At 45.1% G+C, this 71,180-nt stretch overlaps 5 protein-coding genes and 1 pseudogene across 6 annotated transcripts; 3 read left to right on the top strand and 3 right to left on the bottom strand.

Moving 5' to 3' along the window:
• The first annotated feature begins 7,560 nt into the window (after window positions 1-7,560).
• Window positions 7,561-8,196, top strand: LOC125513737 (histone H2B.2-like). The gene has a single exon (XM_048678925.1). The coding sequence runs from the start codon at window positions 7,638-7,640 to the stop codon at window positions 8,070-8,072; it is 435 nt and encodes a 144-aa protein (XP_048534882.1). The 5' UTR covers window positions 7,561-7,637; the 3' UTR covers window positions 8,073-8,196.
• Window positions 8,197-16,337: 8,141 nt separating this feature from the next.
• LOC125516661 lies at window positions 16,338-19,104 on the bottom strand. Its single transcript, XM_048682017.1, has one exon. It carries the CDS (start codon window positions 19,023-19,025, stop codon window positions 17,691-17,693), a length of 1,335 nt encoding a protein of 444 aa, XP_048537974.1. The 5' UTR covers window positions 19,026-19,104; the 3' UTR covers window positions 16,338-17,690.
• A 1,300-nt stretch (window positions 19,105-20,404) lies between these two features.
• On the bottom strand, window positions 20,405-22,639 carry LOC125516265 (annotated as a pseudogene).
• A 3,641-nt stretch (window positions 22,640-26,280) lies between these two features.
• On the top strand, window positions 26,281-27,100 carry LOC125516266 (histone H2A.1-like). The gene is made up of 2 exons (XM_048681745.1): window positions 26,281-26,550; window positions 26,645-27,100. Exons 1-2 carry the CDS (start codon window positions 26,374-26,376, stop codon window positions 26,906-26,908), a joined length of 441 nt encoding a protein of 146 aa, XP_048537702.1. The 5' UTR covers window positions 26,281-26,373; the 3' UTR covers window positions 26,909-27,100.
• Window positions 27,101-42,669: 15,569 nt separating this feature from the next.
• Window positions 42,670-54,336, top strand: LOC125513569 (ATP-dependent helicase BRM). Of its 2 annotated transcripts, XM_048678700.1 has the most exons (15): window positions 42,670-43,011; window positions 43,657-45,021; window positions 45,164-46,483; window positions 47,118-47,233; window positions 47,487-47,574; window positions 47,686-47,772; window positions 47,924-48,016; window positions 48,103-48,186; window positions 48,947-49,150; window positions 49,341-49,583; window positions 49,699-51,237; window positions 51,336-51,534; window positions 51,619-51,830; window positions 52,423-52,671; window positions 53,336-54,336. In XM_048678700.1, the coding sequence occupies exons 1-15, from the start codon at window positions 42,895-42,897 to the stop codon at window positions 53,990-53,992; spliced, it is 6,573 nt and encodes a 2,190-aa protein (XP_048534657.1). In that variant the 5' UTR covers window positions 42,670-42,894; the 3' UTR covers window positions 53,993-54,336. The 2 variants fall into 2 exon arrangements, with proteins under 2 accessions (XP_048534657.1, XP_048534656.1); XM_048678699.1 differs by having other exon boundaries at window positions 51,336-51,830.
• Window positions 54,337-56,822: 2,486 nt separating this feature from the next.
• On the bottom strand, window positions 56,823-60,287 carry LOC125516388 (2'-deoxymugineic-acid 2'-dioxygenase-like). The gene is made up of 2 exons (XM_048681856.1): window positions 60,102-60,287; window positions 56,823-57,707 (listed from the first exon to the last, which is right to left on the bottom strand). The coding sequence occupies exons 1-2, from the start codon at window positions 60,285-60,287 to the stop codon at window positions 56,823-56,825; spliced, it is 1,071 nt and encodes a 356-aa protein (XP_048537813.1).
• Between the last annotated feature and the right edge of the window lie 10,893 nt (window positions 60,288-71,180).

The following is a 71,180-nucleotide window of genomic DNA, read 5'->3' as shown; positions in this document are numbered from 1 at the left end:
ACCATCATGCACCTGTTACTTTCGCCTAATGATGAAGACATGGTTTTGTTGAATCCTTTGACACTAGGCAACCTCCCGACCCCTCGGCGATCCTCTCGAACATGAGAGGAAGAAGAGGATCGCCGAGGGGTCGAGGGTTCCAGGGTCGTCGAGGGTTCGAGGGGTCGAGGATCGCCGAGGGGTCGAGAGAGGTTTCCTAGTGTCAAAGTATTGAAGAAATCCATGGCTTCATCATTAGCCGGAAGTAACCAGGGCATGACGAAGTCCTCCAAAGTTATTTTGGAATGGTGTCCCGGATAGGATAATTTGCCTTTTTGTATGAATTTCAGCAAAGGCCTTCCAAATAACGATATTTGGAAGGTTCTTGCTGAACTTTGTACCAATAAGCGAATTATCCTATCTAGGACTCCGTTCCAAAATAACTTTGGAGAGCTTCGTACCATCATGCACCTGTTACTTTCGCCTAATGATGAAGACATGGTTTTGTTGAATCCTTTGACACTAGGAAACCTCCCGACCCCTCGGCGATCCTCTCGAACATGAGAGGAAGAAGAGGATAAAAAAAGAAGAGGAAGAAGAAAAAAAAAGAGGAGAAGAAAGAATAGAGGAGATTCTCCTCTATTCTTTCTTCTCTTTTTTTCTTCTTCTTCCTCTTTTTTTTATCGGGAACGAGGGTCGTCGAGGGACATAGATGTAGTGTCGTCGTTGTCGATATACCCCCTCCCGATAGCTTCAACACGTGGGGGGGGTCGATATTACCCCCTCCTTGAAGCGTTCTCGAGGCCACCCCAAACCCTTGAAGCGTTGTCGAGGCCACCCCAAACCCTAGAGAAGCAGCGTCGAGGCCACTAATTAATATATATGATTCCTTACTATGATTAGGTAGCTAGTTCTACGTTTTCCACTAATATATCCATCTGTCATGTTTGAATAATAATTGCCATGTTGTAAATATTTGTAGAAACTATGGACACCGCCTGAGACGAAGCAAAAGAAGCGTTGTTGAGGGACATAATCGCAGAAGGAAGTGATGTCGTCTCGTTGTTTCTCAACGACACCGATGGTCTGGAAGGAGAGGGTGAAGAAGCTGGCTACGGTGACCTAATGCCGGTGCAAGAAGAAGAACATGAGGACGGCTCCGGTGACCCAATGCCGGTGCAAGGAGACCGTGATGACAGCTCCGGTGACCGAACCGAGTCCGGCCAGGTATATATATTAGTTAAGCCTGTGCTGACTAGCTAATTGATGCATTCATTGTTTTGGTATGTACACATATTAATTAAGTCTTTGTTCTTTTTTCTAGCCCTCCGGATCGAGCACAACTTCGGTAAAGAGACGAGGCCCGAAGAAAAAGTTGAGCTCGGATGAAAGGTTTGAGATCATAGCAATCGCGCCCGACGGCCAACCGATTGAACCCATCCGAACAAAGAACGCATTTGTTGCTCAGTGCGGGGTTCTGGTTAGGGACAAGATCCCGATCAACATCCAGCAATGGTTTAAGCCGGCTACAGAAGACCCTGAGGTGTCTTATGTCAATGATATGCAGAAAAATGATCTTTGGACTGAGCTGAAGTCAAATTTCACCCTACCGCCAGAGGATAATCCAGAGAACCCAGTTAAAGAGCAATTAATCAAGTCTTTTGCTCTTAAGAGGATGACAGAACTATTCAGGAGGTGGAAGAAAGATCTGAATAAGTTTGTCGAAAATAATGAGACACCAGAATTCAAGGGCAGATATGAGAAGATCAGAGATCACCTGGCCCGCATTTGTGGCCCACAAGACATCGGAAAAGAGTAAGAAGATGTCGGCGACAAACAAGCAAAATGCTGCGAAGAAGAAGCATCACCATCGCACGGGGTCAGGTGGCTACCTCGTAGCCCGGCCTAAGTGGGCCAAGACTGAGAATGATCTGATTGATAAAGGGATCGAACCAGAGACAATTAACTGGCCAGACCGTTGCCGGACTTGGTTCTTCGGGGCTGGCGGAACCTTGGACCCTGTAACAGGGAAGTGCATTTGGACGAACGATCAACTGGACATACCAGTCAGGAAGCTTCAGCAGTGTATCGAAGCAGCGCAGCAAGGGACGTTCTTTCCAGACAGAGAGAACGACGAGCTCACAATGGCCCTCGGGAATCCTGAGCACCCTGGACGGACACGAGGCACGCCAGGCTCCATTCCGTGGAAGGTTGGGTTTCCGGACGCTGGCGGTTACAAATCCCATGAGAGGAGGAAAAAAGTGCAGCAGACCCAAATGCAGGCGCTGCACGCAAGGGTACAAGCGATAGAGGAACGAGAAGCAAATCGCAACAAACGTACTGCCGAAGCTTCCCCCGAGCGCCATCTCAGCGGAGAAGCAGCGTGGCTTCCACCGAGCTGCTTCAGCCGGAGCATGCCTTGACGGCTCCTGCCAGCTATCCCGTGGATGGTATCACGGAGTCTCAAAATTGCCACCTTATGACGCAATGGATGAATTTGAAGGTTAAGGCGGCTGTTGGCTCTGTTTATCCTACTGAACCCGGCGCAACTTTTCACTGTCGGCCGATTCCAGAAGGATATGCTAGGGTGATGGTGGATGAAATAACGGAGGGATTTGAGGACCTCCAGCTTGACCACCCTACCGGTGAATGGGAGACTAGGATGGGGTCTGCTCTGAAGACTCCATGCCTATGGCAGAAGGAGCTCATCAACCTTCCGAACTGGACGCCTCCGCCTCCTCCGGCAAGTCAGGGCACTCCGCCTCCTCCACCGCCTCCTCCTCCGGCGAGCCAGGGCACTCCGCCTCCTCCACCGCCTCCTCCTCTGGTGAGTGACGATCAGGGCACTCGACCGGCTCCTTCTCCAGCGCGTGGTGGCACTCCGCCTCCTTCTCCGCCTGCGCCGACGCGCCCGAGCAGCCAGCCTCCTCCTTCTCCGCCTCGTCAGCAAGGGCGGAAGAGACCTGCCGCCGCTCCGGCTACTCCGGCGCGTCGTAGTCCTTCTCCTCCGCCTCATAAGCAAGTAAAGAAGACAACCGCTCCGTCTGCTCGGCCGGCGTCTAGCAGTACAGCCAGAGGCGGGAGGACATACAGATTCGGTCCTTCTCTGAAGACTCCAGAGAAGTTACTGTTGGGTTTCGTAGTAATTTCAAAAAAATTCCTACGCACACGCAAGATAATGGTGATGCATAGCAACGAGAGGGGAGAGTGTTGTCTACGTACCCTTCGTAGATCGCAACGGAAGCGTTGACGCAACGTAGAGGAAGTAGTCGTACGTCTTCCCGATCCGACCGATCCAAGCACCGTTACTCCGGCACCTCCGAGTTCTTAGCACACGTACAGCTCGATGACGCTCCCCGGGCTCCGATCTAGCAAAGCTTCGGGGATGAGTTCTGTCAGCACGACAGCGTGGTGACGATGATGATGTTCTACCGACGCAGGGCTTCGCCTAAGCACTACAACGATATGACCGAGGTGGAATATGGTGGCAGGGGGCACCGCACACGGCTAAGGAACGATCACGTGGATCAACTTGTGTGTCTAGGGGCGCCTCCTGCCCCCGTATATAAAGTAGCAAGGGGAGGAGGCCGGCCGGCCAGGTGTGGCGCGCCAAGGAGGAGTCCTCCTCCTAGTAGGAGTAGGACTCCTACTAGGAGGGGGAAAGAGGTGGAGTGGGAGAAGGAAAAAGGGGAGGCGCCGCCCCCCTCCCCTAGTCCAATTCAGACCAGGGAGGAGGTGGCGCGCGGCCCACCTCTGGCAGCCTCTCTCTCTCTCCACTAAGGCCCATATGGCCCATTACTTCTCCCGGTAGGGTTCCGGTAACCCTCCGGCTCTCCAGTTTTCTCCGAAATCACCCGGAACACTTCCGGTGTCCGAATATAGCCGTCCAATATATCAATCTTTATGTCTCGACCATTTCGAGACTCCTCGTCATGTCCGTGATCACATCCGGGACTCCGAACTAACTTCGGTACATCAAAATGCATAAACTCATAATAACTGTCATCGTAACGTTAAGCGTGCGGACCCTACGGTTCGAGAACAATGTAGACATGACTGAGACACATCTCCGGTCAATAACCAATAGCGGGACCTGGATGCCCATATTGGCTCCTACATATTCTACGAAGATCTTTATCGGTCAGACCGCATAACAACATACGTTGTTCCCTTTGTCATTTGTATGTTACTTGCCCGAGATTCGATCGTCGGTATCCAATACCTAGTTCAATCTCGTTACCGGCAAGTCTCTTTACTCGTTCCGTAATACATCATCTCGCAACTAACTCATTAGTTGCAATGCTTGCAAGGCTTATGTGATGTGCATTACCGAGAGGGCCCAGAGATACCTCTCCGACAATCGGAGTGACAAATCCTAATCTCGAAATACGCCAACCCAACATCTACCTTTGGAGACACCTGTAGAGCTCCTTTATAATCACCCATTTACGTTGTGATGTTTGGTAGCACACAAAGTGTTCCTCCGGCAAACGGGAGTTGCATAATCTCATAGTCATAGGAACATGTATAAGTCATGAAGAAAGCAATAGCAACATACTAAACGATCGGGTGCTAAGCTAATGGGATGGGTCATGTCAATCAGATCATTCACCTAATGATCTGATCCCGTTAATCAAATAACAACTCTTTTGTTCATGGTTAGGAAACATAACCATCTTTGATTAACGAGCTAGTCAAGTAGAGGCATACTAGTGACACTCTGTTTGTCTATGTATTCACACATGTATTATGTTTCCGGTTAATACAATCTAGCATGAATAATAAACATTTATCATGATATAAGGAAATAAATAATAACTTTATTATTGCCTCTAGGGCATATTTCCTTCAGTTACCATATGAGAGGACCCCGGAGGAGAACGCACGAACCGAAGTGGATGACTGGTTTCAAGGGTTGAAAGCAAAGAGACATCCACTTCCGGAGGAGAAGGTAGATCCGGTGAAAGCGAAGCGCACTCTGGCTGCCCTGACAAAACCACCCAAGTCGCCGCCGAAAGGAAACTATGAGTGCATTATTGGAAAGGAATTTGCCGAAGCGGAGCGGTCGGGAAGTACTGTCAGTGATCAAAGGCTGAAAGAACGACGAGCTGGGAAACAAAATGCCCAGCTCGGCGAACAAGCGAAGCAATCGTGCCCCCCGCTCAAGGTGCCTAGCCACAACGTCGCTAATGATCCGAGGATGGTGCCCGGTTATAGCAATCTTGCATATTACCTGCCCGACGATGTACATTATGAACCCATGGAGGTGCAGATACAAAGATACGAGTACGGGAAGCCTCTCGTCAAAGATGAAAGATCTCTATCAATGATGATGCGAAGATTGCATGATTGGTACTTGAAAATCTGCAGAGACTCTGGGGGGAGGAGTACTTTATATGTGAAAGTTAAAAAGGAGCATGACCTCGTTGGAATTGAACTGTTGCCTGTTCCATTTGAGGAGTTCTATCAGTTTTTCAATCAATTGGCCCTCGATAAAACAACGGTCGCCTGCTACTGTCTGTAAGTAGTACTACTTCTATCATTAAGTCTCTCTATATAGCTCAGCTCTTTCATTGCATGTATTTATAATCATCCTCACTATATTATGCAGATTGAAGATCGCCGAATTGAAGAAAAGACAAGTCGGTGATATTGGGTTCATTAACACATATCTCATAGATGCAACTCAGGTTAAATTTCATGCCGCAGCTACCGAGGCCAACTTGCTACGATCGTTGGTAATAAATGAAAACAAAGATATAATACTCTTTCCTTACAACTTCAAGTGAGTGTTACTGTCTTGTGCGTATTCGGTTTCCCTTATATATTAGTCAAGGTTATAGTAATGTAATTGATGAGTTATGCATGCATGTGCAGTTTCCACTATATTCTCCTAGAGATTAAGCTTGAGCAGGGACTAGTAACCGTCTTAGACTCAAGACGAAAAGATCCCCAGGACTATGCATACATGACTCAAATACTCGAGAATTAAGTTAAATTGATCATTATCCACCATATCAGCAACTTTGTTCATTTCCTGATATATCAAGTAATTGTTTTCTTTGTCCGGCAGGGTTTGGAGAAAATTCACCAGAAAAGCTCCGGGACTGTCGAAGGAGCTGCAATTTAGACACCCGAAAGTAAGTACTATAGTAGCATGTTCCGCGCATCTACTAGTCATTCAAGCGCTAGTTTCATCAATACCATTTGGCATTCTTGCTTATCAGTTTGATTGACCTCTATTTCTTGTAAAGTGGTTGTGGCAGGAACAAGGGAATGATTTCTGTGGATACTACGTTTGCGAGTCCATCCGCCACACGACCTGTGAGCGGGGCTACACTGACGAACAATATGAAGTATGTAAATAACAACATTCACAATTTTATTTTATTACCATCATTTGTGTTGAGTTTCATTCATTCATATATATATGTATTGACCCCCTTCTTTAAATTAGATGTTTCGGAAGCGGGATGAACTCCTAGCACCAGCTCGCATGCGAGCAATTCAAGAGGAATTGGCGGCATTCTTTCTTGATCACGTGATCTCTGAAGACGGAGAATACTATGTGGACCCTGAGTCCGTATGATTATATTTGCAAGAGATAATTATTGTATATATGTAGCCGGTAGTGTCGGATAGATATACGAGAACTTGTTGTTCGACCAATCTCTCGGAGAAGGAGAGGTGGTCGATATCACTTCTCACTTTTCCTCCTGACAAGCTATGGTGGAAAACCTAGATCTGGTTTACCGAATTGGGCGACGACAGTGTTGTTAGCTTTGCTTGGTGTGGCGCGCATGCCCTCTTGATGGCATCGTTTCGAAGGTGCTGATCGGTGGGACCTGTGGCTTGTGGAGTTGGCCGGTGACGGCTAGTGTGTTTTTGCCCGTGTGACGTGCTTACTGAATTGGGTGGTGGGTAGTAGGAGCATCCTTCACATGTGGCGTGCGTCGGGTGAGGCACATCAGCCAACCTCATGGGATGGAAACTGCATATGTTCGATTGAACATACATATCAGTCCTTTTTGATGTCGTCGTGGTTCGCGGAGAATCTTGTGACAAGCCCAGACTAATGCAACGGCTTTCAGCGTGCAGTCTGGTAGCGGCGAAGGCGCTGGAGCCGGTTTTCCTCAATATAAACCGAGCGGCCCTTTCTTCATTCTTCTTTCTCTAGCACATGCTTATGCGGTGCATTGCTTTATTTGGGTGTTCATGTTATACCCGTTTCTAATCAATGTTTCTTTTTTTGGGGTTCTAATCAATGGTTTTATTTTTTTTCACTCTCTTTTCATGCTCTGCAACGTGCTGTATGTACACGGGGGGTGTGTAGCGTACGCTCGACGACGAGTGCGCGGGAGTCCACAGGCCATCGATCCGCGCCGCTCCAGCCCGCGCACGTTCTCGCCACGTCATCGATCCGCGACCAAGCGCATCGGGTCCGTCCGTGCCAAGCATCACCGAACGGCTGGAACCAGTCCACGGCATGGATCCGAGGCACCATCCTCTCCGCCAACCGCAGCCCACCTCCCTCCTCCTCCTCCTCGCTCCCTACATAACCTCGCCGCCCCCTTCGTCTCTACACATCTCAGCATCAGCAGCCCGCCTCACATCCCACCCAAGCCCCACCTCCCCACGCGCTCCAACCAGCAGCACCCATGGCACCCAAGGCGGCGGAGAAGAAGCCGGTGGCCACGGCCGAGAAGACGACGGCGGGGAAGAAGCCCAAGGCGGAGAAGCGGGCGCCGGCGACCAAGGAGGCCGGCGGCGAGGGGAAGACGAGGGGCAGGAAGAAGGGCAGCAAGGCCAAGAAGGGCGTGGAGACGTACAAGATCTACATCTTCAAGGTGCTCAAGCAGGTGCACCCGGACATCGGCATCTCCTCCAAGGCCATGTCCATCATGAACTCCTTCATCAACGACATCTTCGAGAAGCTCGCCGGCGAGTCCGCCAAGCTCGCCCGCTACAACAAGAAGCCCACCATCACGTCCCGGGAGATCCAGACCTCCGTCCGCCTCGTCCTCCCCGGCGAGCTCGCCAAGCACGCCGTCTCTGAGGGCACCAAGGCCGTCACCAAGTTCACCTCATCCTAGACTAGTAGGCTTGATGCTCGTTTCATGCATTCTGTATGTAGTTGGCAGTATGATGTTACAACCTCTGTAAGAATTGTGCTGCTTGCTTGCCGCGTTGAAAGAAATAGTGACGATGTTGCCTGAATGATTGTTCGTGTGTGCTCGCGTGTCGCTTCAGTTCAGACTCTTCTTGATACCATTTGTTTATGTCAGCAAATTTCTTTTTATCTAATTTTAATTTGCTGCCATTTTATCTACTGTGGTAGTTTCTAAGTCTACAGACAGAAACCTCTAATGATCCTCTGGACTTGTCATCCATATGGCAAGAGGCCAAGAACAGCTTGCCAACTAGTGTTCAGAAATTCAGAATGCTATTAGATTCAGATTAGCTTCTTGAGATAAATTAGAGGCTACTTTTCGCAAAAAAACGATAAATAAGAGGCAGTCCACCCATGTTTTTAAGAGTCAAGGAACACGCCAGATGCAACCATCATCTTTTTAGGATGGCACACAGAAAGTTTGCTGTTGATGCTATTGAGTATTGAGACGTGTGAGTTTTCCCTCTATTATGTTTATACTACACTAGGTAATTTTTCTACCACACTAGGTAATTAGTGATGACGAAGCGACCAATTTTGTTAAGGCACAGAGTTTTTCTATTGATTCATTTCTCTATGTTTATGTACATTTGTATGGATATATGCATTCTAAGTAGCGTGAATTGGCCAGAAGCATTCACCAATCGCCATCTTTGGGTACGGGAGCTGTTCCTCACTTGTGTTAGATGATGTTATTATCATGTAAGAGTTGTGTCGCGTGAGTCTGAAGAAATAGTATTGTTGCTGCTTAAATTTATTATCAAGGTGTGCTTGCATGTCACATCAGATTCTTTACATAAACTTCAGTAAATATAGATAAGAATATTTTATATAACTACCTAGCTGTCGAGCATATCCATTTTGAGAAGCTTTGTGCCATTTTCTTTTGTTCCAGATTAACATGTCGATTGATCTCAGAATGCAGTCCCCGCAAAAAAAAATGATCTCAGAATGCAGTCTTCCCCTGATACAGTAACATGCTCGACCAGGCAGAACTGACCCCATAAACCATATATGCCAACCATGCAGAAGGAATATAATATATGTGTAAATAGAGTAAGGAATGCTCTCTATCTGCATGCAGTGACCTTCCATGCATAAATATTCCTGATTTGCTATACCAAATTTTCTTCCTGTGAGGAGTCTTGAAAGATTGGCATTTGTGGTTGTGACGGTTAAATAGTATGGAGATACTCCTCAGAAATAGTATGGTGAATAAGTTCTGTGCACATGTCCAGCAGAGAATTTACATCAGACTAATTATGTCCGTTTTTCTTTTATTTCAGAGATAGTTAGCTGGAATTTCTGAGTAAACACAAAAGTCTAATCCCAGTGAAAAAAATCAAGCTATCTTAACCTCCAATTTCGATCAAGTAAAACCCGTTTACGGAAGTTTATGAATCTGAAGAGCAGAGTGACTTTTTCCTAGTGGCAATATGCTTAGATATATCCATCTTATTTGAACAAAATATCCAATGCATTTGTCCCCACATAAATATAAAGCACTGATCAACACAAGCATGTACATCTTGCCAAAGTTTTTCATTTTCTTCCTTGTGTCCCTTAAGTTCTTCTTTGTTTTGACCATGAAATTCAGGAAAAGCAAGTTAACTCACCTCAGTTCAAGTCACTGAGCAGAACAAGCAACAGCAGCCCAGATCTGCTGACGCTCTGCAGAAGCAACAGAACAGAGGCGCACTACATTCAATGTCTGACAAGCGAGTTGGAGTCACCACACTGATGTACACTTCATCACCGAGGTACAACCTTTACTAATTCATGAATTAATATTTTGCTTTTACTGAATATATACTATTTCTCATTTTTCTCTTCTTTTTCAGATCGATATGATTGTGATCATGTTTCAACAGGAAAAATGTTTGTATATAATGCCATGGTAACGGTAGCATGATTAGTTATCCCTGCTGCTCATTAAACACAATCAGAACAGATATATACATCAGTAAACACCAAGGACTACAAGTTCCCAGGGCACTGACTCGTGGACATGCTGTGACACTGGTTTGGTTGCAAGACAAGTACTAGTCGAGCAACTCTTAAATCTTAATCCTTGCTAAACAAAACAATTTGCAACTTTTTATGTTAGGACGACAACAGGTTGAAGGTCTCAGTGTCGGCTCAAGGCAGCAAGGTGTGATGAATTTTGTTGCAAAATATATTATGTCTTTTGTCCCGGTTGGTTGCTACCAACCGGGACCAAAAAGCATCAACGCGTCAACATTTTAGGGGCTGGGTTTTTTGGGGGGGTTGGGGGGTTTTGTAGGGTTAATTTAGGGGTTTCATATATTGTGTTAACTAGCTAATAGAGAGAAGTGTCCTCTCTTACCTCCGTGCTTGGTCGACGCTACGTACTATACGTATAGAGAGGACTCGACGAGATCGGCGCGGGCGATCGACGACGGTGAAGACGGGGACGGGACAGACCGCTAAACCTAGACAAATCTTGAGAAAAATGAAGCTTGGAAGTCGAGTTTGGAGAGGAAAAAACTTAAGTAGTGTGGCTCAGGCATTTCATCGAACACCTCATGTGCATAGGAGGTGAGCTAGAGCACCACAAAGTCCTCCCCTCGCTGTCCAGAAAAAAACAGAGCAGTGGAGTGCTCTGCTCGCGGGCGAGGGGTATATATAGCCACCTCATTGGTCCCGGCTCGTGGCTGGAACCGAGACTAATGGGTCCAGACGAACCGGGACCAATGCCCCACGAGGCCCGGCCACCCTCCTGGGACAAATCGGGACGTATGCCCCCATGGGTCCCGGTTCGTGACTGAACCGGGACTAATGGGCTGGCCAGGCCTGGATCAAAATCCTGTTTTCTACTAGTGTTGACCAGTGGTGGAGGCAGGGGTGTTGGCATGGGCCTTGCCCCCTCTATACTCTCAGAAATACAACTACATGTGCTCTTGATCCTCTATTTGTCAAACAAAAGTAGCAATATTTAGATGATTTGGTCCCGTCTAACATCATATAACACAGTTTGGCCTTCTCTATAGTGAGTTTCTGGCTTCGCCACCGGTGCTGACCCTTGGACTCTCGAGGCTGTGGTCCTGCATAGAAGCTTTCGCATTGGCAGAAGCAGTGACGGAGCTAGAGCTAGACCGGTTCTGCTGGGGGCCAGTGTTTGGAGTCAAGATGGGAATGTGTGGGCCTGGGCCTGGACCAATGGTCTCAAGGCCAATTTCAGGGGTCACGGGTCGACCCATTCCGACAAAATCATGTGGCTCGCTGGCCCATTGGGTGCCCCAGGGCTGACCCGAAATTCAGCTAGAATTCCACAGCTTTTTAGCTATGTATACACTACTTTTGCAGGCTACTTCTACAACATTTAGAGCATGTCCAGAACAGTTAAGATACACACCTTGATGCAACCGTCCTAGATACATAAGGCAGGACCAGAGCATCATGAAGATGTCCGATTTAGTAGCAGAAATGCACCATTGCAAACTCGGATCAACTTCTATACGTAAAAATAAAATCCAGATCAACTTATTTTACAGTACGGTTCTTCCATGCAACAAAGGTAGCACTCCAAATTGAAAGACACGTCGGGCGGTCCGCCGGCGATCTCGCCGAAGGTCACATGTACCATGCCCTGCAGCCAGGGGAGTGGAAAAGTAAAAAAAAAAAAAACAGGCTCAAAATGAACTCGAATTTGACTGACATGATCGGCTCAAATCCCTACGTGCCTGCAGGATCGAGGAGAGCACGCCGGCCTCGACGTCAGTCGGGAGCATCCTGCCGCGGGTGCTCACAAGCGCTGCGGTCGTTGCAGTGCCACCTGCCAAGCCCCGCATCGCAGCAGAAGCGATGGCGCGCACTCCCTCGAGCACATGATTCGCTTCCTCGCCGCCTTGCATCTTCCTTTCAACGTGCTACTTCTTACTTCGCAAGTCTTGGACTCGAGAGTTTGCCGTGTGCTGTACTGAAACCGTGCACAGAGCATTTATACTGACAGTGCACGCGGAGTTTGGCCTCACGCATGGAGATCAAACTGTGCATCACTCATGGACCCGACCCGTTCCCATCTTGAGTTTGGAGGGGCCAAAAGCTAAAAAAAGCTTTGGTGTGTTGGGGGGGAGGGGGGGGGAGGACAGCCCCCAGCAGAACACATAGCTCCGCCATTGGGCAGAATGGTGGTTGATGATATCAAGAATGGAACCCAAGGAATTATATAGCAGTGAAATTGAATGGTGATACAATGTCACACCCTGATTTTCATGTCACAACACTTAAGCTAATAAATCATGATAAAGTGTGGTTTGATAAAAACTTTTGTATTATTTGGCTTTTATTTGGAGTTGGTTTTCTCTCTGTGTTTTTCAAGTGCCCTTTAAAGTCAACACAACTCCCCTTTCTATACTTCAACTCCTTGTCCCAAACTTCTGCCCAATGATCATGCCATGTGTATAGAACAGTATAGTATTTTATTACAAAAATAATTTGGCCAAATAGTATTTTTAAAAAATTAGTTTTCCAAAAACCCCTGAATTGAGGTTTGCACTACAACACTACAGGAAACAGGAGATTTGCCGTCAGCATTTTGTGTTTTCTCTTTGCTGTCTGTGTTGTGTTTTTATTTACAGACGGCAAAGTGAGCTCTTTGCCGTCTGTAAATAAAAACAAAGACGGCAAAGATAAAACACAGCACACGGATCGATGACGTGGCATCATCATCCACCAGACATGTGCAGCCCACTCCCACCACTCTCTCTCCCTACAGCCCACCACGCCGCACCCAACCCCACACCATCCTCCGAGAAATCACGCTCGAGCACACACATGCACAGGAAAAAATCTCTCTCGTTACTAAAAAAAGGAAAAAAAATCTCTCTCTCTCTCTCTCCCGATTGCTCCCAGATCCAATCCCCTTCTTGGTTGCGACTCCGATCTGGCCGGCCGCCCGGCCAACATTCCCGGCCACCCAGCCGCCTGCACCACCCCTTCCCTCCCCGACTCCCCATGCTCCTGTACTTCCTCAACACAAACGGAGCAGCCTCCCTCGCCATGCTCTTGCTCTGCGCCATGGAGTGCCGCCAACACGCGGGCACCGTCATCAACGCCACATGCCTCCACTGGCCCAAGATGGAGTGCATCAACAGCGCCCCACCCCATCCGCTGCTCTCCCGGGCCACGCACGTCGCCGGGGCGCCCGCCTCCTCCTCCAGCCGTATCTCCCGTTCGTCCTGGAGGAGGTCACCTAGCGGGAATGCGGGATGTGTTCGTCAGCGCTGCTCCTCCTCTCTCCCTTCCCGTGCTCTCCTCTGCCCAATGGCCTCAAGCTCGCCGTTGCTGCTCGTCCTCTCTCCCATGGCCGCCTGCCTCGCGCCGCCGTCCGCTCCTGCTCTTGGCCCCAACCACCCGAGACGCGGCCACGCACGAACCACCAGGAGGCCACCCTGCCATGGGCGCCCCCGCTCGACCTCTTCGTGCTGCCGCCACAGGAGTTCTTCGCTGCCACGTCGCCGCTCACCGCCACGACGCCCCGAACTCCGGCCACGAGAGTCGCTCCGGTCACCGAACGAACAGGAAGAATAGCAAACTCAAAAAACAGAAAGAACAACAGTAGGACTAGCAGTAGGGCCGCACGTCATTTTCTTAATAAACAAATATTCATTGCCGTCTGTTATTTATCAGCCTGACGGCAAAGAGATAGTTTGACTGATGGCAAAGATGCTATTCTTTGCCGTCTCTTATTCTTTTGGCTGACAGCAAAATATGCTATTGGCTGACGGCAAAGTCTTTGCCGTCAGTGCAATGAATTTCTGACGGCAAAAGCAGCCTTTGCCGCCATCCTCTTTGCCGTCTATGTTTGCCGTCAGCCGGCTGACGGCAAACTCTTTGCCGTCTGTACTCGCCAGTCGGCAAACTACCTGATTCCTGTAGTGCAAGTACTTGATTTGGGGTATGAAAAATATTTCAAAGAGTATATTTGAATCCTAGTAGATATAGGACTCCCATAAACCTGTGCGCTAGCTCGAGCACATGATTCGCTTCCTCGCCGCCTTGCATCTTTCTCTCAATCGTGCTACTCCTTACTTCGCAAGTCTTGGACTCAAGAGTTTGCCGTGTGCTGCACTGAAACCGTGCACGGAGTATTTATACTGACAGTGCACGCGGAGTTTGGCCTCGCGCATGGAGATCAAACCATGCATCACTCATGGACAGATCAAACTCTGCATCACTTATGGACCCGACCCGTTCCCATCTTGAGTTTGGAGGGGCCAAAAGCTAAAAAAGTTTTTATGTAAGTCATCCTAATTTTTTCCCTTCACAATCTGGTTCAAAGCTGGGGGGGGGGGGGGGGGGGGGGGGGGGACAGCCCCCCAGCACAACACATAGCTCCGCCAGGGAAAATATCCAGTGCTACGGTTCGCTGCTACAAGATCTCCTCGTGCGTTGGATCTCCATGGGAGGGGCAGGATCAATTCACTAATCCTTTTACATACACCCCCTTTGTACATTCGTATCTTGCCAGGTCGAACATAGATTTTGTACTACTCAATCGAACATAGATTTTGTACTGAACTGAGCGTCTTGCTAGGTCGCTGCCAACATCAAGTGTAAATCAAAAGGGGCAGATTAAGCAAACTTGCACCAGATTATTAGGAGGGCATTGCAACTACATGTACAGAATTTGTTTCTGCAACAGATTTATTCACTGTAATGCAAAGAAGAGATCAGCCATGCTAATCCTTTTCCAGAATGAGCTGCTCGTTAAGTATAAGCAGAAGAAAATGTCTGAGATCAGCAGAACCTAGGGTCCCTGAATAGATGTGCACCAGTCCCTGAATTGCAGCATAACCTAGGGTCTTTTTTGTATATTTTTCAGAAGGAGGTCAGCATGCTCCATCTTGTCCCTAGAGTCCAGATCCAACGCACCGGACTGTTCTGGAGCAGGGGAGCATATGCTAGGCCGTATCACCAGATATGCACCCAGCTCCGCCATTGGGCAGAATGGTGGTTGATGATATCAAGAATGGAACCCGAGGAATTATATAGTGACATGGTCAGCGAGATTGAATGGTGATACAAGTCCTTTACAACCTGCACCTTCATTCATGAGCTGCATAATTTTAACTATAAAGCCCACAATCTAGCAAAATTATCAAAATTTGCCACGATTATTTTCGCTGATCGTGTTTTTATCATTGCACCACATATTCTATTTACATAGAGATTCAAGTTAACCTCAATGGATTAGTTAACTGACTGCCTGACACAGTTTCCGACTTTGTCTTCATTTTTCAAAGTACTCCCTCCAGATGCTCGGGGAGGACCCGTCTTAGTACACACCATATAAGGCCAACAGCTGTTCATGTGCAGCTCTCCAAAGGTTTTTCTCCATATCGCAAATGCGAGACAGAATGGATATTTAAGTGTGCAACAATATCCCCAAATAAAACCCTAGTTCTCACAACAGAAACTCAAAAGTCGATGCACAAAAAATGTCATCAGACGAGTACTCTCAAACTGAGCAACAAAAACAAAATTAGCATTGCATAGAAACAATTTTGCGGGGCATGATGGTTGTTGCAGCCTGCGAGCATATATTCGCAAATAAAGCTAAGCCGCTGATGAGAAGCTACTGGGCAAGTACTGTTTGTGAAACCGATGAAGGAACCTCACACACCCGTCTACTATATTGTTAGCACAAGGAATTTTGTTCTAAGAAAACCAAACACTACAGAGAAGCCATCATGGCTAGATCAACGTCATATAAAGAAAATATAAAGGAATACCTAATGCAAAATTAGTTCAATATCCTAGCTTAGCTTACAGAAGGCGCAACATATGAAGCATGTTTCCCAAGAATCCCATGAAGGCACAAAAGAGAAGAAAGTGATCACTGATCTATTTTAAGAAAAGAAAGTGATAAGAAAGTGATTTTGCAACAGAATTATTTAAGCTCAGCCCCGACGCTCTGAAAACATAAGAACTCATGTCATACATATGCTGGTGTGGTAAAGGAAATATTGATAAAATAGCTCTGGCTCTGGCTCTGGCTCTGAAGAGTCTAAGCTGAAGCATATGAAAAAATGGCTGAGATTGCCCCTTACTATGGCCCTAAGTCACAATTAAGTTTTACAAGCCAAAGCATGAGAAAACAGCAGAACAAAAATCTAGCTTGCAAATTTAAAATATGCTTTGACAAAAGGCATATGACTTATTTCATGATATCGAACAACTTTCTCTTGAGTTAAGGCAGATAACTTTTAAGCTATGCCACTAAAGAATAGGGACACCAAACAGAATATAGTCAGCTTCTCATATCCATCCATATATGAATGTTTGCAACAGAACCCTGAACATGACTCTGCAGCAGATACAGATGTCCCTGGATAGTATCTGGCTGCCACAAATTCAAAGAGAAGGCTGATTATTCATATCCTCGCCTATATAGATATATGAAGTGCAATATTCTTCAGCGGCAGGCTTCCTACTGCGATGTGCATTCTACTTTTCCACTGATTTTTCCTTTTTTTTGTAGGGGCAAACCTAACCCTGTTTCACTGAACCATGCAACTAAAAACACCAAACCGGAGTTTACAATCAAAGACAGAAGATTGCATTATGGCACTTGAGCAGAAACCAATACAATTAGTCAGGCATTGGTGCGCCAGTGTTTCATTCAAGAAACCATTTATAGAAGCCAACAAGATTATGCAAGACAAAGTATGTGGAGGCACATGGATAGTTTCCATCTTCTGTAAGTAAATGAGATGTCGACAAACAATCTAGGTGCTTCACAGTACTAAACTGCTAATGGATGACTGACTGAATGTAGGTCTGAAATAAAAAGTTGAGTACCCCAAATATTGAGCGATAAAGGAATTAGCATTGCATAGAAACAATTTGTGGGACACGACGGTTGCTGCAGCTCACAGGCATATATAACTGCAAACAAAGCTAAACTGCTGCTAAGAAGCTAGTGGGCAACTAATGTATGCGAAACCGACAAAGGGAACAGAGGAGTCATCATGGCTGTATCAATATCATATTAAGAAAGTGTAATGGAATACCTAGAGAATAATTACGCCCAGCTTAGCTTACATAAGGCACCACATATGTTCCATGTTTGCCTTGAACCCCATGAACGGCTTTGCCACATCATCCGGAAACAATAAAAGGAATGTTTCTCTGGAACTTCAGTAATCACCAATGTATTTTAGGATAATAAGGAAGTGATTTTTCAACAGAATTAGTTAAGCCCAGACAGAGTGTTCTGAAACCATAAGAACTCATGCCATACGGACGCGGGTGTGGTAAAGGAAATTATTGATAAAATAGAGATTGCACCTTGTACTATTTATGGCCCTAAGTCCTGATGAAAATTGAAAAGACGGAGCATGAGAAACAAAAATCCAGTTTGCAAATTGCAAATTTAGAATATGGTTTGACAAAAAGCATGTTGCTTATTTCATGATATCGAACAATTAGGTAAGGGGACTAACCAGTTTACAGCATAGAATGTAAACTTTGCTGTGCCATACACAGTTACACATTTTAACAGCAGGATCCTGGTTCAATCAAACATGAACCTAGTGGGTACTTCTCCTCGGCAAGCAGCCGCATAGTCTTCAGCAAGGTGCGGCGCAGCTTCAATGTGAGGGCGCACAAACTTCTTCACGAAAACATTCTCCGTCAAACCGACCGCGCAGATGTAGCTGTGATCACGATCTAGCAACCCATTTGCCTTGACAAACTTTAGAAGGTAGTGCCGGGGCCTGAGCCGGCCCTCCAGGCTGTAAGTGAGCACTATCGGGCGATGAGCAATGAGCGTTGGTTCCAACCCCACCTCAGACACCAGGAACTCGGACTTGCTCCGCAGCGTGTCCTTTGACCTCCTCAGCAGCATCGGAGCCTTAGACACAGCAATGCCCACCTCAGCAGCAGACCACCTGAGCGTGGTCTTCAAGTAGTCCACTTTGGCGGCAATCTTCTCCTCGCTTTGGAATGCGACAGCATACAGCGCTTGTCTGAACATCCCAGAGCCACGGGGAACGCCTATACCTTCGGCGCATGCCACCATCGCCCGGAGGCGCCCCGGGTTGGTGGTCAGGATCCCCCGCCTGTACATGACCAGCTCGACAATATCACAAGCAGCTAGCCCGCACTCGTGCAGGAACGCGACATTGGGCTTGATCATCTTATCGAGGTCCCGCGAGAGAAGATAGGAGGAGCGCTCGTACGCCCGGAGGAAGTTGTGGAAGGAGCCGAAGAGGGGATGGTAGTACTGCAGCTTGGAGACGATGTGTCTGGAGCGGAAGCACTCGGGGCCGAGGGAGACGAGGCGGGCGATCTCAGGACGCGAGAGGCCTATGCCGGCGAGCCCGACGGCCTTAGGGGCCAGTGTTCGGTCCACTTTGGCGCAGAGTAGCCGCGGGTCTTTGGCGACGGCGGCGGCGGCGTCGGCGCCGGAGAGGCCGAGGCCGGAGAGGAAGGCGAGCACGGCGTCGGGGTTGGCGGGCGACTTGAGGTGCGCGAGCTTCGGGGAGGCCTTGATGGCTTGGGCCTGGGTGAGGCCGCAGGTGGCGACGAGGTACTCCTCGACGGCGAAGCCACTGGGATTTGGGGGAATGGGGGCCGACGCGGTGGCGGAGAGGAGACGGCGGAGTGGGAAGATTGCAGAGGTGGATGGAGAAGAGAGGAGACGGGAAACGACGCAGCCTTGGAGCCGGAGCATGGCGCAGAAGCGGCGGTGGGGACGGCGGCGGCGGAGATATCTCCGATGGATTGCAATGGCAGCTCTGCCTCTGCGTGTCGTGGTCGTGGTTAAGTCAGAATGGGCCCAGCTTCTTTTTCTCTGTGTGCGTGGGGCTCTTTTTTTCTTTTGCGGGTAGGGGTTCATTTTTCTCATCCATTCTTCTTCCCTTGTTCTAAAATAAATCCATTTTCTCTCCTTTCCATGGTTTTATTTTTATTCACTTTACCTATGTCGCCTCCACATTTTTTTTTTGAGGGTTGTCGCCTCCCCATTTTTATTTAATTATTTTCTGTCATATACTCCCTCCGTCCCAAAATAAGTGTCTCAACTTTGTACTAACTCTAGTACAAATTTGTACTAAGCTCAAGACATTTATTTTGGGACGAAGGAAGTATTTTATTGCATTTTTTATATTTTCATTTTAGAATTTTTACTACAAACAATGTACTCCCTCCGTAAAGAAATATAAAAGTGTTTAGATCACTATTTTAGAAATCTAAACGCTCTTATATTTCTTTACGGAGGAAGTATCTCTTTTTCTTTGACACTGCTCATAAAAATGGAGTAAAACTTAGCATCTAACACAAAATGGAGTATTGCTACATTTTACCAGGCAGTACAGTAAGCATAGACTACTACCTCACATTGCCTCAACCCTTGCATCTCATCTGCAAGTTCAGCAAGTGCCTTAGCGAAGCACTAAAATCAAACATGTGCCAACAACAATTTCAAGGTAGGCAGGCCATGAAAACCGAGAGGTATTTTTCTTGGTGGTTGCTATGATTTCCATCCTCCTTCCTCCTTTGGTTTGATCGCCTGGGCTCTGCTTTTGCTAAGACCTGCACTTGCTCATTATATTTTTCTTACAGAACTACTTTATACTATCATGCACTTTTTATTTCATGCAACAACATATTGTGGTTGGATTTTGTAGTCAGTCTTTGGCAAAACATTAAGTAAATACAAGGAACTGAATATACGATTTCAGCTGCGGTAGAATAAAACTAAAGCAGAAGTAAATACAAGGAAGATGCTAAAGCAGACTAACTATAAGGAACATGCTGATAACACCAAATCACAAGTATCCTGTTTTATGAACAGTATAAAAAAGTGCATTTATATATCAGATAGTACTAGATATGGATACTCCTTTTTGGCATTGAAAGTAGTGGCTGCACCCACTTTCGGTGCACCCACGATGCACCTACGCAAGAAAACATATCAAAACATTTAGAAAAAATATGAAACTTTGTGAAAATGATCATCAATAAATGTTATGAGGGCTTGCAAAGTTTGGTGGTCAAATAATATTCGAGAAGCGCTCTACAAAAAAGACAAAATTGCAAAATCTGCTCAAACAGTGCACGTACATTTTGACTAACTTTCAGAGATTTTGTCTTTTTTGTAGAGAGCTCCTCGAATGTTATTTGACCATCAAATTTTGCAAGCCCCATTACATTTGTTGATGATCATTTCCACGAAGTTTCAGATTTTTTCGAAATATTTTGATATGTTTTCTTGCGTGGGTGCACCGAGAGTGGGTGTAGAAGAACCACTCTCGCATAGCATGACGTGGATGCTTGTTAAATCACTGAAGCTGGCATCTAAAACTATATAAACATAAATTGTTGTCAAACAACAAAATGTTGACTATACCAGATGGAAGGTACTGGTTTCAAAACGGATCACCTCATAGTAACGAGACAGAGGGTCATGATCTGGAGCACTCTCTATACCAAAATAAAACCCAAAAAGCATGTGCAGCCAAAAGGATGAGAAGTCCTGGGCATCTCAACATACAAAGGAGCACTAACAAAGAATCTGTAACAAGATGGCAAGCAGAAAACAGAAACACATAAAACAGAGGCAAAACATAACCATGACAATATAAAATTTCCACATGATATTGTTTCCAGTAGTTTGAAACTCTGGCAATTCTGCAGCTATGAACAGCTAACTTCAAGGTGTGAATTTAACTAATGACATGAAGCAATGAGAGAAAGAGAAGCCAGTGCAGTATTTCACTAACTAAATCAACCAATGACCAGAAGAAGCATATCTAAGTCGCATTAAAATACATGGATTTCTTACTAACAAAAGAATAAAGTCAGCAGGTAAAAAGAGGAGTAATTCTCAGAAATGAAATAAAAGGAGCAAGCAGAGTTCGAGGCTACATGCTCTTCTTGGTGGAAAGACAGCTTGGTTGGCCAATGTTCAGGAATCAAATTATCAGTTTCATAGGGAGTTAGCATTTAGCAATGACTAACTGGCATGTAACAGGCATACTACAGAAAACCAACTGATCTTAGGCAAAGAACGCCTAACAGCTTACATGCAGGGTGAAAACTATGTTGTGCCATACGCAGTAACCAATTTCCTTGGCCCATTTTTGGTTCATCTAAACAAGAAATTAGTTGGTATCTCCCCTTTGCAAGCGGTTGCATAGTCCTCAGCGAGGTGTGGTGCGGCTTTCTTGTAAGGGCATATGTACTTCTCCATGAAATACTTCTCAGGCCTATTGACTGCAGTATGGAAGCTCAGCTCGCGATCTACCAATCCATTTTCCTTGAGGAACTTGAGAACACAGTACCGGGGCCTGACCCGGCCCTCCAGGCTAAGACTGAGAATTATCGGCCGATGAGCGATGTACACCGGTTCCAACCCCATCTCAGATAACAGGAACTTGGACCTGCTCTTCAGAGATTCCTTTGAATTTTTCAGCACGCTAGGATGCTTGCGCACAGCAATTCTCACTTCGCCATCAGACCAGCTAAATGTATTCTTCAAGTACTCCAATCTGGCGGCGATCTTCTCCTCGCTGAGTAACGCGACAGCCTGCAGCGCTTGCCTGAGCATCCCAGAGCCGCGGGGCACGCCTAATCTTTCAGCAGATGCGACCATCACCCCGACGTGCTATGGGTTAGTGGTGAGCAACCTCGGCACACGTATACACAGCTTGGCAATATCACAATCACCTAGCCCGCACTCCCTCAGAAACGCAACATTGGGCCTGACAACCTTGTCGGGGTTCGAAAACAACAGGCGGGATGAGTGCTTGAGCAGCCGGAGGAAGTTGTGGAAGGAGCCCAAGAGGGGCAGGTAGTAGTGCAGCTTGGAGACTACGGATCTGCAGCGGAAGCCGCTGTGGGCGAGCGAGACGAGGCGGGCGATCTCAGGACTCGAGAGACCGAGGCCGGTGAGCCTGGTGACGACGGGGGCTAGGGTTTTGTCCACGCTGGCGCAGAGGAACTGCGGGTCTTTGGCGACAACGGCGGCGACATCGGCGCCGGAGAGGCCGAGGCCGGCGAGGAAGCCGAGGACGGCGTCGGGGTTGGCGGGGGACTTGAGGTGGGAGAGCTTCAAAGAAGCCTTGAGGGCTTGGGGACGGGTGAGGCCGCAGGTGTCAACCAGGTACTCCTCCACGGCGAAGCTACTACGTTTCAGAGAAATGGGGGGGCGACGAGGCGGCGGAGAGCAGTCGGCGAAGTGGGAATATGGCAGAGGTGGATGGAGAAGAGAGAGACGGGAAACGAAGCACTCGCGGAGGCGGAGCGCGGCGCAGGAGCGGCGGCCACGGCGGACGGCGGCGGCGGCGGCGGCAGAGATGTTTTTTTTTTCGATGGACTGCAAATACTACTGCGTGTCGTCGGGGTGAATGGGTTTTTTTTGAGTGGATTGGACCAGAGTTTGATGGGCCTGCGTGTGAATGGGTTCGTATCCACATTATTTTATTTCTCATCCGTTTTTCTGGTTCTCTTTATATTTTAATTTTCCCACTTTTTGGCCCACATCATTTATTTATTTATTTTATGTGAAATATGTTTTCTTTCATTCTTTGTTTTTTTTCCGCAAATAATTTCATTTTTGGATTTTTCACTATATACAATGTACTATCTTTTTCTTTACCGCTTGCTTACATAAATGGATATATTTTTTTCTATTATGTAATACTCCCTCCGTTCAAAAAAATTTATCTCTCAAATAAATGTATCTAGCATCAGGGAGAAGATTTTTCGGACGAAGGGGTAATAGATAATGGACGCATATATCTAGCGGTCGATCGCCAGGGAGGGAGGCACTGAATTTGTCGGTCAGCCGAGCTGCTCCCATCGATTGTTCGCCCAGGGAGAACCCCCATTGGCCCATAGGACCCAGTTTACTGTTTTATTTAATGTCGTGGACGAAAAAATATGTATCTTTCTTGTAAAAACAAAGAAAAAATGCCATGGTATTAGAAAAAATGCCATGTACCTAAGGGAAGACATCTTTTCATAATAAAAATGACCATTTCTTAATATAAAAATATCATCTCTTTAAAATAAAAAATGCCATCTCTTAATATAAAGTTTTCATCTCTTTAAAATAAAAAATGACATCTCTTAATAATTTTAAGCGCCATCTCTTAATAAATAAAAAATGTCATCTCTTAATCCAAAACGCCATCTCTTTAATATAAAAGAATGACATCTCTTAAAAACGTCATCTATTTCCTCGGTAACAGGCCAGGTGAACCAGTTCTATGCACAAATACGGCAGAAAATTTACATCACACTAGTTAGGTTCATTTTTCTTTTATTTGAGAGATAGGTAGATGGACTTTCTGAGTAAAACATAAGTCTAATCCCAATGAAAAAAAATCAAGCTATCTTAACCTCCAATTTCGATCAAGTAAAACCTGTTTATGGAAAGTTATGAATCTGAACAATAGAGTGTTTTTTTTCCTAGCAATATGCTTAGAGATATCCATCCTATTTGAACCAAATATCCTATTATTTCGTCTCCATGTAAATATAAAGCGCTGATCAACACAAGCATGTACATCTTGCCAAAGTTTTTCATTTTCTTCCTTGTGTCCCTTAAGTTCTTCTTTGTTTTGACCATGAAATTCAGGAAAAGCAAGTTAACTTACCTCAGTTCAAGTCAATGAGCAACAGCATCCCAGATCTCCTGACACACTCTGCAGAAGCAATAGAACAGAGGCACACTGCATCCGACGTGTGACAAAGCGAGTTGGAGTCACTTTTTCTACATGAATTAAATTACATATTAGAAATAATTTCAACTTAGGTTTTTCATATTTGATTTGCTAATTTTAGGTTTTAAATGCAATTTTGGCATTTTCATTTGAAAATTAGGAATCAGACAATATGGTTGAAAAAATGCAAAAGTTTGCATGGGCTCATATTATGGGATTAGGAGATAGGTGAAAAATTCTCACGAGATTTGACAATTTTTTATTATACTTTTCTTTACCATGGATGCATCTTCTACGATGTTGATTATATATTCAAGACACATGTATGTATTGTTGAGTTTATTGTTTTCGTCATGGTGCATATGGGATGAATGGGACCAATACATACCTTAATGCTATGATTGAGTTTACTTTAATGAACATGTTAGTTTTTGCAGATGCTTGCTAGTAATTCTAATCATAAGCACATATGATTCCAGGTACGAACTGTATGTTAACAGAGGCCTCTCCCACATATCAAACTGCAATGAGGACGATCAATCTAGTAATTTAGCCAATTGCCTAGGGACAATTTCCCATATCCTATCACCACTTTTTCACCCTCGCTATCTTTGTTTTATTGTACTTTTACTTAAACAACACCAGCTTTTATTTTCTAGTTATCTATTACCTTGCAAAGCTATCCTTTTATACCTAGAACATAGTTATAGTTCATTTCCTAGGTGAAGCGAAGGTTTAGTGTACGTGGGGTTGTAACAGTGGCATGTAGGACCTGACAGAATATTAATCCTACCTTCAGCTCCTTGTCAGTTCCACACTCCATACTTATCACATCCACCTTTGGAAATTGCTAAGGCAATTCCTTTTACTTGGGGAATATCAAGCTCTTTTCTGGCGCTGTTGCTGGGAGCAATATCATATGGTGGATATCTCGTGTGCGCTTGTTGGCTTTATCACTAAATAGATTTTTTTTCATTTCTTAGTTGTTTTCCGTCTATAGTTATGGATTGGTGACACAAGTTAGTATAAAAAAAATTGTACATGTTACTCTCAAGGTTGTGGAACCCTCCAAAATCCTCACCGCTGAAAATCACATGGGTTATCTTCAACCCATGAATCCTTGTGTTGGAGCCTCATCATACTTGATAAGGGGAACACATTGGATCAATGCAAATACTTTCTATAGTACCGCTTGTCCTAAAATGGGAAACACTTGTGGGATCTTATAAATATCTTGAATTACTTTGCTAGAAATTTGTGTAGTCAATGCAATACAACTTGCTACTTTAGGAAGAATAAATACTAAACACCCCCCATTCCAATGTTAGTACAATGATAATGACAATGACACATTAGCTTCTCATGCCAATGGTTATCACAATATACTACTCCCACCGTCCCCAAATAAGTGTCTCAATGTTGGTAGAACTTTGTACTAAAGTTAGTACAAAGTCGAGACACTTATTTTAGGACGGAGGGAGTATTTGATAGTACTAAATCTTCTTACGACTGCTGCAAAACCCTAGTGATCCATCGTTGTTGTGAGAAGGCGAGTGTTCTGTGCAAAGGCTCGCATTTAAGAGGAATATTGTAGAACATAAACAATGATAAAATATACTCAAGGATATTTATTATATTAGTTTTTAACCACCGATTTTCTTAATACAGTTATTCATCATGTGTTCTTCAAAAGTCACACATTCTTTTTGATATAATTCATACCATATCTTTAACTCCACTCGTGAAGTCATGTTTTCTCCACCTTTTATTCTACTAGATCAACTTAGGTTCCTATGTCTTCGACTTTTCTTTTTCATCCTACTGCCATGTAGAGGCTAGATGGATATTGACGATCTATACATATTTTTTTTCCTTCTTGGAATCTTCACGTATACACAACTGCACAATTATGTGTCTAAAATCCAAAGTGTGTAGGTGACAGTGGAACGAGGATTTTGATCCGACAAGCCATCAACATAGGTGGTAAGATTGGATTGGAGAGACATAGGTAGTGGGTAGAAGATAAACATAGTTGGTGTGAACCACAAAAATATGCATGCCCGTGTTGCAATGCACAAACAATTAGCTATTCCAAATAAAAAATGGTATTGGTATCCACTTAATCCCAATTATATCGCAATTTTATATACGACCAAGCAATAGAATCAGAACTGAAGCCCATCTAATAGCAAAAGAAAAAGAATTCATGCCCATTTCAGTGCATAGGCTGATTTTGGTTTTGAACACAATTACAATTCCAGGTATTGCAAATATCTGCTCTCTGATTGGCCCATCTGGAGCTCCCACGGATCATCCCCCCTGCCCGCCACGCTCCCCTCAGATCCAACGGTGGGCGCAGCACGTCACGCGGATCGCTCCCCCCTCCCGCGACGCTCCCGCCTCCAATAAAAGCCGCGCCCTCGCCGCCGTCCAGAAGCACAAACTCAGAGCATCCCGATCCAGCGCAACCGCCGCAAACACCACACTTCGAGAGTCCTCGTCGCCGGAGAAGTAGCAGCAAGCAAGATGGCCGGAAGGAAGGGCGGCGACAGGAAGAAGGCGGTGACCCGCTCCGTGAAGGCCGGGCTCCAGTTCCCGGTCGGCCGCATCGGGCGCTACCTCAAGAAGGGCCGCTACGCCCAGCGCGTCGGCTCCGGCGCCCCCGTCTACCTCGCCGCCGTCCTCGAGTACCTCGCCGCAGAGGTACGCACAGATCTTTCCTGTCCCCGAGCATCAGTTCTGCTCTGTTCTTCTTGAGTTCGACGGATAACTGACAGATTTCGTTTTTGAATCTCAGGTTCTGGAGCTCGCCGGCAACGCGGCCAAGGACAACAAGAAGACCCGCATCATCCCGCGCCACCTTCTCCTCGCCGTCCGCAACGACCAGGAGCTCGGCAGGCTGCTCGCCGGCGTGACCATCGCCCACGGCGGCGTGATCCCCAACATCAACTCCGTGCTGCTCCCCAAGAAGTCCCCCGCCGCCGCCGAGAAGGAGGCCAAGTCGCCCAAGAAGAAGACGGCCGCCAAGTCCCCCAAGAAGAAGGTCGCCGCCAAGGAGTAGCCGCCCCCATAGCCTAGCCTGCGCCGAGGAACCGTGTCGTGTTGCCTAATTAGTTGGATCTTGTATGTAGTGCCTGGTCTCGAGTTGCAGGTTGTAGCGTAGTGGCCCTTTCATCAGATCTCGATGAAGAAGGCCGGCATTGTATTGTGATTTCTGTGGGAATGGCTAGATATGCAATCCTTTCAATCTTAATTCTCCTGTGAATCTAATCTTGTGAGTCTTTGTCACCTGCCTTTGCATCCGAAACATTTGGTTTGCATCTGAAAATGAGACTTGTCCGTGTGTTCTTGGCCAATCTGAAGCATGTTGCTCAACTGCAGTCAGTCATCTTAATTTCTGAATATTATCCCTCAGTTCTCAGTCAATTCTGGCCTATTAACAGAACGACCAGGTTGAGACTTGAGACCAATTGTATTTCCGTCAAGCAGTAGGATCCTGATGAATCAACAGTGCAAAAAATTGACCGGGGCGCTAAATTGGAGTTTTACCATTTCTTTTACCATTTGTATCCCTCTTTTACCATTTCTTTTCCACATTTGACGCCAATTGTAACTCTGTTTTCATGATCAAAATACTTAATTACCACATTTAAACTAAGTTTCGGATGCGCGGGAACTGCCAAAAAAAAAGAGCAAACAAGGGGAACAATAGCTGTGGATTTTTCTACCTTTTGAACATTCCGTTAATTTCGTTCCAGTAGTGTCCGAAGTACAGAGCTATGGTATTTTGGAAATGACCCCATATGCCCGTATTTTTCATACTCATGTAGACAGTATTCCTGATGCCGAGATGTGGATATTGATTAGTTTTTTTTTTGAGCAAATGGACATTCAATAAAATTATTTATTCTCTGGGCACTGGGCTTCCGGTCTCTGTGTATTGGGCCTCTAGCTGCACTCCCACATGCCCGATGTAGCCCAGCCCCACTATCACCCTTTTTTTTTTCCTGCGTTTCTAGTTTCTCACCGAACGACCTCTAAATAAAAGGTTTGACATCGGTGTTGTGGCGGTTTTCATTTTCCTTTCCAAAATTGCCCCGTTGAAATTTTAATTCGTTTGAAGAAGCGGACATGATAATAGTTTAGAGATTTCCCGCTCCAAAAAATACTGCCTAGACACCTGCAAAAAAAGAAAATAAAATACTGCCTAGAGAATAGTTTAGAGGTTTCATTTCTAGCTAGAGTTTTTCTTCATCAAATTAACCCTTTGGAAAATATGATGTACTCCCTCTGTTAAGTAAAGTAGTGATCTAAACGCTCATATATTTCTTTACAAAAGGAGTACTTGTTTTTGGTGCGTGAGAAGGACACGGATATATTGTAAAGTAAGTTTCACCATAAGTACAAAGCACCCCCATGCGTAATAAAATATACACCAAGGACCTTGGACCACTACCGCCATCAGAACAAGTCACCGACGTGCCGATCTAGCCGCCCCCCTACCGGAGCCGATCCGGCCATGTCGATGACAGTCGCTAAGTCTTTGTGCACGTTCCCACAAGGACTAGTGCCCTAGAGCCGTGATCGTCGACATTGAACCCTTGATTCGATTCAAAGCACCTGACACCAAATCTCACTGCCACGTACGCATAACGAGAAACCTACCCTTGTTACCTAGAGGAGAGGACAAAAATATACATCTAAGCATCATTGACTCCAAAATGATGGATGAACTCGAGGATGATCAGAGCCTGGAAGACCAGCTCGAGGATGAAGCGCACCCCTGCGAGGAAAAATCCATACCTAAACTACTAGTCGGAGCCAAGGTACTGTGATCCTCCTCCCCACCATCGGCCGCCCCGAGTAGCATGTGGAGGGGAGGTGGATCCAATGTCTCGACAATGACGCTTGGAGGGAAGAGTGCCCTAGCCACCGCGATTGCGTGAGGATGAAAGAAAGATGTGTCCTTCGATTATGTTGGATATATCATATTTTTTTAAAGGACATCGAACCAATCTATATCTATACCTACAGTTAAAGGGAATAGGTATTCTTGGTTTGGTTTAGTCCTTTTTGTTTGGTTTACACACGCTAAGCAATCTGGGCCAGGTACTTTGTATGTTGATGGGCCTTTTATGGGCTTTCATACAGATCGCGAAAAATAATTGGGTTAAAATAATCAACATTGTGGGAATTGAACACAAGACCTCCTGTCTCTTCGATGTAACAACCAGCAACTTATGCGCCTTTCACATTTACTAATGTCAACTCGCTATAAATATAGGAGTGGCAGTCATCATGTTTAGGGCGAGCTAATTAAGCGAATGAGCTAATGAAGGAAGGATTGTGGACTTAAATAGAATATTTAAACGGATGTGGCTAATTAAAGAAATGATTATGCGTAAACCGATGGAATAACTAAAAGAAAGATTATGATCTTAATAAATTCTACATGAAGGATTTGAGGTAAAATGGTAGGATAATTAAAAGGAAGGATCTGTAGGCTTCAACGTGTTGGGGCTACTAAATTAGAAAATGAAGGATTTGATTCCCGACTAAAACGACTGAGGACGTCCTGGTAATTAAGCAAGGATTATAATTAAATGCCATTAAAAAGATTATACTTAAATGAAATCAGTGGAAGATTATGCCCGGCAAAGAAAATATGAACATGGCTAAATTGCAATGTATTTTTTTATGTTCATTTGGTAGAAGGATGCTGCGTTACAGCATGTTCTTCATAGTAAATCCGATGTTGTGAGACATTGCACAAAACATCAATTTTTTCTGTTGCAACGCACATTGCTACGTCTTGAGCTTGCGTTGGTTTTCCCCGAAGAGGAAGGGATGATGCAGCAGAGTAGCGTAAGTATTTCCCTCAGTTTTTAAGAACCAAGGTATCAATCCAGTAGGAGCCCACGCTCAAGTCCCTCGTACCTGCACAAAGCGATAGCTACTCGCAACCAACGCGATTAGGGGTTGTCAAGCCCTTCACCGTCACTTACGAGAGTGAGATTTGATAGATATAATATTTTTGGTATTTTTGGTATAAAGATGCAAAGTAAAAAGTAAAGGAAAAGTAAAAAAGCAAAGCAAGATTAAAGTGATGGAGATTGATATGATGAGAATAGACCCGGGGGCCATAGGTTTCACTAGTGGCTTCTCTCAAGAGCATAAATATTCTACGGTGGGTGAACAAATTACTGTTGAGCAATTGACAAAATTGAGTATAGTTATGAGAATATCTAGGCATGATCATGTATATAGGCATCACGTCCGTGACAAGTAGATCGAAACGATTCTGCATCTACTACTATTACTCCACTCATCGACCGCTATCCAGCATGCATCTAGAGTATTAAGTTAAAAACAGAGTAACACCTTAAGCAAGATGACATGATGTAGAGAGATAAATTCATGCAATATGAAATAAACCCCATCTTGTTATCCTTGATGGCAACGATACAATACGTGCCTTGCTGCCCCTTCTGTCACTGGGTAAGGACACCGCAAGATCGAACCCAAAGCTAAGCACTTCTCCCATGGCAAGAACTACCAATCTAGTTGGCCAAACCAAACGGATAATTTGAAGAGACTTGCAAATATAACCAATCATACATAAAAGAAAATTCAGAGAAGATTCAAATATTATTCATAGATAGACTTGATCATAAACCCACAATTCATCGGTCTCAACAAACACACCGCAAAAAGAAGATTACATCGAATAGATCTCCACAAGAGAGGGGGAGAACTTTGTATTGAGATTCAAAGAGAGAGAGAAAAAGCCATCTAGCTACTAAGTATGGACCCGAAGGTCTGAGGTAAACTACTCACACTTCATCGGAGAGGCTATGATGATGTAGAAGCCCTCCGTGATGATGGCCCTCTTTCGGCGGAGCTCTGGAATAGGCCCCAAGATGGGATCTCGTGGATACAGAAAGTTGCGGCGATGGAATTAGGTTTTTGGCTACTGTTTTGATCGTTTGGGGGTACGTGTGTATATATAGGAGGAAGAAGTACGCCGGAGGAGCAACGAGGGGCCCACGAGGCAGTGAGTGATGCAGGCTTGCAAGGTTTTGAAGTTTGGATATACGTGGATAGTGGTGGATGGAAATAAAATCATATTTTGGAATGATATTTGGTTTGGCGCATCCGCCTTGCCTGTCCAATTTTGTCCTCTTTACACCACTTCCACCGGCGCCGTGCAACAATTGCGAATGTGATTAAGGACCTGACCTTTAAACTTACTTTTGGAATGATTTTCTCACCTAATAAGTTTGTTGGGGAACGTAACAGAATTTTAAAAATTTCTACGCATCACCAAGATCAATCTATGGAGTCATCTAGCAACGAGGGAAAGAGGAGTGCATCTACATACCCTTGTAGATCACGAGCGGAAGCGTTCAAGAGAACGGGGTTGATGGAGTCGTACTCGACGTGATTCAAATCACCGATGACCAAGTGCCGAACGGACAACACCTCCGCGTTCAACACACGTACGGCCGGGATGTTGGGTTTCGTAGTAATTTCAAAAAAATTCCTACGCACACGCAAGATCATGTGATGCATAGCAACGAGAGGGGAGAGTGTTGTCTACCTACCCACGCAGAACGACTGCGGAAGCGTTGACACAACGTAGAGGAAGTAGTCGTACGTCTTCATGATCCAACCGATCAAGCACCGAAACTACGACACCTCCGAGTTCGAGCACACGTCAATCCCCGGACTCTGATCCAGCAAAGTGTCGGGGAAGAGTTCCATCAGCACGACGGCGTGGTGACGATCTTGATGTACTACAGCAGCAGGGCTTCGCCTAAACTCCGCTACAGTATTATCGAGAACTATGGTGGCTGGGGCGCCGCACACGGCTAAGGAATAGATCACGTGGATCAACTTGTGTGTTTCTGGGGTGCCTCTGCCTCAGTATATAAAGGACTAGAGGGGGGGAGGCTGGCCGGCCAAGGGTGGCGCGCCAGGAGAGTCCTACTCCCTCTGGGAGTAGGATTCCCCCCCCCCAATCCTAGTTGGAATAGGACTCCTTGAGGGGGAAAAGAGAGAGAGCGGGCCGGCCACCTCTCCTAGTCCTAATAGGACTAGGGGAAGGGGGAGGCGCGCGGCCACCTTGGGCTGCCCCTTTCTCTTTTCCACTAAAGCCCATTAAGGCCCATATGGCTCCCGGGGGGTTCCGGTAACCTCCCGGTACTCCGGTAAAATCCCGATTTCACCCGGAACACTTCCGATATCCAAACATAGGCTTCCAATATATCAATCTTTATGTCTCGACCATTTTGAGACTCCTCGTCATGTCCGTGATCACATCCGGGACTCCGAACAACCTTCGGTACATCAAAATGCATAAACTCATAATATAACTGTCATCGTAACCTTAAGCATGCGGACCCTACGGGTTCGAGGACAATGTAGACATGACCGAGACATGTCTCCGGTCAATAACCAATAGCGGGACCTGGATGCCCATATTGGCTCCTACATATTCTACGAAGATCTTTATCGGTCAGACCGCATAACAACATACGTTGTTCCCTTTGTCATCGGTATGTTACTTGCCCGAGATTCGATCATCGGTATTCCAATACCTAGTTCAATCTCGTTACCGGCAAGTCTCTTTACTCGTTCTGTAATACATCATCCCGCAACTAACTCATTTAGTTGCAATGCTTGCAAGGCTTAAGTGATGTGCATTACCGAGAGGGCCCAGAGATACCTCTCCGACAATCGGAGTGACAAAACCTAATCTCGAAATACGCCAACCCAACATGTACCTTCGGAGACACCTGTAGTACTCCTTTATAATCACCCAGTTACGTTGTGACGTTTGGTAGTACCCAAAGTGTTCCTCCGGTAAACGGGAGTTGCATAATCTCATAGTTATAGGAACAGTATAAGTCATGAAGAAAGCAATAGCAACATACTAAACGATCGGGTGCTAAGCTAATGGAATGGGTCATGTCAAATGACATCATTCTCCTAATGATGTGATCCCGTTAATAAAATGACAACTCATGTCTATGTCTAGGAAACATAACCATCTTTGATCAACAAGCTAGTCAAGTAGAGGCATACTAGTGACACTCTGTTTTGTCTATGTATTCACACATGTATTGTTTCCGGTTAATACAATTCTAGCATGAATAATAAACATTTTATCATGATATAAGGAAATAAATAATAACTTTATTATTGCCTCTAGGGCATATTTCCTTCACGGGAAGACGTCTCCTCCAACTTGATCCAGCAAGGGGGAAGGAGAGGTTGATGAAGATCCAGCAGCACGACGGCGTGGTGGTGGAAGCAACGGTGATCTCGGCAGGGCTTCGCCAAGCGCTGGGAGACGGAGGAGTGTCACGGGAGGGAGAGGGAGAGGCCAGGGGCTTGGGTGCGGCTGCCCTCCCTCCCCCCCCACTATATATAGGGTGCCTAGGGGGCGGCGCCGGCCCTAGGAGATCCAATCTCCTAGGGGGGGGGCGGCCAAGGGGGTGCCTTGCCCCCCAAGGCAAGGGTGGCGCCCCCACCCCTAGGGTTTCTAACCCTAGGCGCAGGGGGAGGCCCAAGGGGGGGCGCACCAGCCCACTAGGGGCTGGTTCCCCTCCCACTTCAGCCCATGGGGCCCTCCGAGATAGGTGGCCCCACCCGGTGGACCACCGAGACCCTTCCGGTGGTCCCGGTACAATACCGGTGACCCCGAAACCTTCCCGATGGCCGAAACTGGACTTCCTATATATAAATCTTTACCTCCGGACCATTCCGGAACTCCTCGTGATGTCCGAGATATCATCCGGGACTCTGAACAACTTTCGGGTTACCGTGTGCTAATATCTCTACAACCCTAGCGTCACCGAACCTTAAGTGTGTAGACCCTACGGGTTCGGGAGACATGCAGACATGACCGAGAAGCCTCTCCGGTCAATAACCAACAGCGGGATCCGGATACCCATGTTGGCTCCCACATGCTCCACGATGATCTCATCGGATGAACCACGATGTCGAGGATTCAATCAATCCGTATACAATTCCCTTTGTCAATCGGTACGTTACTTGCCCGAGACTCGATCGTCGGTATCCCAATACCTTGTTCAGTCTCGTTACCGGCAAGTCACTTTACTCGTATCGTAATGCATGATCCCGTGATCAACCACTTGATCACATTGAGCTCATTATGATGATGCATTACCGAGTGGGCCCAGAGATACCTCTCCGTCATACGGAGTGACAAATCCCAGTCTCGATTCGTGCCAACCCAACAGACACTTTCGGAGATACCTGTAATGTACCTTTATAGTCACCCAGTTACGTTGTGACGTTTGGCACACCCAAGGCACTCCTACGGTATCCGGGAGTTGCACAATCTCATGGTCTAAGGAAATAATACTTGACATTCAGAAAAACTACAGCAAACGAACTACACGATCTTTGAGCTAAGCTTAGGATTGGGTCTTGTCCATCACATCATTCTCCTAATGATGTGATCCCGTTATCAATGACATCCAATGTCCATAGTCAGGAAACCATGACTATCTTTTTAATCAACGAGCTAGTCAACTAGAGGCTCACTAGGGACGTGTTGTGGTCTATGTATTCACACATGTATTACGATTTCCGGATAACACAATTATAGCATGAACAATAGACAATTATCATGAACAAAGAAATATAATAATAACCATTTTATTATTGCCTCTAGGGCATATTTCCAACAAAGTTAATGGAAGACTGGTAATGTGTTGAGTAGATTGCCAAATGCGCGTCTCGTGGGAGAACCGACGATGCACTAGTTTGGCAATATGCCTCAAAGGGAGCGTATATCGCGGTCTCTCTTTATAGCATAATTGATTATAGAGGGTGCGACCAGTTATCATCGTAGCTGTCTTGTCTGATCAGCCCCCCCCCCCAAAAGTGAGGTGTTCCTTTAGTTATTCGCCAGTAACAAACTAATGACTTGAGAAAATTTGAAGAAACACAACATAATTAAACTTGCATAATGTCTTTCTCTGCGACGAGATAAAACCTATTGTCCACTTATTCTTTGATTGTGTAGTTGCCACAGAACCTGGGAGGTTATTTCCATATACTTTGGTAAACCTGTGTGTGTTGATGTTCTAACAGTGGCCATATTCTTGCTAGCAAACAAGAATCATTATGTCTGAATTCTATAAACGCTTGTACTCCGTGGTGCATTTGAAAAACTATAAATTGTCATGTCTTTAATAATGTTGTTTGGTCTAAGATGAAACTTGTGTGGTGGCTAATCTAGATGACTATGAAAAAAAGAGCAAATCATGTTCAAGGATGGTGCCTTGGAGAAACTAGAGTGTTTTATCCAAATGCTCTCCATAGTGATAAAGCGCCTCACGGCTTGATGGGGTCGAATGAATGCTCGAGACCGACACTGAATAAGTGGACAATAGGTTTTATCGAGCGCACCTTAACGAGTTCTCCTTGTCAGGTGCAGTGGACTGCTGCCTCCCCCCCTGACATGATCACCAATGTGCTTTGAAGATGGACACTCTCAGCCCTTGCACCTTGCATGCCGCTGGAGCTTGTCCCGTCCCCAACTCAGCACCTGCTGAAGAAGACCAAGTTCAGGGGGGAAGTTGTTGAAGAAGACCAAGTTCATCGATTTTCCTTCACCACAGATCCAATTGTTTCTATTTTTCATCAATGCTTGTTTGTAAGATGTATAACCACTATGTCCAGCGGTGTTCTTATTTCTTCTTTTGTTTTACGTGTTTTTTTTGTTTTTTCTGCAAGTTTTCATCCAGGATTTTCTTTTTAAAATCTTCATGTTTTTTTGTAAAATGTTCATGAATTTTTTTAAAATGTTGATTTGTTTCATATTCATGTTTGCTTAAATGTTCACTTATAAAAATAAATAAATAATCTTGTTTAATGAGAAATAAAATGAAGATAACAATTGAAACTAGTAAAACCGAAGAAAACAGGAAATAAATCGCTATAAAACCAATTGACAATCGTCAGAAACCAACGAGTGAGAGATGGGAAGATTAACATAGCTAGGGATTTACCCGCCATAGTAACATTTGGAGAGACAAAGCATCACATAGGAGGTCTCGGAGATTAGATAGCTTTCTTCTTGATGATGCTGCCGGGGCGCTCGACCGAGTGGCGTGTGAGCCGGTTCGGTCGGCTGGTGTCTTGCCATTGCTTGGGGTTTCAAATCGTCCATCTTTTTGTCAAGGAAAGATTTTGCATGGGTGCCTGGCGGCCACTGGTCAGGGAGGGTCTCGGTCGGCTTTACATCCCTTGCTGGTTATTTGAAAAATGAATGAGCGACACCGAACATAGCGACGAACAAGCAATGCCAAACACGGATGTGCAGTTTATAAGCTCGAGCTCAAATGCTCCTGCATGAACAGTAACTTCTTTTTAGGAAAAAGTTTAAAAAATTCTGATTTTGTTGGTGGCAAACTTTAAAGAATGTTTGGAGTGGATGCAAAAACTCATCACAAAATCACATCGGTGCAAGGCGTGGTAAAAAAAAACAAAATCGATACTCCGAAAATATTACTTTCAAACACATTTTGAACATCTTTTTTTTTTGCTCCAACGCAATTTCGCGATGAAGATTTGCATGCACTTCAAACATTTCCTTAAGTCTTGTAATTTTACTATTCATGGCAGGAGCATTTGAGCTCGAGATTAAAAGGATACTTTCGGCCAAACACCCACAATACAGTACAAACAAGGTAAAAAAAACCACCCACCTTTGAAAAACGGCGCGGCAAACCGTGAGCGGTGAGCTACTAATGTTGTGGAGTTGCAATTCAGATGTTGATGTAGCACGAAGACCATTTTTTTTTTGCCCCGACCTGACAGGTAAGCTGTCACGGGAACTGAACAATTTTAACGTGCGTGCGTGCGTGCTCTGCTGCGGCCGCAATCACAAGAGGTACACATAGCTGCCGCTGCTGTCGCCTGCCCTGCCAGACTCGTTGACCAGCGACGCTACCGTGGGAGCATCCTCGTGTCCTGCCGAAGCTACAAATAAATACTTCCTTCATTTCCTCTCGCTCTCCTCGCAGCAGATTCCTCCCACTTTCTCGAAACTTCTCGTCCTCTTCCTTCCTCCCTCCCTCCCTCCCTCTTGCATCGCCTGTGAAGGCGCCTCGCCGTATCCGCGCTCTCGTCCGTCGCCGGTAAGCAGCCCCGCCTTATCCTCCCCAACCCCCTCGTCTCCTCGTGGCCCATCCGCCCGCCGGTAAGCCGTTGCGACTCCTTGCGCGGCCCGTCCCGTCGACCTCGGCTAGCGCGACTCCTTGCGCAGGGACGGCGGATTCGGTCGGCGGGCTGTGCGAGAGGCCAACGCGGCTCCTTGCCAGGCACATCCACATCTTCCTTGGCCAGGGCTCGCTCCATCAAATCCGGCAGGTAATAGGGTCCAAAATAGTCAAATAATTAAGAAAGAGCATTTATTGTCAACCTAACCCTGTCATCCCAGCACCTCTTTAATTAGAGTTAGTTCAAAATTAATCTAAAATGAAAATCTATTTAACCGAGTTAGAGTATGCAAACAGGGCCAATGGTCAATGGCCAAGAAAGCCGGCGGCGGCCATTAATTGGTCGTCTCTCTGTCCGTGTGTCTCGGTCGGTTTCGCCATGCTCCGTCTGCCCGAGCGAGGAGACGAGACACGCGCCACACGTGTCCGCGGAATCAGCAGCGCCGGCTGCCGCGCACCTCTTCGGGCTCGTGACAGCATGCACGCTTGTTTGGCCACAACATGGGTGCGTCCAAACACATGCGCGCTCGTAACATGCACGATCGCCGCCCCATGGGGATGGGATGCCGTTGCACGTCCTACTATTATTTTCCAATCTCTATATAAGCGGAAAAGAGCACCATATACTAATTGGGCACACTAACGTGCGATGCTATGCAAATGATGCGAACGACCAAAAGTTTTGACCACGGCACTAGGATTTTCTGGGCATTCCAATCCCAATAACGCCCATGTGACTCGTACCCTACTAAAGCAACTCTAGCAGATCCCGCAAAACGCCTTGGCCCGTAAAATAACCGCCCAGAAAATCTGCACGAGCAAACCCCGCATCCCGCCCCGGCTCGCAATTTTTTTTGCGTGGCGCGGCAAATCTTTTCCCCCAACCTCTATCTTCACGGGCTGGGAGGCCGACCCGAGCTCAACCCCTATCCCGCGCGAGATTTGGTGGGAGGGACATTTCCGCGCGACCCTTCCCGCTCCCCGCACCCTTCGCCACCATTGCCCCCACTCCGCAAGCTCCGGGTGCTCTTCCCCGGCCGTCCGTCGCCGCCATGGACGACCCCCTGCTGTCCCGGTCACCGCCGAGGTCGACCACGCCCCTTCCGCTTGGGCGGATCTCGTCGCCGGCGAAGTTGGCCCCGCCGCCGTCGCCCAAGCCCAAGCCGCGCCTGCACACAAGCGGCAGGGCAACGTTGTCGTGCAGGGCGGGAATCCGTCCACCCCCGTCGCGCTCCGGGCGCCAACGCGGCAGCGCGATCCCGACCGGCGGCGGAGAAGGTCAGCAAGGTCACAGGCGTAAAGCGGAGGAAGGTTCCAGCTTCAAAGAAGCCACCTTCTTCAACCTCTCGCTCCATCTCGCCGCAAGGAGGGGCTCCGTCGACGCCGTTCAACGATGCCGCTCCCCCCGCGAGCGAGGTGTTCGACGAAATGGCCGGAAGGTATGCGCCTTCGGTCTTGGCGATTCCCTTTCATTTTTCGCCATTATTCTCGATAGCGCGTGACTTGTTATCGTTCGCTACAGCGGTGGTTCGAACAATGGAACAACCGAGTTCATGAACTTGTTGGACACGAACGCGGTTGACATTGATCAAGCCCCTTTCGAACAAGCGCCGGAGGTGGATTCGGTGGCGCCGATGAACTCCAAGGTGGACTCGATGGCGTGGAGTGAAGATCGATCAAGATGATGCCGGACATGGGCGCAAACCTTTTGCAGGGCCCTCTTTTGCGTTAGCCGTAATGAACTCGGCTTCTGTTTACGCGTAAAATTGTTTGTGTCGTTTGAATTTGAACTTGTTTGTGAAATCTTATGTCAAATGCGAGATTTGCAGTTTATTTGTTTACGGGTCGTCATGGTGGTGTCCGAGCAAAACCCACATAGTCGACCCGTAAAAAAGTATATTCCGCGAATTTTTTTTTACGGATCCGTTTGCGGAGTCTGCATCTGTGCCAGCCCGCGCCGGCCCGCAAAAGCTGTTTTGCGGGGTCTGCTAGAGTTGCTCTTAGCCACCTACGTACTACTCCCTCCATTCCAAATTACTCATCGCAAAAATGAATGTATCTAAAACTAAAATATATCTAGATACATCCATACCCGCGACAAGTAATTCGGAACGGATGGAGTAGTAATAAACACTTTAGCAAAACATATGTTGCTTTTTTTGGAGGGGGGGGGGTTAGTCAATTTGGGGGAAAACATGACACACAACAGTCCCAAAACTACATACGACATCGTCGAGGCAAGAGCAGGAAGGCCTTGGGATGCCGGCGAGGACTCGGCCGGCAATAAACCGAGACGGATACGACGCGGTGAGTCTTAGGCGGAGGCAAGTCAAAAGTTAGTGCCTTACTCATTAAGGCGGGGGAAGTGGGAGGGACTCGTCAGAGAAATTTGGTGCTCGGGGAGTTTTAGAGGGATGGCCAGAGCCGGTACATGCACGGCGGGAGGCGATGTTGACGGGAGGGTGCGGGGGGGGGGGGGGGGGGGGGGGGGGGGGGGGGGGGGGGGGGGGGGGGGGGGGGGGGCTCGGCAGGCCGCAGTCCGGCCTGGGTTGGATCACAATCAGGGGAAGAAGATGACCGAAGGTTGAAGAAAGAACGTGAGCCGTACATTTTTTTCAATCCAATGTCTATGAAAACCAATTTGACACAGCTTAATTTCTAATCAAACACTTTTTTTCTTTCAAGAGAGAGTTCAATTTATTTTTTAGATAACCATTAAAAAACTACTTTTAAGAACTTGATCATGAACTAGTGGGTAGATGAACAATGTTTTCTCGAGGCAACTCGATAGATATTACGACGAGGTGAAACTCTATACAAATATTTGCCCCCTTGCTTAATTTAAATTGCTCGCTTGAGAGTTACACGCAGCAACAACCGAACAGTAAAACTCATTCCATAAAAAAAGACTGAAACATTACATTTCACGACAAGGAGACTGCACTGGCCTTTCAATAATTCCTTTCACACTATATAAATCCGCCCACCTCCCTTATAGCACATGTACCAGGTCTTACCACAATTGCTCGATCAAAAGTTAACCACCTGGGTAGCACAGCAATGACTTCTAGCTTTAAGACAATGCTGCACAAATTAAAATTCCTACCTAACATTAGTTGTCTTCTTTATAAGGACATGTTCATACACAAATATGAACACACGTCTCGTGGTCGAAATTCCAAGCCAATACACAAATATGAAGTCACACACCGTTGTCCAAATTCCAAACCAAGGTTGTGGATAACAAAGGACAAAGTTGGTCCTAGTTTGGCTTTGGCATATTAGTTGCTAGACTACAGGTGATATATGACACGATGACATATGCAATATATTTCTTAATCATAATCATGCAATGAAATGACACAACAAAAAATTCTAACCTTTAAGAAGACCTCACACATCACATTTCACTTAATTTTGAGAGGTCTACACTCGACTATCAATAATTCATTTCCACACTCTATACTCCCGTCCTCCTTGTTAGCACACGTACCATGCCTTGCCACAACTAGTTGATCACAGGTTAAGCATTAGGGTAACATGCCAGTAAGGCCTATCTTTCAGAGGAAGTTGCGCACCCCAAATTTCGTACCTAACATTAAACATATACCACAGGAATAGATTCACACAAGTAGGGAACCATTTTTTGTTGTATGAACTCCCAACTAACGTCGCAAATACAACGTCGAAATTGGTCTATTTTGGATAACAAACAATGGCTGATACACAACGTACCATTGTTTTTTTTTTCAATATGATTCGTGGCAAGTAGTTTATTGTGGGATTTGCAACCTTGTGTGATTCCTGGCTTCAATATAGAATTGACCAATAAAAATGGTATAATGGTTCACATATACCAATTTTAACAATATATAACCATGAATCAATGGATAGACAAGTGGAGTCTCCTCGAGTTAACTTAGGCCTTGTTTCTTTGGGCTTTTGCTTTTGCTTTTACAACTTTTTCACTTTAGCCAAAAAGCCATAAAAGCTTCCTAAATAGGCGCTTTTGGAGCTTTTATGGCTTTTGATGTTCAAAAGTCATAAAAGCTCCAAAAGCACCTATTTGCTTCAAAAGCGCCTATTTAGAAGTTTTTATGGCTTTTGGTCAAAGTGGAAAAGCTGTAAAAACAGAAGTAAAAACCCAAACAAACATGGCTTTAATGCGGTGATATGTAAATCTCTATATAAATAATTGCCTCCTTGCTTAATTAGACACGAATGTTATGCCTCTGCATAATTGCTCTGTAAAAAATTACATACTTTAATAACTAAGAATAAACTCTTCCAGAAAAAGAGGTTTATATTTGAGAAAGAAGGCTACATTGGTCTCTTACACATTCATTGCGTATTATATCCTCCCACCTCCTCGATATCACACATATTGTGGATTACCATAAATTGGTCGATCAAAAGCAAACCACCTGGGCACCATACCAATAAGTCCTAACTTTAATACCAAAGCCACACATATACATTTTCCACCTAACACAAGTTGTTTTCCTAGGACAATTCATACATAAATATAGACATCACACACAACATTCCAAATGCCAGAGTTGATCCTAGCTTGGCTCTAGCATATTGGATATCCAACACCATGTGATGTCCGACATCATGACCGGTGCAAAACAATTTCTCAGTTGCACACAACAGTCCAAATTTCAAACTAAGGCTGCAGATAGCAACTGCTAGAGTTGATCCTAGCTTGACTCTGGCATATTGGATATCCAACACTATGTGATATACGACGTCATGACCAGTACAAAACAATTTTTCAATCAACAATCATACTCCCCCCTTCCATCTATATAGGGCCTAATGCATTTTTCGAGGTCAACTTTGACCAAATGTTAAAGCAATAATATATGACATGCAACTTACACAAAGCATACCATCAATTTCGTATGTGAAAGAAGCTTCCAATAATATAATTTTCACATTATACATCTCATGTGCTATTAATCTTGTCAATGGTAAAAGACGGTCTTGAAAAAACGCATTAGGCCCTATATAGATGGAGGGAGGGAGTATACTAAAAAGGTCTAATGATAAACTATAACCTCAAGAAGAGACCCAAACCTCGCATTTCCATATTCACGGTGTTATTTGAAGGGCCTACACCTGTCTGTCAATAAAGTAATTGCCACACCGCCCACACTATATACCCCACCTCATCGTTAGCGCACCTATCGCGTCTTACCACATTTGCTTGACCACAAGCTAAGCACGGGGTAAACATGCGAATAAATTTCAACTTTAGCAGAAAATTGCGCACATTGAATTTCTTAGCCAGCATTAACTGTATTCCACAGAAAGCGTAGATCCATGCATAGCATTTCGCAAATAGCAAATGTCGAAGCCGGTCCTTGCGCATATCGGATATCAGACATCGGTCGATGCGCGTCGGTACCGTCGAGAAACCACCCCCTTAACGCAAATGTAGCAAACCCAGGGGGCCTTGGTGCATATTTTGCGCATACGGTCGTTTCACATAAAGGCCCTCCGCTTCCCTCGAATTTGCCATCTGTCACTCCCAGCCAGCGCTCTATATCCCGACGCTCCCCCCCCACATTAAAATAAAGAGAGAAAAATCCGCAGGCCGGAAGCCAAGGTTAGGTCTTGACCGCCCCACCGGAACCACCCGCAGCCCGTCGCCGGCGACCGTCCACGGCGGCGATCCGACCCCGCGCCTCCCCGCGCGGCCTCCCTCGACCCAGATCTTGCCGGGGACGCATGAAGGAGCAGCGAATCGGCCAGATCTAGGAGGTTTCGGGCCGGTCCCGTCATGCAGCCCGGCGGGGCGCCCTCCGGCAGCTCGCCGGCCTCGTCGCCGCGGCCGGAGCAGCCGGCCACGGCGTCGCAGCAGCAGCAGGCGCAGCACCTAGGGTTCGCCAGGAATCAGGTGAGCCGGCCTTGGTGCTCTCTCTCTGCCTCCTGCCCCGCCGCGGCGGCAGTGCAGGGGGTTGGAATTTATTTTTCTGGTGGTGGGTTTATCTCCGCGGGTAGCAGACGCCATTGGCGGGGAAACGTGCCCTCTGCGCGCGCGCCCGCGCGTGCGGTCGTTGGGATCTGGGAGAAAAAAAAGCGGCGCCTTTATTGGGGCCGGCTTCTCCTGCCTGGCCGCAACGGTAGCCACTGCCAGTGGAGTGCGAGCGCGTGCCGTGGGTGCGTGTCCTGTCCCCATCCGCCCGAGCTCCTCCATTTGTGGGGTTCAGCGCGGCTGCGGTTTGCAGTTCCATGTTTCTTGCGTCTCCGGTCCAGGTTTCTCCGGCGACGGGGGTCCCGTGCGTCTCGAATTCGCGCTTCTTGGTTTCTTGCTGGGTTTGGGATTGTTGTGCGGCTCAATCTTGGATTGTTCTCTGGCCGATTTGGACCGGCCCTGTTCCTCTCTGTGATCGAATTGCATGTGTGTTTGTTTCTGAAGAATTCTTGGCTCTGTTACGTCGGCGATGCGATTCTCCGGCTGGGGTTTTGAGTTCTCTCTTCGGCCACTACTTAATTTCTGCTAGGTTGTGATTTCTGAACGGGTTGTCTTCTGTTATTGCAGGCGATGATGCAGCAGCAGCAGCAATCCTACCAGGCCGGTATGCCGCATGGTATGATGGGCGGAGGGAGCGGCTTCCCCCAGTCCTCGGGCCCGATGGGGCCGTTCCAGGGCCAGAGGGGCCTGCCCCAACCCGGTGGACCGCAGGGCCTGGTGGCGGGCCAGCAGTACAACCAGAGCACAATGCAGCAGCAGGCATACATGCAGTTTCTGATGCAGCAGCAGAAGTCCCATGGGATGCAACTCCAGCAGCAGCAGCAGCAGCAGGCCAAAATGAATATGGCAGGACCGTCCACAAGGGGGGACCAGGATGCGGCTGCCAACCCCGCGAAGATGCAGGAGCTCATGTCCCTTCAGGCCCAGGCCCAGGCCCAGGCTCAGGCTCAGGCTCAGGCTCAGGCCCAGGCACAGGCGCAGGCGCAGATGCTTAAGAGACAGTCCGAGCATCTTCAGCAGGCGGAGAAGCAGCCAGAGCAGGGGCAGCGGGCCGGTAGCAGCGAGCAAAGGAGCGGTGACATGAGGCCTCCTATGCCACCGCAAGGAATCCCTGGGCAGCAGATGTCATCAGCTGGTATGGTGAGGCCGATGCAGCCAATGCAAGGTCAAGTGGGCATGGCCAGCATGGGTGGTATCCCGTTGCAAGCTATCCATGCCTGGGCAAAGGAGCAGAAAATCGATCTGTCTGATCCTGCAAATGCAAGTCTCATTTCTCAAATCATACCTATCTGGCAGTCCAGGATGGCCGCCATGCAGAAGCAGAACACGACAAACATGGCTGCACAGCAGCAGCAGCAGCAGCAGCAGCAGCAGCAGCAGCAGCAGCAGCAGCAGCAACAGCAGCAACAGCAGCAGCAACAACAGCAGCAGAATCAGCAAATGCTTCCTAGGCAGGTGAACAGTGATGCCCCAGTAAATGGGAATAATCCTGGTCAGGCTCCATTGAAGCTCCGGCAGCCTCCCCTGCCTAGTTCTTCTGTTTCTGCTGGAGCAGAGACAAAGATGGCGAATCCGAGCAACTTGCAGATGCAGCAGCAGTTTTCTGCCCAAAGTTCAAATGAGAGGGCTGTGAGGCCACCCATGACAATGGGCAACGCCGGGCAAATGATGCATATGACCCAAAGTTCTGGACACGGGAATAAGATTTCTGAGCAGCCCAATCCAAAGAATACCCTTGCGAGTTCAGAAGCGATGCAGCTGCAGTATGCAAGACAGTTGCAGCAGGCTAATCGAGCTACTGCCCCTACAGCAACTCCTGGTGAAACAGGAGGATCACAGGCCCCAACTCAAGGTGGTCGGCCGAATTCGAATTTCACAAAACATCAACTTCATGTACTTAAAGCTCAAATATTAGCTTTTCGGCGTCTGAAGGTACAAGAAAGCTAAATTTGGATGTGTCTTGTGTTCATGCATTTTTTTTCTCATGAGTTCCAGTATAGTACAATTTTACTCTGGTTTAAGCTGATCAATCTCATACTGCTGCAATTCTTATTTCTCTTTTGTTGCATCTCAGCGTGGTGACCGTACACTCCCACCGGAAGTTCTTGAATTAATCATGTCTCCTCCGCCACTGCCGGACCCACAGACGCAGCTGATCTCTGGACCTCCAGTAATACCCAATCGTGAAAGGGCTGCTTCAGTCAATGCTGATGAACAAGGAAGGCCCATGGAGAGTGGTGATAAAGCTCCTGAAAAACCTCTATTGTTGAAGGGACCCTCTTTACCAAAGGCGGAGGTTTCTGCTTCGGAAGAAAAAACTGGTTCTGCAAGTGGCCCCATGCAAGTGACAGAAGTTCCACCCAAGGAGCCTCTTAGAATTTTACCAGTTTCTGCACCTGAACAAAGTAACACTGCTCCCATTAAATCAGAGCAGGAACCAGAAAGGGGTATCCAGAGAACACCTGGGAGAAGTGATTACAGTGGTGAAAGGGGAAAATCTGTACCGACCGATAGTGGTTCGGCAGATGCTGAGCAGGCAAAAAGAGCTGCCTCTACAAGTAGCGCACCATCTCCAAGGGATGTTCCCAGAAAATATCATGGTCCATTATTTGATTTCCCGTCCTTTACTAGGAAACATGATTCCATGCCCCCTGCAAATTACAACGGTAGTCTGGCACTTGGTTATGACATGAAAGATTTGTTGGCTCAGGAAGGCATGATGGTTCTTGGCAAGAAACGAGAGGATAACTTGAAAAAGATTAGCGGCTTGCTTTCAATTAATCTAGAGAGGAAAAGGATCCGGCCAGATCTTGTTTTGAGGCTACAGATTGAAGAAAAAAAGCTGAGACTCCTAGAGCGCCAGGCTCGCATGAGGGATGAAGTTGAAGAGGTGCAACAAGAAATAATGGCGATGCCTGATAGGATATACAGGAAGTTTGTCAAGCAATGCGAGCGCCAACGCGTCGAGCTTATAAGGCAAGTTCAGCAGATGCAAAAGGCCTCGAGAGAGAAGCAGCTGAAATCCATTTTCCAATGGCGCAAGAAGCTTTTGGAAGCACATTGGGCTATACGTGATGCACGAATAACTCGTAACAGAGGGGTGGCCAAGTACCATGAAAGGATGCTGAGGGAATTCTCAAAGAAAAAGGATGATGATCGAAGCAAAAGAATGGAGGCACTAAAAAACAATGATGTGGAACGATATCGTCAAATACTATTGGAACAACAAACTAGTGTTCCTGGTGATGCAGCTCAAAGATACAATGTTCTATCTTCGTTCTTGTCCCAGACTGAAGAGTACCTTTATAAACTCGGTGGGAAAATTACTGCTACCAAGAATCAGCAACAAGTAGAAGAGGCAGCAAATGCTGCAGCAGCAGCTGCACGGGCACAGGTATTATGACATTCTTTTCTTTCGAAAATGAAATTAGCTTTTCTGCCACCTTTGGTTTCTTAGGTTGTCAGATTCTATGGACAGTATCTCTATTTTAACTGTTTAAAACCATTTGTATAAAAGTTGTTGGTGGCAGAACATGATCATTAACCACCTACTCTGGGAAATTGCCGCCCATCAGTAGGAGCTTAATTTTCTTTAACTCTCTTCTCCCATGGCTGCCCAAGTGCCCATCGGGCTACTAGATTGCTCGCTGAGTAACCAGAAGACAGATTACAAATCTGTACTGGATGAGTCAACAATTTCGGACTCAACCATTGTTTCTGGCTAATTCAAAAAAAAAGTTTAATGACCAGAAAACTGGAACTAACTGCAGTGCTGTTCAGCTTCCAAAGCAAAACAAATTTAGCATGCACCCTTTATTTACCTTTCATCAATTATTACTGAAGGGGAAAAGGGTATGAACCCATATCCTTTGTGTGTAATTGTACTGGAGTATATTGCATTATCAAATAAGTCGGGTATAACTGTACTCCAATGCACTGCACATCCGCCACAGGCTGCAGTCTCTACTCTTTAGGTTCCTAGTGACTATTCTTGTAAATAATGAGTTTGCTGATTGTTTGTTTAACAGGGTCTTTCTGAAGAAGAAGTGAAGGCTGCTGCACAATGTGCTGGCCAGGAGGTTATGATAAGAAACACATTCTCAGAGATGAATGCACCAAGGGAGGAAAATGCATCTGTTAACAAGTAAGTAATTAACTAATGGGAATGTGGTTCTGTTGTAATGTTCTCTTGACCCACTATATTTATTTCAGAGAGCACTATAAATTAAATTTATGTATGCTATCGACTTCTGAGTAACTTTCACATACAATTGTTCTCTAATCTGGAACCAACAATTGTTCTATTTCACATTTGGGATAAAGTTTGTGCAGATCAACAAGGTCTGCAAAATCTACCTTTTAGCCTTAACAAACTTTGACCTGTTTTATTCTTATAGGTACTATATGTTAGCTCATGCTGTGACTGAAAAAGTAACAAAGCAGCCCTCACTTTTGAGATTAGGAACTTTAAGGGACTACCAACTGGTATCATTTCCCTTCAACTCAACTATTTGTCTTTAATACTAATGTTAATATTGTTGTGACCTGTCAGTCTGTCACAATTTGTTTTACAATTTTGTTTTTCTGGTTATCCAGGTGGGCCTTCAATGGATGCTTTCGCTCTACAATAATAAATTGAATGGCATTTTGGCTGATGAGATGGGTCTTGGCAAGACTGTACAGGTGTGCCTTTCTTGCTGTGTTCCACCTGCTGGATTTTAGTTATTTCACCATGTCTTCGGATCGCTCCACTCTTCCTTCAATGCCATGCTGCTAGGATTGACATGCTGTTAGGATTGACTTTTCATGGTTGTTCACCTTTTTGCTTAAACAGGTCATGGCATTGATTGCATACTTGATGGAGTTTAAAGGGAATTATGGACCACATCTCATAATAGTGCCAAATGCTGTCTTGGTCAATTGGAAGGTGCTTTTTTTTCCCGTATCAGTTTTGTGATACAAAAATGAGCTTAGAAGCATAAGTTTTAACTTAATTTTCTGTTCTTGGTTCAGAGTGAACTGCTAAATTGGTTACCATCCGCATCTTGCATCTTTTATGTTGGTGCAAAGGATCAAAGGCAAAAGTTGTTCTCTCAAGTAAGTTGCTACATCTGTACTTATTATGCTTTAGCACTCAAAGATTCTGATGCATATTGCCTTTTAGATATATTTTGTTGTAAGCAAACACAATCATCTTCTAAAATGCATAGCAGTAGCTCTGCTGTTTGCTGAACAATATTCTAACAGCGGGGAAATCATAAACCATGCATATCTTATTTAGAAACAATGTGCTTACTGATTACTTTGTCGCTTCAGGCTTTCACCTTATGCGTCAGGCTTGTCTTCTATAATAGTATTTTTTTGCTCTAAAATTAATTCGTATGCTTGGTTTTACTATAAATGGGGAAACTGACCTACAAGAAATGGGTTACTGGCACGTACAAACTTCTTCACCAAACTGTACTCTGTCCATATATATACAAGACACAAAGTCATCATTGCACATGGCTTGGTTTTATTTAGAGTAAATGAAACTCTGTAGCACATATTCTGGTTTTTGTTTTTCATACCAGTGAAGCTACGCTTCAGATGCTGTACAGGGGTTGAATTTTCTCAATTCCATGGGTACTTTTTTTTTTACCAAAAAGGAGGGCTTTCCCCCAGGCTGTGCATATTCCACGGGTACTGTTATACTATGTTCCTGTTTATACCTGAACAGGGTTTGATCTGTTTTTTTGTTATTATTTCTCATAGATAAGCTTATTTGGTGGCAAATGTATGTGAATTTCATTATTGATTTAGCTTTTGTTGAAATATTTGCTTCTGAACATTTTTTTTCTCGGATTTCATCTTGCAGGAGGTTTTGGCTGTCAAATTTAATGTTCTTGTGACAACATATGAATTTGTTATGTTTGATCGTTCTAAGCTTTCAAGAATTGACTGGAAGTACATTATAATTGATGAGGCCCAACGAATGAAGGACAGAGAGTCAGTCTTGGCCCGTGATCTTGATCGCTATCGTTGCCAGCGACGTCTCCTTCTCACTGGCACTCCTCTACAGGCAAGCCCAATAAATGTTTACCGATTATTCAACTAATGCTGATATAGGCATATAGCCATACACTGTGATATGTTGACGGAGCCTCAGTTCCTGGAAGTTCCTTTTCTCTTGTATGCCACAGTATTTGTTTTACCGCATGGTTATTGTTTATTTTAGATTGTTATTTAATACATTCTTACAATTTTTTCAGAATGATCTCAAGGAGCTTTGGTCCCTTCTAAATTTGTTGCTTCCAGAAGTGTTTGACAACCGCAAGGCATTTCAAGATTGGTTCTCAAAGCCTTTTCAGAGGGATGCTCCTACACCTAACGAAGAAGATGATTGGTTGGAGACCGAGAAGAAAGTTATTATTATTCACAGGCTTCATCAAATTCTGGAACCTTTTATGCTACGTAGGCGTGTTGAAGATGTTGAAGGTTCACTTCCACGGAAGGTACCATAATTTCGCCCTTGTCATTCTATGTACAAGTTTTGAAGTTAATTGCTTTTTTGTTGGTAACTTGGTTCTTTAAACTCACAGCTTTATTTACTTGGCATGCAATGTGCAGGACTCTATTGTTTTGAGGTGCAAAATGTCTGCCATTCAAGGTGCTATATATGATTGGATCAAATCCACTGGCACCATTAGAGTTGATCCGGAAGATGAGAAAATACGTATCCAAAGAAATCCAATGTACCAGGCCAAGACATATAAGAATCTTCAAAACAAATGCATGGAACTGAGGAAAGTCTGCAACCATCCTTTGCTGTCATATCCCTTTATGAATTACTACGGGAAGGATTTTATTATCAGATCTTGCGGGAAATTGTGGAATCTTGATAGGATTTTAATCAAGCTTCATAGATCTGGTCACCGTGTTCTCCTCTTTAGCACCATGACAAAACTTCTTGACATCCTGGAGGACTATTTGCAATGGAGGCAACTTGCTTACAGGCGAATTGATGGAACAACTAGCTTGGAGGACCGTGAATCAGCAATTGTTGATTTTAATAGGCCTGGTTCTGAGTGTTTTATATTCTTGCTTAGTATCCGTGCTGCTGGTAGAGGTCTGAATCTTCAGAGTGCAGACACTGTTGTAATTTATGACCCCGATCCCAATCCACAAAATGAAGAACAAGCTGTTGCAAGGGCCCATCGTATAGGGCAGACTAGGGAGGTAAAGGTTATTTACATGGAGGCCGTTGTTGATAACATCTCAAGTTATCACAAAGAGGATGAATTGAGGAACGGAGGAAGTGGAGATCTGGAGGATGACCTTGCTGGAAAGGACAGATACATGGGTTCAATCGAAAGTCTCATCCGCAATAATATCCAACAATACAAAATTGATATGGCAGATGAAGTCATTAATGCTGGTCGTTTTGATCAAAGAACGACCCATGAGGAAAGGCGCATGACTCTGGAGACACTGCTGCATGATGAAGAGAGGTATCAAGAAAGTCTTCATGATGTTCCTTCGCTACAGGAAGTTAATCGTATGATTGCTCGGACTGAAGAGGAAGTCGAGCTCTTTGATCAGATGGATGAAGAATTCGATTGGACAGGAGATATGATGAAACATAATCAGGTTCCAAAGTGGCTCCGCGTTGGCTCTACAGATGTTGACTGTGTTGTGGCGAGCTTAACCAAAAAGCCTGCCAGAAATGCATCTGGCAGTGCTCCTGACAATGGTGACAAACTCGAGAAAAGAAGGGGGCGACCCACGGGGTCTGGTAAGTACTCTATCTACCGGGAGTATGAAGATGAAGATGATGAGGAGTCTGAAGAAGATGATGAGGAGAGGAACACACCATCTCACCCTGAAGAAGAAGCAGGAGAATCTGAAGAGGAAGAGGAAAATGATGATTCAGTACCTGATGATGATAACAAAGATCAATCGGAGGAAGAAGAGCCTAACAATGATGATGGGTACGATCTTCAACAAGGGACAGGAAGTGGAAAAGGTCACAAGTCTGAAGAAGCTGGCTCTACAGGATCTTCATCTGGAAGCCGGAGATTACCACCACCAGCCCCTTCCTCATCTTTGAAGAAGTTGCGGTCTCTATCTGCATTAGATTCCCGCCCAGGCACTTTTCCAAAAAGAACTGTATGTCTGAGACCTGGCACTTATTTCTTTCTGCTCTCTTTTTATTTCTGAATGAAAAGTTAACTGTACAATTATCCTTTTTACTGATGAATTTACAGTCAGATGACTTGGAGGACGGAGAGATTGCATTATCAGGGGACTCACATATGGATCTACAGCAATCAGGAAGCTGGAACCATGACCGGGATGATGGTGAGGATGAACAGGTCCTGCAGCCAAAAATAAAACGCAAAAGGAGTCTCCGAACTCGTCCAAGACCTAGTACCGATAAACAGGAAGATAGATCTGGTGCAGATGGTACCTTCCCCCAACGTGGTGCTCGCCTTTTATTCCCAGGAGATGGTGATTATGATTCACAGCAAGATGCCCATGCTCCTGCAGATCCTACTTCCAGGCAGCAAGACACGGTTCATCCGGTAGTGAAACAGAAGCGTAACATGCCATCTGTAAAGGCTTCTCCTGCTTCTAGGGCAGCGAAATCTACCCACTTGTCTGGGTCTGGGGAGGGATCTGCTGAGCACTCCAAGCAGAATTGGAGCAACAAGGTCATCAATTCTGCTGGCACAAAGATGTCTGACAGTATGCAGAGAAAGGTTAGCATTTCGCTGTTCTTCTTTGTATGTCTATGATGGTTTGCCCTGTTAAAAATACCCATTGCCTCTTCTTTAGAAACACCTTAGACAACCATGATAACTTATGTTGGGAATACTTGCAGTATTTTACTTTGTTGCGCTTTAGCAAATATGGTTATGGGGGCCTGTTTGGACCTCACCCGTGCCAGCAGTAGATTAAGGAAGCAGGGTTAGCAATGGGGTAGCTGTTAGATTCGTTTCTTTTGGGAAAGCATGAATATGGCAATTGCTTAATGTCCCACGCTATGTTTATTTTGAACCATTTGGTGAACAGGAACATGTTGGGTTCCCACAGCAGTTGTAACAATGTAGTTTACAGTCTTGGAAACGAGGTGTTTCATGGCCATAGTAAATACTGGGATTAAATCTCTGCAAATAAGAAATTAGAACTACTGTTCTATTTTGTACGTATGGCATTTATCACATAGCAGAATGATGCTGTATTATCGAGAACATGGGATCGCTTCTGTGACTTTTACTCGTGTCGTTTGGCCTTCCAGAAATCAGCTTTTGATTGCTGGGTTATGATTTATCTCATCTTTGATCACTGCAGTGTAAGAATGTAATAAGCAAGCTTTGGAGGAGAATTGGCAAAGAGGGACACCAAAAAATACCCAACATAGCTTCTTGGTGGCGAAGGAATGAAAATTCTTCATCCAAAGGTGTGGCTGGAAGCACCCTCGACCTACAGAAAATCGAATTACGAGTTGATGGATTAGAGTATAGCGGCGTAGCTGAGTTCATAGCGGACATGCAGCAGATGTTGAAGAGTGTGGTTCAACATTTCGGCTACAGACATGAGGTAATCTATAGCATTAGACCAGGCCTCCCTTTTGCCTTCTGTACCGGTATTATATTAATCTCACGAGCACTGCGTTACTCTGTTCCTGAAACATGCCCCATGAGTCAAGAAACAGTGTCCATGATCACACCTGTTTTATTTTGAGAATATTCAGCTTTCACATCTCTGAAGAGCTAACATTAACTTGATATATGATGTGTCTGCAATAAGTATATGTTATGGATTCATAACACTAACTGCACGCATGAATGGATAATATGAAGGGTTTGTCTATGATTGTTGTCAATTTACTCAGACCAACGTGTAAACAACCATCAGAATAAGCAGAAGTAGGGGCAACTTATGGAAGTTTGAATTCGTCTTGTTAGTTAACTGATTATCCATCTTAGATATGGGTCAATTGAAGTAGTACTTGCACCATGGTCCATGGCCTCTTAAGTTAGCTGATTATTCATCTTAGTAGTTGTATTTGGACTACTATTGGTTGGTCTTTTTATTACTAAAAACTAATATTGTGGCGATTATATATAGAACGATATGTCATCACATACTTTTGCTAGTCATAGTTTTGTAAACTTGTAGCTATATATTGCAATCTTTGTTCAGTTAATCATGGCGTGTGGGTCTGGCGTAATAGAATCTTAATTTGCTCATGGAAATGCAGGTCCGGGTAGAAGCTGAGATTCTCCACAACCTATTCTTCAACATAATGAAGATCGCCTTCCCAGACTCTGACTTCCAAGAGGTGAAGGACTCGCTGTCGTTTTCGAATCCCGGAGGTGGTGCAAGCAGCACGGCTGTCCCATCAGCAAAGCACCTGGCTTCAGGCCTGAAGCGCCGTTCCGCCACCACTGAAGTGGAGCAGCATGGTCCCGGCAGCGGCAAGCACAGCCATCACGCGTCGGCCGGCGAGGCTCCTAGCCGGGCCAAACCCGAGAGGGACTCAAGGCATTCAGGACCAGGCAGCAGGGACCAGAGCCTCGACAGCCCAGGGCTGCCGCTACACCCTGGCGACCTGTTCATCGCCAAGAAGAAGAGGCAAGACCGGGCTCGGTCCAGCATCGGGTCGCCGTCCAGCTCAGGCCCCCGTGGACCGCTCTCCCCGACCAACACTGGCCGGTTGGGCCCGGCGCCATCGCCCAGAGGCGCGAGGACACCGTTCCAGAGGGACTCTCACCCGTCCCAGCAGTCCATGCCCGGGTGGGGCGCGCACTCGGACCGCGGGGGGAGCTCGCCGCCCGGCATCGGGGACATCCACTGGGCCAAGCCTGCCAAGCGGCAGCGGACCGACACAGGCAAGAGGCGGCCGAGCCACTTGTGACGCGACGGGCACATTCTCCATGCATCATCATCGCCGCCATGCGTCGTTGACTTACGGCCATGAGAAGAAGGGAATGCTGTGTGGGTAGTAGGGAGTATGTTGGGTATTTGTTTGTTTACTGTAAAGAGGAACACTTCCTTTAATAGCCATTGTTATGTGGTAGGTGGTTTAGTGGTGCAACCAGAGGATGCATGTGTTCTCATGTGGAAGGGACAGTGATAATGGAAATGAGCTGGTGTTTAGTTAATAATCAGTTAGTAATTATCATCTGTTGTATGTTTCCATAAGCAAAGTTGTTACCAGGACCTGATAAATTAATTAACAGCGCTTTGCTTTCCATGCTACATCGTGTTCCACTTTGTCGTTGGAAGATCAAAGCAGATGACAGATGTTTTTTTTTGAGTGCGGCGATGATGGATGAATGAATCTATTCTCTAAAATGCATGAAATCTTTAAAAGAGCTTATATTTAATGACGGAGGGAGTATATGTCTTGACTATCTTGGCTTAAAAGAGCTTATATTTGATCTCAAAAAAGAGCTTATATTTAGTGACGGAGGGAGTATATGTCTTGACTATCTTGGCACACAATCATTATGTACTCTAGGGATGTAAATGACAAATAAACGGATCTGCAAGACTTGTTTAGTTAGCTTTATCTAGTTTGATAGTTTATTTTCTCATCGGGACTTGGTTTACATCCCTCTGTTGTTACTTGTTATGCATATTAGTTTTGTCTTAAGTCAAATTTGATAAAATTTACTCCCTCCTTCCATCTATATAGGGCCTAATGCGTTTTTCGAGGCTAACTTTGACCAAATATTAGAGCAATAATATATGACATGCAACTTACAGAAAGTACACCGTTAAATTCATGTGTGAAAGGAGCTTTCAATGATATAATTTTCACATTGTGCATGTCATGTACTATTAATCTTGTCAATAGTCAAAGGCGGTCTTAAAAAATGCATTACGCCCTATATAGATGGAAGGAGGGAGTATATAAAACAATACGTACATTTACGACATGTATATGTGTTGTGAAAATATATTCAATGATGAATGTAATGATATTTATTTGTTATTGTAGATGTTATTTTTTTATAAACTTTGTCGGAATTTATAATGTTTGATTTACGACAAAGCTAAAAACGGAGGGAGTACATCTAAAGCTAAAACATATTTTTTTGAGCAAAAAGCAAAAACAGACAAATCCCTACTACTAGTACAAGACCTTTGAAAGAGGCAGTGTTCCTGCCAAAACATCAAACTAAGGCTCTAATAGCAACTTTGGCAATAGAAAATTCTGAAATTTTTTAACACATTCACACAACATCAAAGTATATTGTTACAAAATTTTAAACAAAACAAAAAATGATAAATTCGACAATGAATAGTACATAACATACATTAAGCTTTAGATTTGGCTCATTACCACATTGATGTATTATCACATTGATGTCAAATATGTCATTTTTATATTTGAGCAACGTTTCAAATTTTGATATGAAAATTTGTGATAACATATATTGATGTTGGGTTAATGTGCGAGATTTTTTCCAGGGTTTTTTAAATAATTTAAATGCGCTACGACATCCGGTGCACCAATAGCACCACAAGGGTGAGTATACCATGTACATTCCCCAAATGGCTAGCTGGACTTGTAACAATACTTGTATCAAATTGAAAAATCAAGTTCTTTCCACAAAGGGTGTGGCTAGGTCCTAGTTGATTGAGACTTAACCAAGTCTCAGTCAAGTGACATACTCCCTCCATCCGTAAATAAGTGTAGTTCTAGCTTTTGTCCTAAGTCAAAGTTTTTAAAATTTCGACCAACTTTATAGGGAAAAGTAGCAACATTTATGGCACTAAATCAGTATCACTAGATCCATTTTGAAATGTACTTTCATAATATACCAATTTGATGTCATATACTCCTATGTCACTACTCTCTTCTATAAAGTTGGTCAAAATTTAAAAGTTTTGACTTAGGACAAAAGGAAGATGTACACTTATTCGCGGACGGAGGAAGTAGTATATAAGAAGAAAAACGAAAAACTAAAAAGTTTTCCTTTTTTTTACGGATCTCAATGCAAGATCAAACGAATATAGCATCTACTGAGACATAACCAAGTCTTAGTCGACCGGGACTTAGCAAAACTGTTCCACAAATATGAAACAAGGTGTGCATGTATATAACCTCGTCTTAAGTAGAAATCAACATTTTCTTTGAAACATAAAATGGTTGTGTTGGATGACTATCAGTGCAAGCACATGTTTTCGGTTTGCCCTATTTACTACTCCCTCTGTTCCTAAATATTTGTCTTTCTAAAGATTTCAACAAGTGACTACATACGGAGCAAAATGAGTGAATCTACACTCTAAATATGTCTATATACATCTGTATGTGGTAGTCCATTTGAAATCTCTAAAAAAAAACAAATATTTAGGAACGGAGGAAGTAGCTTGGAAATATATGTTTTCTTGATATGGAAAGTAGTTGTAGTTATTGCATGATTTAGAATCATGATGTGCCACCAGTTTATAAACCCGTCAAAACACGCGGGCTCCTTAACAAGAATACCAAAGTTTTGTTTAGAAAAAGGGAGTAAGCAAGTAGTAAGTACAAAAACAATCACGATGTGAAATCACATTTCTTACATTATGTACGTGTATGCCACATGCCTTTTACCAGTATATTCCATCTGAATTGTTTCTTACCAGTTTGGATCCAAACAGATACATAGAGTACACACATTTCATGACTTCATGTCATGGTACACACTCATAGTAAGTACATTATCATATCATCACAATGATGTTGCTTTTGGTTAATGTACTCTTCTTCCTTCATTAGTAGTATCCATACCCATGTACCATGATGATGCTTGATATGGTGAGATCTTTAAGGCCTCCTCGACGCTCTCTTTGCACGCGCCGAGTGTCTTGTAGACGTGCATGAAGTCGCGGAACGCGACGCTCCGGTACCTCGCCGGCCTGCCCTCGCCGACGAGCTCCTTGGCGGGCCCCACCACACAGTCCATGGTCGGCATGATGGTGGCAGCCACCGAGGTCCTCCCCACGACGGCGTTGGCCACGGTCCGGCGCTCCACGCTCCGGAGCGCCCCGTTGGTGGCGATCTCCAGCTGGTGGCCGAAGCTGATGCCGAGCGCTCCCGGTATGGGCTCGACGTCGACCCAATCGCCATTGTACAGCACCTGCAGACCACGCACGTACCCGGGCTGGAGCAGCACGGTGATGAGGTTCCAGTCATAGCGCGGCGGCAGGCCGAGGGTGAGGCCCGGGTCCGCGCACGGCGGGTAGTGGCTCGCGTCGACGATCACGTCGCCGCCGGTGAGGCCGCCCTCGAAGTAGTCCGGCCGGAGCCCGACGCCCTCGCAGAGGAGACGGAGGAGCTCCATCGCGATGCTGCGAGCGGGGACGATGAAGTTCTCGAGGGCGGGGCGGAGCCCGGCGGGCTTCTCGGGCCAGGCGGGCTTGGTGCGCTCGACGGGGTGGCAAGCGAGATGGAGGCAATGGCATGAGTAGCTCTCACCGGCGGCGGACCTGTACATGGTGCTGGAGAAGAGCCGGTTGGTCTGCCCGGTGTCCTCCGAGTACAGTGTTGCCTTGTCCGTTGTCGGGAGGCGGAAGAAGTCGCCGCACGCCATCTCCATCTCCCTCATTGTACGCTCTGGCATGCCATGGTTGATCACCTACACGTTTGGCATGTTCATTATCTTACTGAACTCAGATAAGTTCGAAGTTTGGTGTCATAATATTATTGAATTTGTTCAAGATAATTTGATCCTTGCATTTAATTCACCCTCGCTTTCCTCTTACGTTGCGGAGTATGAGTAGCATTTGATCCAAGCCGTCGTCCATTCATGAGGGCAAATTTGTCCATAAGAACTCGCAAAAAAAATGACCATAAGAATTAACTATGACAAGTTTTGGTTGCTTGTTATAAACGAGAGCTTGTACGATCTTTCCGGTTCAATCAATGATTACTAGAACACAATTTTACTATTTCATACTAGCTCCGTCCTAAAATAAGTACAATGACACTTATTTTGAGACGGAGGGAGTACTACACATAACCCCTGTTCAAGAATTCATCCCATTAACCAGTTAACTTGTCGATTAGTCCCTACTCGTAGGGTCACAGAGTATCCGATAAACTGATAAATCAACCGATTAATTGATTGAATGATCGATTAACGTGCCGATAAGCTTATTAATCCCTTGCTCGCCAGCCAACCGAACAGCTAATTTTCTCAACAATGCACATAACAAATGGTATGGTACTATGCTTCTCAATCACATTAGTGTCGGCAAGCTCTAAGTTCACATGCTAGAGGAATGTATAAGAACTTAACTTTAGCAACAAATAAGAACTCCATCTTTTAGCAATAAAATATGTACTATATACATTGTTTTACTTTTGATTCTATATATGTATGTTCGTATTTGCTATGGTCCCTCCATGCCAAATAAATAAATAAATAAATGAAAGAGATAAAATAAATAAATAAATGAAAGAGATAATGGTACAATGTTAAAATAGTAGTATTATGTGATCCTAAGAGAGATAATAAATAGAAGAAAATCTAAGTTAGGAAGGCAACAAATTAACTTTTTTCGCGAGGTAAATACATTAATGATGCCTGAACTTGTCATCGATGTTCACTTTAGTGTCTGAACTTAAAAAATACGCCAAACTGGTTTTAAAACTTGATACTAATGTGCAAATACGGTGCTAATTAATGTATCGACGTGGAATCGTATATGGCTAACATGGCACTGACATGACATGGGGCCCATTTGTAGGTACAAAACAGAATTACTTAAGTACTATATGACCCTATGACTAGTGCGCCGCCTGTCAGTAATTAGTAAGAAAATTAACATAAAAATGTACTGGACGGGCATCAAAGCTGCGACCTGACGCTTGGGGAAAATTTCGCTCATCATTCCACCAAACATATTTCCATTTCAATGTCAGCCCCTCATACTTAATGTATTTGAACCAAAAACTCTTGTATACATAAATGGGTTGCGGCCGGTGGCCCATTTATCGTACATTATTTTTTAATTAAAAAATATGTCAATAATAATATTAATAATAAAACCTAGATTTGGTAGTATTCATGTGTAATTAATAATTACTCTATGCTACACAAATATCCGTGTGCACACAATAAATATAGAGGTATGTAATAAAATATATTACATTAGTACATCGAGGTGTCAGGCTGCTGGATCGATCCCTGTCAAGCGAATTTTCCATTTTATTTTTGCTAAGGTACTAACAGGAGGGCTAGTCATAGAGACATATAGTATTCAAGTAATTATATTTCATAGTTATAAGTGGACCCCATGCCATGTTTGTGCCACATCAGCATATATGGTGCCACCTCGACGCACTTTACGTCCCCGTGCCAAGTTTTAGAATCAGTTTGGCGTATTTTTCAAGTTCAAACACTAAACTGAACATCCGTGGCAAGTTGAAGCACCACGGTTGTATTTACCTCTTTTCGCGGGTGATCTTCATGTCTGTGGCGACTTCATCAACCTTAAGATGTTGTGTAGACTCAGTATCTCGAAAGTGCTCATAGAAGTAAGGTATCCGTGCGTGCGTGCCTTCATAGGGTTGAGAATATGTGCGTATGTGTGAGCATCTATAATTATATTGTGTTAAAAAACTCTTGCATTGCTATTTGTATATGCTTTTTCTTTAATAAAAGCATTGGCTTCGTTAATTGTAGGGAGCGCCAAGTCTGTATTAGCCTTGCGTACGTGTTGTCAGCCGTGAATTACCTGCAAAAGGGTACCAACAGTATTATTAGCCTTTTGAACTGTGACGTCCAAAAAAAAAGCCTTTTCAATGGCGACAGTTATGTTCTCATCGACTATAAAAGTACGGTGGCACTTCGTCAATTTTAAGATAATGTGCCAAATCAGTTCTCAAAGGTACTCATAGGCTACAATATACGTATATACATTTATAGAAGTAGTGTATGTGTATATATGAGCGTCTGCGTTTATGCCCTGTTAAAAAAAACTGCGATAACTTGGGCAGAAGTATCTTGCCGGATAAATGTACGTACCTGGAAGAAGCCGATCTCCTTCCCGGCGTGGAGCACGGCGGCATGGCGGACCTCGTCGCGGCCGCGGGAGAGGTCGATGACGGGCAGCGACACCAGCGTCGGGGACGCCGCTGCCAGCCGCATGAGGAACCGCTCCGGGACCGCACCCTGCGACGACGACTCCGCGGACCACCGCAGCTTCTCCATGGCCTGCCACCAGCCCACGAGCTAGCTCCGGGGAGTTCCAATGCATGGAGGGCGCCATTTATAAGCTTCTGATCGAGCTGGATTTTCCATGGCGGGACGCAACGTCTCGCTCCCCTCCGCTGACCTCGCTGCTGTGCATGTCGCACGCGTGTTGGCAGCCGTTTCCGCCATTGCCGGGTTGCTTCCGAGACGGGGGCGCTTTCATCCTCTATGAGAACTGGCAATTGTGCCATTGCTGGTAACCTAACGGCATGGATGAATGGACGTGTCATGCATGTCATGTATAGGAGTAGTATATCTTCGTTTGGTGTGGTGAAACGCCAGCCTGCACACAACACACGCTTATGGATGCAGATGGCCGTACGTAGATACAAATTACATTGCTAGAAATAGTCAACTTGGCAAACCAATGCTGTGGTCGGATGGTTAGAGGGACTGTGGTATCCCCAGCCCGCCAGGGTTCAAATCCTGGTGATCGCATTTATTTTTGGATTTATTTTAGGATTTTCGGCGATGCATATTCAGTGAGAGGAGACGTTCCCGTCGACGACGAGGTGCCTACGGTGAGTTCGTAAATCTCAAGATGATATGCGAGCTCAATCTTTCAGAGATACGTGAGTGTATGCGCGTCTATATGAACGCTTGTCTCTGCATCAAGTGATGCGTGCGACCATTTTATCAAGAGGTAAAGACACATCTAACCCAACTCCTAAAATTTGGGCCCTCAAAATATCTTCTTAAATCTCAACTCTTCAAATTTGAGGAGTTTCTAAAACACAAATCTAACCGAACATCCAAATTTAACCCTCAGACGAACAAGACCCCATATGGAAGTCTCTCTTCCTCTTCTTCCTAGTTCATTCTTCTTCATTTTCCCTTCTTCTTTCTTTAACGCGGCCAGCAACGACTTCTCGCCACCAGATGATACCCTTGAGCTAGCTAGGATCGTAGGATAGATGCCCACAAAAGTAATTTGGTGGAGGCTCATCATGCACGACGTAAGCGTACGACAAAGTAGTCGAGAAAATAGGTGAAATTCGTTCTTGACGGGCCATGGCTCGGGCACTTCTTCGTCTAAACAGGCTCTTCCCCTCATCCTTCTCCTAGTGGCGCGATGCCATGGTGTGAAACGTAAGGATTCATTGGAATGTGGCCATCGGCCGCTTTTCCTTCATGCATGTGTTACTCCACGCATGATGCAATTTTGCTCTCGGGCGGGGACGTCAATGAGGAGCGTCAATGTGGCTAGAGACGACGAAAAAAAAAACAAAAAACAAAGAAAAAATGAACGCTGAATTCTCGCGGAATTTGGCGGCCAAAGATCGACGGGCTGCAGAGTGTCGGCCGACATGCTAGGAACACATTGGGGGCACTGCCGGGGTGGAGGCGGTCGAGTAAGCGAGAAAGAGAGGTGACCATGCGCGAGAGATAATCTTTTGCTGAGAACGTGTTTCGACTGCTCAAATTTAAGAGTCGGCGGATGCTTCTCCTAAAAATTTAAGCAGTTAAACCAAATGAGAGTTCGACTAGGTATGGCTCTTTTGGAGGAGTTAAGCCCTTTTAGGAGTTTTACCTAGAGATGCGTAAGTGAGCAGATCTCACCTCTTCCCCGCTTGTCCGGCGCACGCCATGTTACCAGTTGGCCCTGTTTCTCAATACGTGTAAATAGTTATATTTAAAAAGGCATGTTTTCGATACTTCAAGTTTTTGCATGGTTTACATTCGACACCCCCCCCCCCCCCCCCCCCCCCCCAGAACCAGATCGAATCGATGCCCATGTATATCTTCTGAAGGGATTTTCTACCTTTTCCACAACGAAAATGAGGCTTAGAATGCGTTTGGAAGCTCAATGTTTTTTTTGTTTATTTAGAGAATATATACTATAATTTTTCTTGAAACCACAATTTTAACACCTTTTTGTATGGAAATGATCCAAATCTATTATGAAGTTCACTCGAAGAATAGAGCACCTCAAACATAATAAAAAGTACACCGAGATTCCGAGACCACCGTACGACAACTACTGTCGTCAGAACGAGCCACAGACGCGCCGCTGTCACTGCTCCTCTACCAGAGCTGGTTTGACCTTGCCGATAACAGATGAGAAGTCTGCTTGCACGACTGCACGGACCAGCGCCCTAGAGCCGTAGTTGTCTTCGCAGACCCCTTGAATAGATCTTAAGCATTTGGCACCAAATCTCGTCATATGACGAGAAACCCTAACCTCACCGCTCCAAGAAGATAGTTGAAATCTACGCCGAAGCTCCGTCGACTACGTCCAGATGGACGAACTCGTGGAGGAACAAAGCCTGGAAGACAAACTTAAAGAAGAAGCGACGTCATCCGCCCGAGAGTCGCACCTGCGAGGACTAAAAAGCCCTCTAAACTACTAACCGGAGAGGAGGCACCGGAATTCCCCTCCCCGCCACTGGCTGCCGGAGCGTCAGGCAAATGGGAGGCAAAAAGGTGTTTAGGTCAACATATGTTATAATTTTATAAACTATAGCATCCCTAATTCTGTGTTTTTTTTAGCATTTGAGAAAGATCTCTACCTCTTGGGGAGGGGAGGGGAGGAGAGGGGAGGGGGAGAAAGCTGCATTGGAATACTTCTTTTAGGGGTGAAATAAACTTTATTCAGCAAAAAACACAGAATGTGGGATAGCGTTTGGGTCATGGGATTGGCCAAGCCAGCCGTGACGTCTCAGATCTAAAGAAAGCGAAAATCTAGCTAGACTATGTGTTGCATTGGAATACTACGATTTTAAATTACTAGGGTTTTGAGAAAGCTTGCTTTGCCAAATTGGGCCTTAGCCTTTTCTCTCTCTCAAAAGGGCTATAGGGACCGTGCCGAGCCACTGTCCAAAAAAAGAGAATCCCCTAAAAACAAGTCGAAAAAACAGAAAAGAAAATAATATATAACACATCTAGTGCGAGGTAATGGGCACTCCGTTCTTTAGAGGGTGTTTGTTTCTAGAGACTTATTGATTTAGAGACTTCAAAAAGTTCCTATAAGTCCCATCTAAACCAAACAGAAGGAACTTATAAAATTTTAAAGCGGACATTTAAGACTTATGAAATAAGACTCTCAAGGAGATATTTATAAAGACTTATAGTTGTAATATTGTTTTTTAATTCATGTTAAGTCTCAGGAACCAAATAGGTAAAGACTTTTTAGAGACTTGGGATTTATAAGTTGGGCCTGCAGATGTGGAAGCACTTTGCCTCTTCGTCGTAACGCAATCGGCGTCAGACTCGGCCTGCACCACCGCCCGAAATAAAAGCGCCGGGAAAATCATCAAATGCTTCTTCCTCCATTGCCCGCCTCGGACGCCAGAGAGGAAAGAAAAATCCACCCACCGCCCGCCTCGCTCGTCGCCGACCCACTGCAGTTCGCCCCCTCCCCTCCCCTCTCCGCCAGAATCTTCTGATCCGGCCCCCAAATTAACCCGCCGCCTCAGACCTCTCGTCCGAGGGCGGCAAGTGTAGCTGTAGTGAGGAATAACAGGTCAGTTTGCCTCTGCCTCCGCTTCTTCAATCCTATCCATTATTCCTGCTCTGTTTTTGCTCCGAAATCAAGTAAAGATGCAACAATTCAAGAGGGCTAAAGATTGTGCGGGATTGAACTGCCATAGCCCATGCTCATCATCATCTTGTCTATCTAATAATATGACAACGTTTGGCCATGTTGTGTTTTCAGCATCAGAATGGGCAACTACCTGACAAATACAAGAACAACACTAGAGAAACGCGTCCATGTTAAACCAGCGACGAGATCGACCAATGGCAAGGGAAGGCCAAGCATCAAACTTCAAGACCTTCCGGAGGTATCATGTTAAGATGGCCCACCCTTTTCATTTAACTTTTAAGGCTAAGCAGAACTAGAATATGTTTTTTCCCCTTCTTTTGCTCAAGGATATGTTATGCACAATTCTATCGAAATTACCTGCGAAAGAGGTTGTGCGGACCAGCGTTTTGGCGAGCGAGTGGAAGTCTTTGTGGACAACTTGCCCCAGACTAAGTTTCAACGGTGTCGTCAATGAGGCCCATACCCATAGGGGGAAACAACATGCCCAGGTGTTCATCGACCGTGTTAACGCGGTTTTGCGGAAGCACCGTGGCAAGTTTGTTCATGATCTTGAGGTCCTAATGCGTTTTTAAGACCGTCTTTGACTATTGACAAGATTAATAATACATGACATGCATAATGTAAAAATTATATCATTGAAAGCTTCTTTCACACACGAATTTAACGGTGTGCTTTATGTAAGTTGCATGTCATATATTATTGCTCTAATATTTGATCACAGTTAGCATCAAAAAACGCATTAGGCCCTATATAGATGGAAGGAGGGAGTAGCTTTTGATTTGGCACCCTCATCCTATCTCCTGAGACAGAGTAAATTGCAAAAAACCACCACAATTGAGGACCCTAATTCAGAAAACCGCCAGCATTCAGTTTTTTTTTCAAAAAACCACCAACATTGGGGTGACAGTTTTCAGAAAACGCTGATACCGTGATTTAGAGCGTTTGAGTGGATTTCTGATGGGTGGGTCCCTTTGTCAGGTGCCACGTGGCCAGGGCGAGACGGCGGCCGTGACGCGCCGTTAGACGGCGTCGGTCTAAACCTAACCAGCTGCTCGAGCCCAACCCATTCGTCCATTCGCTTTCTCACTCTTTCGCAGGTCTCTGTCGCCGCCGCCCGTCCCCCCGCCGCCGACCGCCCGCGCCCCCGCCGCCGACCGCCCGCGCCCCCGCCGCCGACCGCCGCAGCCATGGTCTCCTGGAAGGATGGCGAAACCAGCAGCGAGGAGTCTGTTTCCCCCCTTTTCATCTCGCACGCGGACGAATCCTATGTGAGTTCATCGTCTTTCTCAATTAGGGTTAGGTTTTCTTCGATCTGTACTCCATTTGAGGTTAGTTTTGACCCATTTGATCTGGGATTTGAGGATGTACTCTATGTGAACCCTTCTAGGTTCCACATACCATTGTTGACCTAGAGTGGTGTGGCATTGTTGCCGAAGGACCGATGTGCAGTCACAATTTACCGGTGCATAGGGGTGTTGTATTCCAAGGCGTGAACACTGGCCGTATGTTTTACGGATGTGGTAATGAGGTTCGTGCTGATCCTTTCTATGCCATTGAACAATTGTCTACTAGGTCTAATTTAGGTCTAATTTAAGAACAGAGTGTACGTGCTGTTCGTATGTGCTGTTTGGTATTTAAGAACAAAGTGTACAGCTTGTTACAAAAATCCATTCAAATTCAGCATTTGATAATTAGAACATTTAAGTGCTCAGTTCCTGTTCAATTGTACTTAGTCTTTACTCTTTTTGCAAAAAATTTAATCCAGGACGGCGACAACTGTGGTCTGGTGCAGTGGATTGATGCAGAATGGCCAGAACCAATGCAGAATGCATTGCGCAAGATTTGGGATATGTATGACCAGAGCAACATAGAGATTGAAAGAAAAGATAAGATGATATTGAAGCTGGAAGAAGAAAAGAAGTTAATACAAGAGAAGCATCACACCCATATAAAGGAAACAAGCCAGTTTTTTGCAACAGTTCACAAGAATGTGATGAGGGAGAACTATGAGAAGATTATGCAGGATAGTGATGTTGAGAAAGCTGTAGTTGAAGCCCAGGAAGAGAAGGCTAGGCTTGAGAAAGAGAATATGGATCTGAAGCTAGCACTTCAAGTTATTAAGCAGAGCAATGATGAACTGATCACCAATTGGAAGAAGGCTGTAGCAGATCAAGGTATGGAAGAGCTGAAGCAAGAGAAGAAAAGGCTGGAGTACATCATAGCTGATTTGCTGAAGGCTGGGGAGCAGAACAAGAGTAAGATCAATAGAATCAAGGATATTTGTGATGAGTAAATGTTGGTGGTTTATGTATTATGTATTATGTATGGTTGTGGTGGCTACTAATGTTAGAAGCAAGAACAATGTGTGGGTGTTGTAGTATGTGAACCTATATCATGTATGGTTGTGGCTACTAATGTTTGGAATTATCATGTTGGTTGGAATGAAATCTGTTGCTGTGATAGCAGAACAATTATGATGTTGGTTGGAATGAAATGTGTTGTCCATTGATTTAATTATGACAAAATCATGTATGATAAATGATGAAAAAATCAGCATTGATATCAAAACAATTATGATGTGCACTTTGAAGTTGAGAAATGATGACATAATCACTCTTTTGGTTGAACCTAGCCTCTCGATAACCCCGTCGATGACAAAATCACTCTTTTAGTTGAACCTAGCCTCTCGATAACCCTGTCGATGACAAAATAACTCTTTTGGTTGAACCTAGCCTCTCGATAACCCTGTCAATGACAAAATGACTCTTTTGGTTGAACCTAGCCTCTTGATAACCCCGTCGATGACAAAATCACTCTTTTGGTTGAACCTAGCCTCTCGATAACCCTGTCGATGACAAAATGACTCTTTTGGTTGAACCTAGCCTCTCGACAAATCACTCGAGGACAAAATGCCTCTTTTGGTTGAACCTAGCCTCTCGACAAACCACTCGAGGACAAAATGCCTCTTTTGGTTGAACCTAGCCTCTCGACAAACCACTCGAGGACAAAAATGCCTCTTTTGGTTGAACCTAGCCTATCGACAAACCACTCGAGGACAAAAATGCCTCTTTTGGTTGAACCTAGCCTATCGACAGACCATTCGAGGACAAAAATGCCTCTTTTGGTTGAACCTAGCCTCTTGACAAACCACTCAAGGACAAAAATGCCTCTTTTGGTTGAACCTAGCCTCTCGACAAACCACTCGAGGACAAAAATGCCTCTTTTGGTTGAACCTTGAACCTAGCCTCTCGACAAACCACTCGAGGACAAAAATGTAGTTCATCTAGTACATATAAACTTCATCATGACAAATAAAATTCATCATGCCAATCATCAAAGCCAAACACATCATCATAAACTTCATCATGATAAAAAAGTTCAACATGGCAATGCTCAACAGTAGCATAATATAACATCATCCATGACACATCATCCAAGTGTTCATTACACAACCAGAAAACCAGTTCAACATGGCAATCCTCATCCATAATGAGTTCAACAGCCACAAAGAAACAGACACAACAAGTTGCAAAATGACATAGTTTTTTTGGCAAAATGACTCCTTGGTTGGTCCATCAGTTAGGGTGCATTACACAACTAGTTGCCACTAGCATAGAAATAATCCTTGAGCCTGTTTGGCCTCTTGGTGACCCTTCTACCTGCAGCTGAAGAACTTCCAGCCCTGTGATCAGTGGAAGGCCTTGGAGGAGCAAATGAAGACCTGGGTGCTGGTGTAGTCCTTGTTGATGCAGCCCTTCCTCTTGGAGCTACAGATCTTGGAGCAGCAGAAGCCCTTGATGTGGAAATTGTGCTGGCAGAAGATGGAGTAGCTCTTGGAGCAGCTGCGGAAGGGGGAGGTGGGTGCGCCGCCCTGCTGCAGCTCTGGGAGCAGCCATATTTTCCTGAAAGAAAATAGTTCCATCCCTATGTATCAAAAACAGATTTTGCTAGATTCTTGGAAATTATAAAGTGCAGAAATGTAAATGTACCTTGTGCTTGTTTTTCCTAGCAGTAGGTGTTGGAGCAGCTGTTGGAGTATGAGTAGGAGCTTCTGAAGTTCCTGCTGTAGCTCTTGGAGCAGCCCTATTTTCCTGAAACAAAATAGTTCCAGCCCTATGTATCAAAAACAGTTTCTGTGCAGAAATGTACAGTGCAGAAATGTAAATGTACCTTGTGCTTGTTTTTCCTAGCAGCAAGTGCTGGCTTTAGAGCATCATGGCAGTTTGTGTACCTATGTCCCTGCCTTCCACAATTACTGCATGTAATTGTTCCAACCCTGGATGTGTCCTTGGGTTTTGGCACCTCAAATTGACCCTTCCTTCTCTGGGTCTGTTTTCTACCCTTCTTTCTATGAAACATAGGTGGATCAATGTCTCTTGTATCAGTTCTTGTCCAAAGATCAGGACCTGGAACAGGGTAGATCATTGGTTTGTATGCTGCAACATACATTGCTTTCTTGAAGAATTTATGCACAAAATCCTCAGGTTGCTGTTTTGATTTGTATATGGCAGACACAACATGGTTACATGGTACACCTGTCATATCCCATTTCCTACAACCACAGGTCCAATCTTTCAAGTTGACAGCATAAGACTTATCACCACTGTTGACCTGGAATAGATCTGGGCCTGCCATCATGGCCTTGCAATTCCTAGCCCATTCCTTGGCCTCTTATAGCATCTCTGCATATGTTGGGGTAATTTCCCATCTGGCAGTCTGCCCTCCAATCCTTTTCTCATTGAACTTGACCATCAGTTTGCTCCTGGCACCTTCAACCATTGTTTTAATGGGTTTTCCCCTAATATCCAAAATCATCCTATTGAACACCTCACTGATGTTGTTGACTACTAGGTCAGTCTTACAGTTTGTGTCCATGGCATGCCTAGCCCATGTATCAACAGGAATTGCCTTGAGCCACAACCATGCATCCCCACTCTCCTTTCTAATCTCTTCCATTGCTAACTTAAACCCATTTTCAGTGTAAGAGTAAGCAGCTGCATCCATATATTTCTTAAGTTCATCCCCCCTAAAGCCAGCACTTTGGAAATTTGCATAAATGTGTCTTAAACAGTATCTTTGAGGGCAGTTTGGAAAAATTTGGTCAATTGCATTGAGAAGACCCTGATGACAGTAATGAAGGGACTAATTTAGTCACTAACTATGTTTTGCCATGGACACTAATAATTCTAAGTAATTCTAATTGCAACTAGTAATTCTAAGTATGAAATAAAGGCACTAATGTAGTCACTAATAATGAAGGCACCAGTATTACCTTTTGCCTGTCTGAAATAATTGTGCAGTATCCAAATTCTCCTGATTCTCCACCAATAGCTATCTTTAGTTGAGTGAGAAACCAACACCAACTTGGAGTAGCTTCTTTCTCAACTACTCCAAAAGCTAGTGGAAATATGTTATTGTTTCCATCTCTACCTGTAGCAGCTAGGATTTGTTGGCCTGTGTTCAACTTCACAAAGCAACCATCTAGACCTGAAAACAATTACACAAGACCATAGTAAATTTCACAAAACCTTAATATGCTACACTTGTATATGTAATTGCACTAGTAACATACCTATGAAAGGTCTACATCCTTTGATAAAACCATCCCTTTGAGCTGCCAAACAAATGAACAACCTATGAAATCTAGGGTTCTTGCTTGGATGCTCTTTCACAACTCTTGTTGTCACAATACATCTGCTTCCTGGGTTAGTGTCAAGCACAGCCTGGAGATAGTCTCTTATTCTGGTATATTGTGCTTCCTGATCACCTTGGACCACACTAAGAGCTTGATGTCTTGCCCTGTAAGCCTTCATCTTCCCAACCTCCACACCAAACTTCTCCTTTGTCTTGTCTATCACAGTCTCAATTCCTGCTTTTGGATCTGTCCTGAAACTATCCTCAACTGCTTTGGCCACATACCTAGCAGAAATCTTACAATTCTCACCACTTGGAGCACATGTATACTCTAATTGCAACTTCCTAATACAAAATGTTTTCTCATTTGCTGGAAGGGGCAGTCTTTCTCAACACAATCAACAATTACCCTGTCTTTGTTGTTCCTATGGTAATGGAAGTTCCTCCTTTGAGTGACATGAAGATTAACCAAAGCTCTCCTGAACTGATAAACATCAGTAAAAACATGTGAAAACATATTTGCTCCTGTGGGGCAAGCCTGTTCTCATCATACCATTTCCTGGCCTTCCTCTTCTTTGCCCTTGACTTCCTGCCAGATGAGGAGCAGTAGAACACAACCTCTTCATCTGAATCAACTTCAAATTCCTCATCTACGTCCTCATCAGACAATGGAACATAGTCTTCTTCAAGTTTAGCTTCTGAACTACAATGAGATCTTGTTGTGGGTCCTCTTCTAATAGGCAATTTCTGCATAGGTGCTGGTTCAACAAAGCCCTCTTCTTCCTCATCAGCCTCACAAAATAAATCTTCTGGCTCAGAATCACCTTCAAAAACCCTCTTGCTCTTCAGGTCTTTTATTTTCACATGTAGCTCTGCATCCTCATCCTCCTGCTCCTCTTCACTATCAGAATCCATCAGATCTTCCTCCTCCATGTTATCTTCTTCCATGTTGTGTTCTTGCACTTCTGGCATGTCAGCAAACTCATTAAGGAAATCATCTAGCTCTGCAATAGTTGTTCCCTTCCTCACATTGCAACTCTCCTGAGTGATAAGATATTCTCCAAATGAGTCCTCTGTGTGTACACTAACAATTGGAGCAGAACATGCTGCTTGTTCTGCTTTTTCACTTGACTGACTTGCATATAGCACACCTTCTTCATCTACATTGTATATTTTAGGTGAACCTATCTGTGAAATAGGAATTTGCTGCTCATCTCCAATGTTAATCTGCAATTCTGCCCTCTCAGACTCTCTACCTTTCATAACAGTGATAGTAACACACATCTTGTCCTCATATAACTCCAGCATCTCTTCAACATCTTCATCACTCCTGATTAGTTGCATCCCTGACATTCCCACACCATCTTCCTTCACATAATACATGGAATCATTCTGATCATAGCCCTGAATCCCAATGATAGCTAACATATTTAGATATGTTATATCTGACTCATACAGTCTCCTTTCTAGATTGCCACAACTTTGGAAATGAAACCTCACTTCCCATGGTTCATCATCATCCAAACTGCAATTTATAAACAAGTTCACTTAATAGTGCATTCAGTTAAACTACATTCATTTAAACTATAATACATGTCAAAACAAATTCATTTAACACTAAATTCAGTTCAACTGTAATTTATGTCAAAACAAATTCAGTTAACACTAAATTC

The sequence above is a fragment of the Triticum urartu genome, chromosome 6 (assembly GCF_003073215.2).
Source record: "Triticum urartu cultivar G1812 chromosome 6, Tu2.1, whole genome shotgun sequence".
NCBI lineage: Eukaryota > Viridiplantae > Streptophyta > Magnoliopsida > Poales > Poaceae > Triticum > Triticum urartu.
This window is presented reverse-complemented; position numbering and strand designations above follow the sequence as displayed.

What these genes read in the sequence shown, in the direction of transcription:
- LOC125513737 (XM_048678925.1), top strand. Translation starts at nt 7,638, where the DNA reads ATGGCACCCAAGGCGGCGGAGAAGAAGCCGGTGGCCACGGCCGAGAAG.
- LOC125516661 (XM_048682017.1), bottom strand. Translation starts at nt 19,025, where the DNA reads ATGAGAAAAATGAACCCCTACCCGCAAAAGAAAAAAAGAGCCCCACGC.
- LOC125516266 (XM_048681745.1), top strand. Translation starts at nt 26,374, where the DNA reads ATGGCCGGAAGGAAGGGCGGCGACAGGAAGAAGGCGGTGACCCGCTCC. An exon ending in TCGAGTACCTCGCCGCAGAG is followed by an intron (nt 26,551 to 26,644) that starts GTACGCACAGAT and finishes TTTGAATCTCAG; the next exon opens with GTTCTGGAGCTCGCCGGCAA.
- LOC125513569 (XM_048678699.1), top strand. Translation starts at nt 42,895, where the DNA reads ATGCAGCCCGGCGGGGCGCCCTCCGGCAGCTCGCCGGCCTCGTCGCCG. An exon ending in CAGCAGCTGCACGGGCACAG is followed by an intron (nt 46,484 to 47,117) that starts GTATTATGACAT and finishes TTTGTTTAACAG; the next exon opens with GGTCTTTCTGAAGAAGAAGT. An exon ending in AAGGTTCACTTCCACGGAAG is followed by an intron (nt 49,584 to 49,698) that starts GTACCATAATTT and finishes TGCAATGTGCAG; the next exon opens with GACTCTATTGTTTTGAGGTG.
- LOC125516388 (XM_048681856.1), bottom strand. Translation starts at nt 60,287, where the DNA reads ATGGAGAAGCTGCGGTGGTCCGCGGAGTCGTCGTCGCAGGGTGCGGTC. An exon ending in AGGAGATCGGCTTCTTCCAG is followed by an intron (nt 57,708 to 60,101) that starts GTACGTACATTT and finishes CCAAACGTGTAG; the next exon opens with GTGATCAACCATGGCATGCC.